Source organism: Sorex fumeus, unplaced genomic scaffold (assembly GCF_029834395.1).
Source record: "Sorex fumeus unplaced genomic scaffold, SorFum_2.1 ptg000070l, whole genome shotgun sequence".
Lineage (NCBI taxonomy): Eukaryota > Metazoa > Chordata > Mammalia > Eulipotyphla > Soricidae > Sorex > Sorex fumeus.
In genome coordinates, this window is record NW_026606127.1 from 11,056,662 (window position 1) to 11,128,750 (window position 72,089).

Genomic DNA, 72,089 nt, shown 5'->3' on the forward strand with positions numbered 1-72,089 from the left:
AGCGTTCATTTCCCCCCATTTTCAACAATGTAGTTACTGGTACCAAACAGAGTTAGTTAAAAATATGTTCCTGTTAACATATATTTGCACTTCGGATCCATGTGAACACCTTCCACCTGGCTTTTTTTGAAGGTGGTCATCCAGTTTGCTTTTCTGGTGGCATTCTGTTTCTCACTATTCCTCTCCACAGCTAAGTGATGTGAAACTAACATATATAGTAAATGGAATGATTCAAAGCTCCAGACCGAATGCCAGCCCTTTCAGCTCTCTCGGTCTTCTATGTAACCTGTTCTTTGGAACGTATCTTATTTTCGTATTTTTGTTTTGAATCTTATCTACAAATAATATTTTAACTCATTTGAAAAACATCCACCAACTATCCCATGATGATCACCAGCTGTCCAGTTCTCTACCCGTCCCGGTTTCCTTCCCATTCATCCATCACACCATTCAGTATCCTAGGGCCATCTCTTTCCTCCACCACCTTCCAGGCTGAAGGAGAACCGGTACCTACTGCTTTGGAAGTGGTGACCTAGTGCGCATGTCTTAGTCTGGTACTTCCGGCAACGCAGCCCCAAAGCCATTTATAACGTTGGTTCTTGTGTGAGCTGCAGTTAACAGCGATGTTTAGAGCAGGCTACGGGAACCAGAGACCATGGAAGACCAAGGACCAGCCCCTCAATCTAATATAATTTGAGCTCCCCCCACCAGAAATTTCCTGATAACTGGCTTGGCTACCTTGGGGAGTTTATAAATCCAAAGACTTACAGAGGCAATGGACCGCATTGTGAAAACACGCTAGTGAAGTGTCACCGTAACAGCAACTCTGAATATTGCTGGGAATAAGTGAAATGTTGCAGCTAGGGGTGCTGAACAGAGGGCCTGAGGGCATGGTGACTTATCCTTGCATCTCCCAGGAGCTGATCTTCAGGCTTCATGCTTCAATTTTTCTCTTGGTTTTGTCCCTGTTAAGAGTCATCCTTGAATGACTCTGAGGGCGTTGATCACTCATTTGGTAGGTTTATTCCCCAGGCATCATTTATGGATAGACCACGAAAACCTTTTAGTACTGTGTCTCAAATTTGGTTATTTTTGAAAAGTGGCCATGAGGCGTAAACACAGCCTCCATGGAAGAATTTTTACTTTTCTTCTGGTCATCTTAGACTCATCTGCCTTCCTCAGCCTATTCCAAAATTATTCGTTTAACCAAAAACTGCAGACCGTGCCATTTCTCCCAATTTCTTGTGGAGGAAACCAGGTATGGGGCATACTTGATTGTGCTCTGGTCTTACTCCTGACTCTGTGCTCAAGTTTCAGATCTGGTGGGTCTCTGGGGACCATAAAAGACTGCAAGAAATGAACTGAGTCTTTCTTGTTTGCAGAGCAAATGCCCTGTAGGCTATACTCTTCCTCTGACCCTACCAAACTCTTCATCAGGCCCATGCAATTTCTCATCTGATGGGTTTTATAACCCTGGACCAAGTTTGTATTTCGTAGAGTCTTGTCTATTCACCCTTTTTCCTATCTCTAACTTCCCATTCTTTCCCATCCCATCCTTCAACACCCAGCCACTCCCAAAAACAACCACAGTTGACAGCATCTCAAAATTCATAACTTTTATTAACAACCAATTTACTATGATGCTTCTCTTTAATTTGAAAAAATATATTAGAATAAATAAAAGGTGTATGGCATGTCAGTGTTTGCCTAGGAAAACCATCTGGTACCTCGAGTGGAACCTACCATTCCAGCTACTCCCATTACGCAGCCATAGTAGAAAGAGATGTCCATCTCTTTTTCCCTCTCAATGAAGTTCTGCACTTTCACCAAAAGAGTTGTGTTTGGCAGTGTTCTCAATCTCCTGCTGAGCCTTCCTTTTCATAGTCTCACGCTCTGGTCTCTGCTCATTGGTGATGGGCTTTGACATGACTGGCTTCGGAACATTGGACTTTCTCCATGGAATCAGTTGGAAACACAGGTCTTGGAGGAGAAACTGACTCTGACGTTTGGTTGGCGACTACCGCTTGTACACAAAGAGAGGAGGAGGTTCCAGTTGGAGAGAAGTGCCAGGTGCTGTTGTAGGGAGCAGGTCTAGAAGCTGTTGGGTGACGAATAGGCCGGCTACTAGGGTTCTGCAAACCTGGTCGAAATGTGTTGGTTGAAATAGACTGAGCAAATTTGGCAGAACGACAAAAATGCAGTGGTTGACCAGGAAGAATTGGCAACAGTTGGCTGAGCTGCATTGGTAGAGCCAGACTTGGCATAGTAAGCTGCAGCAGGACGATGTGAGACCACATATTGTCGTCTCTGAGGAACAGGTTGAGCTTGGGGACTCTCCATGTTAAGAAAAGGCAAAGGTACCAATTTGACCTTCCCAGGAGGTGGCTGCTCAGACTGGGATGGAGATGAGCGTTTTTCAGCACTTCTACTTGGTTTTTGTGCTTTGACCTGAATTTTCTCAAGGCCTTTTCTATCCCCTGTAGCACCTAGCCATGGCTTGACAGCTGAGGATGGCTTGACATCTTTAGGCTTCTTTGAGCTACTCAGGACCTGGGAGGAAGAGATTCCAGGTTTTGGATCATTCTTCTTCCCCAAAGCATGAAACACTTGGAAAGAATCCAGCATGTGTATGCCTAGGTAGCGGCAGGGCTTTTTAATGTTCTCTTGGAAAAACTCACGTTGACTTTTCTTGCATTTCATCTTGACAATGGTGGGCTTTTCTTCTGCCTTGAACTTCTTCCCTGGCTGCTTACACTCGTTTGCTTTCTTAGAGTTTTCTCTGGTGTTTTTTGTCTCTGCTGCCCATGCCTCTTTTTCTTGCTGATCCTGCTGGAGGCAGCTTTGTGAAGTTTGCTGTTAGTTTTGGCCGTGGTCACAGGACACCTCTCACTGACTGCAGCATTACGAACAATCCCCGCTCCCCCTAGCAAGCATTCTCGACGTTTCGCTGGATTTTGGCCTTGGTTTCTCCCTAAAGAGTTTCAGAAGCCTCCTTTTTGTTCTTCCATTTTGCATCGGAGGTCCCCTTGGTGCCACTTGAATTTTCTTGCACCTGCTTCAGAGTGATGGTGTCAACGGTGTTCATTACCTGCAGATCTTTGCATTGATCTAAGTCTACTGGGATCTGGTAGGTCTCCAGAGGTTTTGAAAGCCCAGTTTTCATCTGATCAAAATTCTTAACTTTTTGTTCCTGAGTTGGAGTTGGGTTCAGCGCCAGGTTACATTGGGCTGGAGATATTATGGGAACTTTCCCGAAGCTCAGGTGGTGGATTACTCTCAGGTCTTTGAATCCTGCTACTGCAAGATGTGGGCAATTCAGAAATTTGTGTCAGACCAAATGTCTGACCTGAAGGTTGCGATGGCAGGGAAGTCTCCATCCCCAGGAAATTCATCACTAAAAAGGAACCAAGGAAGAAATCAGTGCCTGCGAAATGAGATATTCGGTCCACAAAACTAGTGGTGCAACAACTGTGCACCTACCAGCAATAGGCAATGGATTATTATTGGGTATTCTTCGGATAATGGACAAGTCCTGTGCTCAAAGATTGGAGGTAAATGTTGTAGTTCTTACTGTTTGTCATGTGTTGCTCTTGTTTTTTGGTTTTCTTTGTATTTGAAAGAATTTCTGTGTAAACTAACTTGAAAAATAAGAGACTTGGGAAGAGCAATATTACATTTGTTAAGGCAATGGCCCTGCGCACACCTGACCTCAATTTGATCTTTAGTATCACTTATGTTCTCCTAAGCATCTTCAGCAGTGATCCCCAGCACAGATCCAGGAGTAATCCCTGAGCACTTCGGTCTATGACACGGATTCAATGTCCTCCAAACAAAAGATTTTTTAAAAAAATTAATTATAGATTTTCAAACTAATAAGTGCCATACAGAGCTTAGCTTTGTAATGCATTGTACTGTCAATTTATTCACTTTCATGGAAAAATAAAAGGGCGTTAATATCATAGAATAAGTGTATGAATGAAGCACTACTTCATAATGATATTTGTGCTGAGGTACAGATCCCAGGTTTCATGATTTGAGTCAGAATCTCTGAACCACAAGTGTATTCAGAACCTTGCTGTTCATTTATGGAAGGGAAAGTTAACGTGGTACAATTACAATTAGAGTTCTGAAACTTCTTAAGAAAATAACAAAATACTAGTTTAAGATATGTATTTTACTTTTAGTGTGGTAATTCTGGAGGACTGCTGAAATAGAACAGTGAAAAATGTGGCATTCCCTGCCACAGAGGCTGAGTGGAATAGGGGGTATGGGTGGTGGGAGAAATACTGGGAACCGTGCTGCTGGAGAATGGGCACTGGTGGTGGAGGGATACGTACTCCATAATTGTATAAATGAAATAGAATCACAATAATTTGTAAGTCTACAACTGTCCGTCATGATGTTTAACTAATAAAAATTTAAAAAATGAAATAACAAGGGAAAAAATGCGCTATTTTTTTCTCTGCTCCTGACGTTTCATTATAAGAAACTTAGATGTCCATTATACTATCATAACTTCCAATCTCCATTAGGAGCTCTTATATTGAGTGTGAAAATAACATGCTGTAAAATGAGAGAGGGGAGTAAACATGAACTGATTTTTTTTTTAATTTAAAAATCTCAGTGTATATGAATACTACCTGTCTACGAACAGTTTTCCTCTTTTTTGACCCCAATTTTTGAATTTTCTTTCCCTTCTCTCCGTTTTATTCACCTTGATAACTCAATTCTGTGATGGGTTGAGCAGACAGAGAGAAGTCGATTCCAGACTAGGAGGCTGGTATTTGGTTATTTGGGGGCTGGACCTCCTTGAGAACCTTAACCATTTCTCGCGATGAGTTGCTGTAAGCTTGGGGGGCAGAGCCATTTAGCCCTGTGTATGACATGGAGTCATAGGACTGCAGGCCGGAAAGGAGAGTTCCCAGAGTGCCTTGATGATAGTAATACACCTGGCTTCCTTCCTTGTAGGGAAGTGACAGGCTTTGACTCGGATGTGGAACCAGAGATGGTCTTCTCTCAACAAGACTGGCAGAAAGTGATGGGTACACAGACACCGTGTTGTTGGTAACTAGTGTTTTCTCATAGCGAGCTGCCATAGACATGGAAGAGACAGCGGTGTCTTGGTCAAGAATAGTCACAAAAAAGTCTCCCATGGAAAACATCACTTCAGCACTTCCTGCAATATCCCATTCCAAAACACTTTGGAAGGAAGCAGCTGAGGTAGATATATGACTCTGGTGAAACACTCCAGAGAGCATTGTTGTGCTGAAATGATGTAAATATAGTCACTACCCATCAGTGGTTGGAAAGAGGTGCCAGAGGCTGAGGGCAGGAGTCAAGCAGATCTACCAGCTGGAGCAGATACTCTGGAGTAGTTGCAAACACTTCCTGTTAGGGAAGCTGCATTGTTCACCACGGAAAGGGAAAGCTGCAGAGTATGTGCAGTTCCCAATACAGATGGATTTTGAAAATTTTCTGTAAGGAACAAGAGGGAGATGAAAAAAATCTGTGAGACTAATAATCTCCTTCAACACTGAGAGGAACAATATGAACTTAAAATTTAAGCCATCGAGATGCTTCTAGTACCAACAGTCAATTGAATTTCCAAAATTCCAACAATTTGGGGTGATTCAAAGCCTGGAACTTTTTGGCACTTAGTGCATTTGGTATCATGCACCCAAAGTGAACACAGAACTGTAGAAGAGCCAGGTGATGGTGTCTGTACCTGGATTTCTTGCTTACAGATAATTCTCCTTACCCTAGAAATGCCTGTAGCTTGCCTCCCATTGAGTCCTATGCTATTTCCTAGAATGGAAGCTTTTTCAAACTAGGAAGTCTAAGAGAAAGGGAAACATTCAATGGACAAGAGGAAACCTGAGGCCCAGAGGTGGCATAGAGATTTCATATATTCCAATCATTTTTATTGGGCGGGGCTTGGCGTGGTGTAGAGTTTGGACCAATAACTGACAGTGATCTTGGGTTCTCCCTGGCTCTACACTCTGGAGTGACCCCTTAGAACATTCGGGAGAGTGTATGCCGTGACAGAGATTCAACTGGATTGGCTGTGTACAAGGCAAGTGCCTTATGCCCTCCAGTACTATCTCTCTCTGTCCCTTAAGAATTTCCAGGTTACACAAACTAAAGCATGTGTTTTTTTGGCCAGGATCCTGCATGATCACTACAAGGCCAGAAACCAGAAGGCAGATACCTTACATTAATATAGGCATTTGAGTTCTTTACAACTATTACCATTGTAATCATCAGGTTTCCATTTGACTTGTTAGATGAGTACCTGTTACTTACGGTTCACATACGACTTAATCTTGTGGATGCATTGAAGTTTACCCTCATTTTTGATCCACTTCAAAAAGGACTACTGGAGTTTTTTCCAAGAAATGTTTTTGGAAGGAAAACTTTATTTAAACTCTGTGTCTTAAATTGTTTATCTACAATGTAGTTACTCATAATTCTAAGAAAAATAATGCATACATGAATATTATTTTTCTTTTTCATGTGATTTTCATAGAAGGAAGTGTAAAGAAAGCATCATGAAAAATATGTATCACAGAACTGAAAAAGGAGAATATAGATATTAATGAAATCTGGACTCTGTAACAAGCAGCACAGTACAGTTAAGTTATGGAGAGCAGACCCAAGAGTAGGCCTTGAATAACAGTGGATGTGAGCCCAAGCAAAACCAAATAAAACAGTCCAATAAGTTTATTAATAAATCGTTCCACATATACAATATGAAGACAGTATTCTATTTTAGAAAAAACTGCTAGCAAAAAAATGGAATAGAAGGAGATTTTTGAGTGCACACTTTACCACTCCATTAAAGAGAAAGGATTTACCAGTAACTACATAACAAAAAGAAAATAGAAGTAAATGTGATTGTATTTCATAGACAAGAAATGTTTTAAATGAGTAAAATACAGAAAGAAATTTCGAAAGTACAAAAAATTATTCTCATCAGTACCTTTGAATATTAACCAGCAAACAACACGTGTTAAACATAGCAGAGGATTTCACTTGATCACACAAGAAACAGAAAAGACCATTTAAAAAGTGATCATAAAATATTGCAAACTTACTTTCAACCCCTACATTAGAATTATATTTATCAACCTGGAAAACATTCTTCTCAATATTTAATAAATGAGCACCGAAATCCAATAAAATATCTTTTATGTAGGAAAAATCATAATTCACAAATATGACAGAAACGTGTAATTAGACCTGTGAGAATTTATTTTTCTATTTCCTCTTAGGATTTTAAACAGAAGTTGACTATTATCTAAATACTCTCATGTTAGGAAGAAAAAAATCACATGAAATAATATTTGTAAAGATGACAAGCAGTTCTAACCTGGAACCTACTTACCACACAAATGAATCAAATCTCCTGATTCAAGTTAGAATATACCATTTTTTTATTTAACAGGCAGCAAGTACATGTACTTAAAAACCAGAACGTAATAAAAACATTGAAGATTCTGTGTCTTCCACCGCCCTAGATCAGCACTATTAGCTATTTATGGGGAGCATCATTTCTGAAGCGTGTTTATACTCAAATTGTCAAGTATCAAGTATTATGTTCTAAGAGATAATAAGGAAAAAAGCCAGCTAGGATGGCTTTCTGATAAACTGCTTTTCCTACTGGTACCTTTCTTTTTTGATTTTAAATCTTTGGTTCTCTTCAACATTCTGTACAAAAGTTTTCCCCTTCCTTGATAATCAACGTCCCTATGCTTGCTTGCTTGCTTTCTTTCTTTCTTTCTTTCTTTCTTTCTTTCTTTCTTTCTTTCTTCTGTCTTTCTTTCTTTCGTTCTTTCTTTCCTATTTATTTCTCCCTCATATCATCTAGGTTTCGATTGGTTAATGTTTGAAGAAAGTGATGCTAAACTTTCTTAACTTTGAGTGCTTGCCTCCCTACCCTCAGCACTCCACACCTTACTCATGCCCCATATTTTTTTATTACCTGGCTAAAATCAAATCACAAAGGTCAATGATTATTTCTTTGTAGTATAACTATATTTAAAATACTGAAGTATAAATACAAGTGGAGAGACCATTACAGATAATACATGCTAGTATATATTAACAGTTTTCCACAGCATCTATGTTTTCGGTTTCTGTAAAAATACTGTCTCTGATTTACTTATTTTCAATGGAAATCATGAAAAATTCATGATTAAAAGGAAAAAGAAACACAGAGAATCAACACTCATATATATATATATATACGTATATAAGTATTTAAGTATGTGTGTGTATTTGAGCTCCTAAGTATGTCTAAAATATAATGTAATCAATGAGGAAAAACACTTTGTATGTGAGAGAAAGTAAGTCAATGTCTAAAATCACACAGCAAATGTCAAAGTCAAGCTAAAATGGGGCTTATAAAATTCTACTTGAATACTTACTTTCATTACTCCGTGCTGTTTTTACTTGACTGCTAAATTTATGGATGATAAATCTAATGAAAAGCTTTGAAAAGTATTATTCCTTTCCTGACATGGTCAGAGAAGAGGAAATACCGACGAAAGGTAGACGAGAAGAGGAGGTGGTACGAGAGTACGTCTGAACACTGAAGCGGCTTAAGACCACAAGTGTTCAGTACAAATGGGTGCTCACACGTGATTGGTCATTGGTCACTCGTCACTTGCCATGATGGTTCAAATTTGTTTACAAACTACTACATGGGACCCTCAAGATTCTACCAGTTGGAGGTTGGTTTGGTGGGAGAATGATGTCATAAAGTAGGCAGTTGAAAGTTAGAGCCTAGCCAATCAGGAGGTCAGAATCCCAAGAAGACCACCGGATTGGATAGAGAGGATGGTAGAATGAAGCAGGCTAGGGAGATGGAATCCGACAAGACAGTTATAACAGTTTCACCTTCGTCAGACTCTTGTGTTAGAAAAATATTCTCATTATACTCAAGAGCTTACATATTTCATTAACAAATCAAAAAAATTACTAAATAATCGTTTATATTGCACTGTTAAAGAAACAACATTTGGTATTACTAGTATTTTTAGATAACGTTTACAGCACAGCAGGTAGGGCATTTGCCTTGCAGGAGGCCAACCCTGATTCCGATTCCTCTGCCCGGCAAACTACCCAGTGTATCTCATCCACATAGCAAAAGCCTGGCAAGCTCCCCATGACCTATTCGATAGGCCAAAACCAGTGACAACAAGTCTCACAATTTGGTGTAAGATGTTACTGGTTCCCGCTCGAGCAAATGGATGAACCGCGGGAGGACAGTGTTACAGTGCTATGATTGAAAAAAATTGTGGTTTCTTTCAATATGACAACACTTACTAGGATAAGTTGTAGATGAATCGAGATGTGTTAAAATAAATAAAATGAGAAGAAATAGTAAATGCACAGGTATCTTATTTGTACAAAACTAACAGTTGTTCTCGTACAAAACTAACAGGGTCCTCGCCGGGACCCCTTGGAGGGGAGCGGATTGTGCTTTCCTCCCCGCCCCGACCGGGGCTCCGGCAGCCGAAGACCTCCAGGACCAGCTACCACCATGCTGAGACCACTCTGCACACACATGAAGGTACTGGCAGAGGGACAAAGCCACGCGGGTTCCGGGGCCGAGACCTCCAAGCCAACTCGGATTGGAGTCGAGCATCTTCCATCCAGATCCTCCAAATTCCAGCAGGCGGGGGTCACACCCACCACCTGGCCCCCTGGCGCCATGTAATCCCATCAGCGGCCAAGACTCAGAGACTATAAAATCCAGCTCCGGGAACCTGACATCTTATCAGAACTTTTTTTATGAAATCTTATTATCTCATTCCTACTTTGGACAAACTTGCAGGCTATCGAATGTAGCCTGCCCACAGGGCAGAGTCTGGCAAACTCCCCGTGGCGAACCAAATATGCCAAATACCAGTAACAATGATGGGTCTCATTCTCCTAAAGAGCCGTGAATATAATCTCAGGGCTAGGATGAAAGAGACATTACTGGGGCCTGCTCGAGGCAATCGACGATTAACAGGCTGATGAAATGATGAAAACAGTTGTTCTCAGTTTAAAACTGTAGAAGATAAAGAAAAACATATGATCATTCGTCAAAAATTTTACAATCTGAAAGAAAAAAACAAAAACCAAATTAAGTGATCAAAAAACAAGCAACACCAACAAATAGTGGCAATTAATATGATAGGCCAAGGATGAAAGGTTTTAAAAAATTAGTGCTGTGAAATAAATCAGTATTTTGCTATTAAACTTGAATAGAAAAAATAAGCATAAACCATGATCACATAATGTCTATTGAAATAAGTGTAAATGACTAGTAAACACAAGAGTAATTTTCTTTGTTTTAATTTTTTTTTGTTTTGTTTTAGTAGTGAAACACCATGAGGTACAGTTGTAGACTTACAGGTTGTTGCGCTTGGGTTTCAGTTATACAGTGATGGAATGCCCATCCCAGCACCAGCCCCATCCCCCATCCCACCCTGCCTCTTTGGTAGGGCACTCCCGTTTGTTCTATATCTCCTTTTGGGTGCTGTGGTCTACAGAAGAGACATTGGGTAGCAATCCTGTTCGGTCCTTAGAGGACTTTCAGCAGGCATCTCCCATCCTGGGCAGATCTTCCCAGCACCCTTTATTGGGTGCTCCCTTCTCTATCTGCGCTGCCTTTACCCCTAGACAGTGCAGCTGGCCTCTAAGCCATGGAGTGAACAACCTGGTATTTAACATAGCTGTTCTTGGGTTTTAGTCTCTTGTTTTGTTACTTTATGTTACCCAGATGCATGCGGTCTTTCTATGTCTGTCCCTCTCTTTCTGACTCATTTCCCATAGCATAATATTTTCCATGGTCAATGTTTGATGAAAGTGATCCCAAACTTTCTTACCTTTGAGGGCTTGGTAAGCCCTCCCTACCGCTCAGCACTGCACACCTTCCTCATTCCCCATATTTTCTTATTACCTGGTTTAAATAGAAATCTCAAAGATCAATGATTATTACTTTGTAATATCACTATATTTAAAATACTGAAGTATACATACAAGTGGAGAGACCATTAGAGAGAACAAATGCTAGTATATATTAACAGTTTTCCACAGCATCTCTATTTTCTGTTTCTTTAAAATACTGTCTCTGATTTACTTGTTTTCAATGGATATCTTGTAAAATTCACTATTAAAAGGAAAAAAGAAACACAGAGAATCGACACTCATATATATGTATATGTGTATGTGTGTGTGTGTGTGTATTTGAGCTCCTAAGTATGTCTAAAATATAATGTAATCAATAAGGAAAAACACTTTGTATGTGAGAGAAAGTAAGCCAATGTCTAAAATCACACAGCAAATGTCAAAGTCAAGCTAAAATGAGGCTTATAAAATTCTACTTGAATACTTTCTTTCATTACTACGTGCTGTTTTTACTTGACTGCTAAGTTTAGGGATGATAAATCTAATGTAAAGTTTTGAAAAGTATTATTCCTTACCTGACATGGTCAAAGAAGAGGAAATACCGATGAAAGGTAGACGAGAAGAGGAGACTGTACGAGAGTATGTCTGAACACTGAAGCGGCTTAAGACCACAAGTGTTCAGTACAGATGACTGCTCACTGGTGATTGGTCATTGGTCACTCGTCACTTGCCATGATGATTCAAATTTGTTTACAAACAACTACATGGGACCCCCAAGATTCTACCAGTTGGTGGTTGGTTTGGTGGGAGAATGATCTCATAAAGTAGGCAGTTGAAAGGTAGAGGCTAGCCAATCAGGAGGTCAGAATCCCCAGAAGAAGACCGGATTGGATAGAGAGCGGGGTAGAATGAAGCAGGCTAGGGAGATGGAATCCTACAAGACGGTTATAACAGTATCACCTTCGTCAGACTCTTGTGTTAGAAAAATACTCCCATGATACTCAAGAGCTTAGCTATTTCATTAACACATCAAAAAAATTACGAAATAATTGTTTATATTGCACTGTTAAAGAAACAACATTTGGTATTACTAGTATATTTTAGATAAGGTTTACAGCACAGTGGGTAGGGCATTTGCCTTGCAGGAGGCCAACCCTGATTCCAATTCCTCTGCCTGGCAAGCTACCCAGAGTATCTCGTCCACATAGCAAGAGCCTGGCAAGATACCCATGACGTATTCGATAGGCCAAAGCCAGTGACAACAAGTCTCACAATTTGTTGTAAGATGTTACTGGTTCCCGCTCAAGCAAATGGATGAACCGTGGGAGGACAGTGCTACAGTGCTATGATTGAAAAAATTGGTGGTTTCTTTCAATATGACAACACTTACTAGGATAAATTGTAGATGAATCGAGATGTGTTAAAACGTAAATAAAATGAGATGAAATAGTAAATGCACAGGTATCTTATTTGTACAAAATAAACAGTTGTTCTCAGTTTAAAACTGTAGAAGATAAAGAAAAACATATGCTCATTTGTGTCAAAATTTTACATTCTGTAAGAAAACGACAAAAACCAAATTAAGTGATCAAAAAACAAGCAAAACCAACAAATACTGGCAATTAATATGATAGGCCAAGGATGAATGGTTTTAAAATATTAGTGCTGTGAAATAAATCAGTATTGAGCTATTACCCTTGAATAGAAAAAATAAGCATAAACCATGATCACATAATCTCTATTGAAAGAAATGTAAATGACTAGTAAACACAAGAGCAATTTTCTTTTTTTTAATTTTTTTTTGTTTTATTTTAGTAGTGAAACTCCATGAGGTACAGTTGTAGACTTACAGGTTGTTGTGCTTGGGTTTCAGTTATACAGTGATGGAGTGCCCATCCCACCACCAGCCCCATCCCCCATCTCACCTGCCTCTTTGGTAGGGCACTCCCTTTTGTTCTATCTCTCCTTTTGGGTGCTGTGGTCTGCAGAAGAGACATTGGTTTGCAATCCTTTTCGGTCCATAGACTACTTTCAGCAGGCAACTCCCGTCCTGGGCAGATCTTCCCAGCACCCTTTATTGGGTGCTCCCTTCTCTATCTGCGCTGCCTTTACCCCTAGACAGTGCAGCTGGCCTCTAAGCCATGGAGTGAACAACCTGGTATTTAACACAGCTGTTCTTGGGTGTTAGTCTCTTGTTTTGTTACTTTATGTCACCCAGATGCATGCGGTCTTTCTATGTCTATCCCTCTCTTTCTGACTCATTTCCCATAGCATTATATTTTCCATGAAGTACCATACAAGAGCAATTTTCAAGCTCACTAGTAGACAAAGAGCACAAATTAAAATGAGAAATTAAAATGTCCCCCCAAATTACAAATATTGAAACATCAGGTGCTATCTTTCCCTAGCTAAGGTGCTAGAAAAAAGACCTTTACAAGCTATTTTATTGAGAATTAAATCCTTTTAATAGCTAGGCAATATATAGCTTAAAGCAGTTTAATGTTCATTAAGTCACTGTCACTGTCACTGTCCTCCCGTTGTTCATTGATTTTCTTGAGCGGGCCCAGTCAGGTCTCCAGTGTGAGACTTTGTTGCAAGTTAGCTTTTGTGTGTGTAGATGGAAATTCAGGGATAAAACCCATAACCTCAGAAATGTAAGGCAAATATTTTACCACCGAGGCCTATTTCCAACCACAGTTAATGGTTTTGCTTTTGTTTCTATAGTGCGAAGAACAGAAACCAAAGTTTCATACATGTAGGCCAAGTTCTTTTGTCCTGAGCTACATATCCTTTCACAAGTAAGTTAGCTGTGAAGACTTGATCTTATGTAAACAATTAGAAAAGTAGACAAATAGATATAAATGTTCACATCAATGTCATCTTAGCAGTAAAACCTTACAATTATAAAATCTCAATAAACATTTTATAGTAATTGAAATTGATTATTTAAAAATCATACTTGTATAGAGACTAATATAAATGCATAATTGAAAGACTCCAAAGAAATGTACCTGCATTTTACTTGCATGTTTATTGTGGTCCTACTTTCTTCTTAATATAGTTATCCCGCGAACAATACAAATTTGGACTTCTATATGATATTTTTCAATTATTGTATTTTGAAAATTTTTGACATTGGTAGGGATGTGAAATAATTAAAGATGATCAATATATCCTAGAAATATAAAAATTCTAAGAAAAAGTATGCCATGCATGTATAAAATATATGCAGATAAATGATTTGGTTGAACCCCAGATTTTGCATAGGGGTTCAAGCACTTACCATGCACACTGTCAACCCAAATTAATGGCTGGCACCACCAGGAATGACCCTTGAGCACAGAGTCTGAAGCGCCAAGCACCACATACTAAGGCCAAAATACCCCACAAAAATAGAAATATAAATTATCACTTACTACCTTAAAATACAAATGTATTATAAAATCTATTATAAAATCCATAAAAGTTTTTAAATGTATCAAAATTTACAGATTGACAGGCCACACATAGCACTAATTGCAGACAATGGAATTAAATACTATTAGAAAACCATCTTCTTGGTCAAGAGCAGACTATCTATTAAATTTGGAGGCTTTCAAAAGTTATAGAGGAGTTAGCACCCTTAACGTCTATGTTACTCAAGAATCAGTTATATGTTTTTCTTTTCTTTTCTTCCTTGTATTTGTGGAGGGGAGCGCACCCAGATGTGCTCCGGGCTCACTTCAGACTCTGTATCCAGAGATCACCCTTGGCAGGCTCAGGGTTCTGGGGTTTGAACTCAGGTTAGCTGCATACAAGTTAAACACCCTCTACATGCTGCACTAGCTCTTTGGCCTATATGTTTCTTTTAGAAAATGACATGTGAAAAAAACATTCTTAATCATCAAAAATCATTTCTAATAAAACATTTAATTAAAAAGATTAAAGCAGGCAAATACTGTTTTAATCCTTAAAGTAAATTTAAAAATCAGGATAACACTCGATAAAGCATAGAAACATAGCAAAAAATAGATGGTATAGATCTTATTTGCAAATTGGTAACTGTAACACATTGTCCTTTTCCATTTCAAGGATGAGATGAATCCATAGAGTAGATTTTTTCACGAACAATGCTATATTCTCTCCTGGATGCGTATTTAAAAATACTTGCCAATGTGCCTGTTTCTCAACGTTTTGAGTACTATAGCCCTCTTTGCTATTGTGAGATCTTTCTCTTGTTGTATTTTTACTTTATGTTCCAATTTTTTTATTTTTAATTTTTAAATTTTTATTAGTGAGACACCATGAGGTACGGTTGTAGACATATGAATTTTTGTGCTTGGGTTTCATTTATACAATGATCAAATACCCATCCCTCCACCAGTGCCCATTTCCCACCACCAGGGATCCCAGTATGCCTCCCACCCCCCATCCCATCATCCCACACTGACTCTGTGGGAGGGCATTCCCCTTTGTTCTCTGTCTCCTTTTAGGTGTTGTGGTTTGCAAAAGAGGCATTGAGTCGCAATCATGCTTGGTCTCTAGTCTATGTTCAGCACTCTCTCCCATCCTGGGAGGATCCTCCCAACACCCTTTATTTGGTGCTCCATTCTCTATCTGAGCTGCCTTTTCTGCTAGCCTGTGTGGTTGGTCTCCAAGCTATGAAGAAAAATTCCTGACACTAATCTCGGCCACTCTTGGGAGTTCGTCTCCTATTTTGTTATTTTATGTTCTCCGGGTGAATGCAATCTTGCTCTGTCTGTCCCTCTCTTTCTGACTCATTTCGCTTAACATGATACTGTCCATGCAGTACCACTTCTATGTAAATTTCATGCTCTTCCTGCCTGAAGATGTCTCTCTGGCTTCCTGAAAGAACAGGGAGGGGAGAGGCAAAGTCCTGGTCCTAAGTAAACAGAGAAGGGGAAGAATTATCTAAAAAACATACCAAAAGAGGCATTGATTGGCAATCATGTTCGGTCTAGAGTCTACTTTCAGCATGCATCTCCCATCCTGGGAGGATCCTCCCAACACCCATTATTTGGTGATCCCTTTTCTATCAATAAAAAATAATAAAAAAATTAAAAAAACACACAAAAACAATCAGTTTTGATTCATATGAAATATGGAAATTCTGAATTTCACGAGTAAGAGATTTCCCTTGGCTTCACTGAAAGGATTAAAAATTAAATTGCACAAAATAGCTTTGCAATGGCCCATCTCATGGTGATTCAATTAAAAAATAAATGAATAAAATTTAAATCTCTCATAAAGATTAAAACTGTCACACCATATACATGCACCTTGATTTGAAACAGATAACTCACATTTGAAAAGAGAGAGAGAGAAGGACTAAAACAAAGTGAACAAAGCAAATGACTCCTTAGGAGGTCATATATATAGTAATTAAGGTGGGAGGAGGTGGTCCTGGAACATAAGAAAAGGTATTTATGATTCAAGGATTCACACCCAGAGATCTTATTGCAAAATTACGAAAATATATAAAACTATTTCACAATACCCACAACCATGTATGGTGAGACTGGAAATTTGATACCAATTATTTATTCACACAGATGTATTCATATGCCTATCATATGCACTAGGGAGATCAAGGGAAATCATTCTTAGCACTGACATTCTTGGAAACTGAAGTAGTAATCAGTTTTTATGATTAAGTTGTTATGATTTCATAGGCAGTGTTTGTTTCCTGAACCAACCTTGAATGTCTTTAAAAGACCAAATACAGGAATATTCATTCATTTTTAATTTAATATATAATATGCTGAATTTACATGTTAAACAGAGATGGATGTCTTTTTCAATAGTCTATTTGGGACACTGTCCTTGACTTGTTTTATTAGGAACTGAATGTGGTACCCTATAATCTCTAATTCCATCCCTAGTCCTCGCTACTCTACTTCTACCAATCAAAACAAACTTCACTTTAGACCTAGTTGTCAAGTAATCTCAACTAAACATGATAGTACAAAATAAGTCTGATCAAATACTTGTGTTATCCAGCAGTTGTTAAAGATGCTTACACAAGTGAACAGAATATTGAGAAAGAAACGAACACTCCAAATTGACGTTGAAGAAGGCAAAGAATACATGTTGTAAGTGACCATATAAAAGAAAGAAACTTAAAGTCAATTCCTTGGTAAGTTCTGGTAGTCTTGCAACCATGTTGCCCATGGGGTAATAAGCTAGCTAAATCTTCCTTCACTTGGATGTTCCTTGTTCACATCCCTGATATCGCTCTTTTCCTCCTCAGAACCCATTCCCAGTAAATCATGTGCTCACCAGATCTTGTTGTTTCAAGCTTTGTTTTCGCCAAATTTCAAATCCTTCCTTTTGCTCTTATTGTCTCTTCTCCCATCATTTCAGACTTTTCTCGCAACATTTTTTCCTCAGTGAATACAACTTTCCTTCAAGGGAGTTGAATCTTGTTAGTTTTGAGAGTTTACTGGGATCATTTTCCTCTAGCCATACATGAAAGGTAGCAAAACACTTTTCAAGTTGTTCTGTTCCCAGCCAGTCAACTACACTTTCCTGGGAAAATTTGTTGGCAGTTTAGTCTCAGGTCTGTCAGAAACTGCACCCGTGTTCCTCCATTTCCACCAAAGTAGTTACTGGTACCAAGCAGACTTAGTGAAATATATGTTCCTGTTAACCCACTAGCACTTGGGATCCATGTGAACACTTTCCAACTGGCTTTTATGAACCGTGGTCATCCAGTTTGCTTTTCTGGTGGCATTCTGGTTCTCAATATTCCTCTCTGCAGCTAAGTGATGTGAAAATACCATCTTTAGTAAATTGTATGATTGAAAGCTCCAGAAGGAATGCCAGCCCTTTCAGCTCTCTCGGTCTTATATGTAACGTGTTCTTTAGAACCTATCATATTTTCGTATTTTTGTTTTGTTTATCAATTACGAAAAACATGTTAACATAATTAAAAAACATCCACCAACTTTCCTATGATGATCACCAGCTGTCCAGTTCTCTCCCCTTCCCGGTTTCCCTGCCATCCATTCCTCACCCCATTAACTCTCCTAAGACCATCTCTTTCTGCCACCACCTTCCAGGCTCAAGATCAAGCGGTACCGACTGCTTTGGGAGTGGTGACCTAGTGCGCATGTTGTCTTAGTCAGGTACATCCCTCAACGCAGCCCCAACGACACTGATAACGTTGGTTCTTGTGTGAGATGCAGTTAACAGCGATGTTTATAGAAGGCTACAGGCACCCGGGATCATGGAAGACCACAGAGCAGCCTCTCAAGGTAATATAATTTGAGCTCCCCACTCTTCATCAGGCCCATGCAATTTCTCCTCTGATGGGCTTTAGAACCCTGGACCAAGTTTCTCTTTCTCAGAATCTTGTCTATTCCCCCTTTGTCCTCTCTATACCTTACCATTCTTTCCCATGCCATACTTCAAACCCCAGCCCCTCCCAAAAACAACCACATTTGACAGCATCTCAAACTTCAGAAACTTTATTAGCAACCAATTAACTACGATGCATCTCTTCAATTGGTTAAAAAGGTATTAGAATTAATAAACTGTGTATGGCATTTCAGTGTTTGTCTAAGGCAACCAACTGGTACCTCAAGTGGAACCTACCATTCCAGCTACTCACATTACATAGCCATATTAGAGAGAGATGTCCATCTCTTTTTCACTCTCAATAAAGAACTGCACTTTCCCCAAAGAGGTGTGTTTGGCATCGTTCTCAAGCTCCTGCTGAGCATTCCTTTTCATAGCCTCACGCTTTGGTCTCTGCTCTTTGGTGATGGGCTTTGACATGACTGGCTCGGGAACATTGGGCTTTCTCCAAGGAATCAGTTGTAAACAGAAGTCTTGGAGGAGAAACTGACTCTGATGTATGGGTGTCAAGAGCCGCTTCTTCACAGATACAGGAGAAGGCTCCCGATGTTGAGAAGTGCCAGCTGCTGTCTTGTAGGGAGCAGGTGTAGAAGCTGCAGGGCGAAGAATACACTGGCTACTAGGGTTCTGCAAACCTGGTTGAGATGGGTTGGTTGAAATGGACTGAGCAGGTTTGGCAGAACCAGACAAAAATGCAGTGGTTGACCGGGAAGAATTGGCAGCAGTTGCCTGAGCTGCATTGGTAGAGCCAGGCTTGGCAGGGTAAGCTGCAGCAGGACGATGTGAGGCCACAGATTGTCGTCTGGAGAAACAGGTCGAGCTTGCGGCCTCTCCATGGTAAGAAAAGTCAAAGGTACCAATTTGACCTTCCCAGGAGGTGGCAGCTCAGACTGGGATGGAGATGAGCGTTTTTCAGCACTGTTACTTGGTTTCTGTACTTTGTTTTCACCTGAGTTTTCTCAAGGACTTTTCCATCCCTTGTAGCACCTAGCCATGGCTTGACAGCTGCGGGTGAATTGACATCTTTAGGCCTCTTTGAGCTACCCAGGACCTGGAAGGAAGAGATTCCAGGTTTTGGATCACTCTTCTTCCCCAGAGCATGAAAAAGTTTGACAGAATCCAGCATCTGTATGCCTAGGTAGTGGCGGGACTTTTTAACAGCCTCTTGGCAAAGCGCAGGTTGATTTTTCTTGCGTGTCATCTTGCCAGTGGTGGGCTATTCTTCTGCCTTGATCTTGTTCCCTGGCTGCTTACACATCTTAGCTTTCTTAGAGTTTTCTCTGGTGTTTCTTATCTTCTCCTGCCCATGCCTCTTTTTCTTGCTGATGCTGCTGGAGGCAGCTTTGTGAGGTTTGCTGTTAGTTTTGGCTGTGGTCACAGGACACCTATCACTGACTGCAGCATTACGAACAACCTCTGCTCCTCATAGCAAGCATTCTTGGACTTCTGGCTGGATTTTGGCCTTTGTTTCTCCCTCAAGAGTTTCAGAAGCCTCCTTTTTGTTGTTCTGTTTTGCATTGGAGGTCCCCTTAGTGCCACTTGAATTTTCTTGCACCTGCTTCAGAGTGATGGTCTCAGTGGTGTTCATTACCTGAAGATCTTTTCATTGATCTAGGTCTACTGGGATCTGGGAGGTCTCCAGAGCTTTGAAAGCCCAGGTTTCATCTGATCAAAATTTATAACTTTTTGTTCCTGAGTTGGAGTTCGGTCAGCGACAGGTTACTTTGGGTTGGAGATATTATGGGAACTTTCCCAAGGTAAGGTGGTGGATTCCTCTCAAGTCTTTGAATCCTTCTACTGCAACATGTGGGCAATTCGGAAATTTTTGTCAGACCAAATGTCTGACCTGAAGTTCGATGCCAGGGAAGTCTCCATTTCCAGGAAATTCATCACTAAAAAGGAACCGAGGAAGAAATCAGTCCCTGCAAAATGAGATATTCCCTGCACAAAACTACTGCTGCAACAACTGTGCACCTACCATCAATAGACAAGGAATTGTTACTGGCTCTTCTACGGATCATGGCAAGGCCCTGTGCTAGAAGATTTTAGGTAACTGTTGTAGTTCTTACTGTTTGTCATGTGGTGCTGTTGTTTTTTGGTTTTCTTTGTATTTGAAAGAGTTTCTGTATAAACTAACTTAAAAAATAAGAGACTTGGACAGAGGGATAGTCCATTTGGTAAGGCACTGGCCCTGCGAAGAGCTGACCTCCATTTGATCTTTCATATCACGTATGATCTCCTAAGCACATTCAGCAGTGATCTCTAGCACAGACCCAGGAGTAATTCCTGAGCACTTCGTGCTATGACGCAGATTCAATGTCCTCCAAACAAAAGCTTTTTTTTAAAAAAAAATAAAGATTTTTAAACTAATAAGTTCCATAGAGAAATTAGCATTGTAATGTGTTTTACTCTCAATTTAGTCACTTTCATAGAAAAATAAAAGGACGTTAATATCATAGAATAAGAGTATGAATGAAGCACTCCTTCAGCATGATATTTGTGCTGAAGTGCAGATTCTAGATTTGATGATTTGAGATAGAATCTCTGAAACACAAGAATATTCAGAACCTTGCTGTTCATTGATGGAAGGGAAAGTTAAAGTGGTACCATTACAATAGGAGTTCTGAAACTTCTTAAGAAAATAACAAAATACTAGTTTAAAATATGTATTTTGCTTTTAGTGTCGTAATGATCGTCTGTACTTTCAATGCACGTACGCTAGCATCAGATGCATCCATCGAGGACCTGATGGTACAAGCGCGAATGATCAAGTACGACATCATTGGTCTGACCGAGACAAGAAGACACGAATCTCACCATGCCGTTTTCGACACTGGAGAAGAATTGTTCCTCGGAACATGCGATAAAAGAGGTGTTGGAGGCGTCGGTGTCCTTGTCAACACAAACTTGGCCAAGAGCATTGATTCATTTGAATGCCTAACAACCCGAATCGGACGTTTACATTTGAATAGATGTGGCTCACTGCCTGCAGTTTCTATCTTCGTTGTCTACGCACCAACACCTCATTATGATGAAAGAGAAATCGAGAAGTTCTACATGGAGCTAGAGAAGTTCTATAAAGAAGACCACACCTTCTACAAGATCATTGTGGGTGATTTTATTGCCAAGATAGGACCGAGAAGATCAGCTGAAGAACTTCACATCGGAACCCATGGCCTAGAATGGAACGAACAGGGTGAGAGACTGTCTGAGTTCATCATGTCGACCAAGACCATTCATGGTAACTCACAGTTCCAGAAGGCAGAATCTAAAGGATGGACATGTGAGTCTCCCGGTGGACGATTCCACAACGAAATAGACCACATCATATTCAATCGACGGTTTTGCCTGACTGATGTCGCTGTTGTCCCAAAATTTCGAACGGGATCGGACCACCGTCTCCTTCGTGCAAAATTCTACTTCACAGAGCGGGGAGAAAGGGCTGCAAAGTTCAAAAAGAGAAGTCCCAGAACGACCACCAACTGGGAACTCTTTGGTACTATTGCGGCAACATGGGAAGATGCCATTGTTGACAACATTGACGAGGAATACGATCGACTGGTTCAGCACCTCCATGAATCTGCGAGGAACGCCAAGAGAGAGATAGCCACAAAAAGTCGCCTATCTTCGAAAACTCTTGAGCTAATTCGCCAGCGTGGTTTGGCGCATGCCTCAGGCAACCGCAAGCTAACATCCGAGCTCGCAAAGCAGTGCAGAGATGCGATCAAGGAAGACCTCAAAGAGAGAAGAGCAGAAGTACTGGTAGATGCGGCAGAAGCTGGGAAAAGTATTCGTAACGCCCGACTGTCCTTCGCCAACTATAAGACCAAGATGACTGCCCTCCGACGTCCTGATGGATCAATCAGATCCTCCAGAATGGCAATGTAGAAGATTATCCATGACTTCTACTCAAATCTCTTCCATAGCCATGTCCACTTGCCGACATACCAAATTCCACAGGATGGGTATGTCGTTCCCAACGTTCTCCCTTCCGAAATCCGACACGCCATTTTGTCGGTAAAGAAACAAACAGCACCTGGGCCAGACAAGGTCAGACCTGAACACCTGAAGAACCTGCCATCAGTACTCATCAATACACTGGCTTGGCTCTTCACTTGCTACCTGTCTGAATGCAAGGTTCCGTCCCAATGGAAAACCAGCAGGACCGTACTACTGTTCAAGAAGGGAGACATCCATGACATTGGCAACTATCGCCGGATCTGCCTATTGTCTGTCATCTACAAGTTGTTCACTCGAGTCATCCTAAATAGGATTGGCAGAACACTAGATGAAGGACAACCATACGAGCAAGCAGGGTTCCGCAAAGGATTCAGCACCATCGACCATATCCACACGATAACCAAGCTCATTGAGGTTTCTTGGGAGTTCAAGATGCCGTTCTGTTTAACGTTCATTGATTTAAAATGGCTTTTGATTCTGTTGAGATGGAAGCAGTCATTGAAGCCCTAGCCAATCAGGGCATTCAAGCCCAATACTTCAGGATCCTCCGTGAGCTGTATTGCGGATTCACTACCAGGATCTCACCATTCTACAAAGAAGTAATCGTTGATGTCAAGAGAGGGGTGTGGCAGGGTGATACCATTTCACCGAAATTCTTCAGTCCTACCCTTGAGAACATCATGCGACGACTGGAATGGGAAGGAATGGGAGTGAAGATAGATGGTACATAATTTGTATTTTAAAAAACCATCTTCGTGGCCAATAGCAGACTATCTCTTAAATTTGACGATTTTCAAAAGTTATATAGGAGTTAGCACTCTTATTCTCTATGTTACTCAAGAATCATTTATATGTTTTTCTTTTCTTTTCTTCCTTTTTTGTGGGGAGGGGTGTGCACCTAGATGTGCTCCGGGCTCACTTCCCACTCTGTATCCAGAGATCACTCCTGGCATGCTCAGGGTTCTGGGGACTGAGCTCAGGTTAGCTGCATACAAGGTACACACCCTCTACATACTGCAATAGCTGTTTGGACTATATGTTTGTTTCTTAAAATGACATTTTAATAAAACATTTTTAATAATTTTAAAAATATTTCAATAAAACATTAATTAAAATGATTAATGTAGGCAAATACTGTTTTAATTATTAAAGTAAATTTAAAAATTAGAATCATACTTGGCAAAGCATAGAAACACAGCAAAAAGTAGATGGTATATATCTTATTTGAAAATTTGTAACTGTAACACATTGTCATTTTCCATTTCGAGGATGAGATGAATCCATACAGTAGATTTGTTCCCTCACAATGCTACATTCTCTCCTGGATGCTTATTTAAAAATACTTGCCAATGTTCCTGTTTCCAAATGTTTTGAGTACTACAGTTCTGTTTGCTATTGTTAGACCTTTCTCTTGTTTTATTTTGTTTTGTTTTGTTTTATTAAACACCATGAGTTACAGTTGTGGACTTAAAAGTTGTGTGCTTGGGTTTCAGTTATACAATGATTGAGTACCCACCCCAACACCAGAGCCCATTCTTCACCCCTACCTTTCCCAGTATCCCTCACACCTCCTATCCCCCATCCTGCCCTGCCTTTGTGGCAGGGCACTCCCTTTTCTTCTATCTCTCCTTTTCGGTGCTATAATCTATAGGAGAGACTTAGGGTGGCAATCATGTTCTGTCTATAGACTGCTGTCAGCATGCATCTCCCATTCTGGGTGGATCTTCTCAGCAACCTTTTTTTGGTGCTCCCTTCTCTATCTGAGCTGCCTTTACCCCTAGAGTGTGAGGCTGGTATCTAAGCCATGGAGTGAAGAACCTGGTATTTATCACAGCTGTTCTTGTTGTTATTCTCTTAGTTTGCTACTTTATGTTATCCAGTTGAATGCAGTCTTTCTATATGTGTCCCTCTCTTTCTGACTCTTTTCGCTTAGCATAATATTTTCCATGCAGTACCACTTGTAAGTAAATTTCATGACTTCATTTTTTTCTAACTGCTACATAGTACTCCACTGTGTAGATGTACCAACGTTTCTGTAACCAGTCATCTATTCTCAGGCAATCGGTTTTTTTCCATATTCTAGCTATTGTAAATAGTACTGCAATGAAAAAATAAGTGCAGGGGTCACTTCGACTATACTTTTTTGCTTCTCCGAGGTATATTCTCAGGAGTGGTATTGCTGGGTCAAATGGGAGCTCAAATTCTAATTTTTTGAGAATCATCTCTACTATTTTCCGAAAGGGTTGGGCCAGTCAGCATTACCACCAGCAGTGAAAGAGGGTCCCTTTGTCGCCACATCGTGCCAACAAAGGTTGCCTTTGTTTTTTTGAATGTGGGCCAGTGTCTGTGGTGTGAAATGATATCTCATTGTTGTTTTGATCCGCATCTCCCTGATGATTAAAGATGTAGAGCATTTTCTCATGTGCCTTTTAGCCATTCGGATATCTTCTTTGATTAAGTCTCTGTTCATTTCGTTGCCCCATTTTTTGTTGGGGTTGGATGTTTTCTTCTTGTGGAGTTCAATCAGTACTTTGTATATATTTGATATCAACCCCTTCTCAGATGTGTATTTGGAGAATATCCTTCCTCATTCTGTAGACTCTCTCTGTATTTTAGTCATTGTTTCTTTTGAGGCGCAGAAGCTTCTTAGTTTAAGATATTCCCACTTGCTTGACCAGTGACGTGACATCCTTGAAGATACCATTAGCTTCAATGTCATGGAGGGTTTTGCCAACTTTGTCTTCATTGTACCTTATAGGTTCCGGTCTGATGCTTAGGTCTTTGATCCATTTTCATCTTACTTTTGTACATTGTGTTAGGCAGAGATCGAAGCCCAGTAGTTTGCACGTAGTCCTCTAGTTTTGCCAGCACCATTTGTTAAAAAGACTTTCCTTACTCCACTTCGCATTTCTTGCCCCTTTTTCAAAGATTAGATGGTCATATGTTTGAGGGGAGATGTCAGTATATTCAACCCCGTTCCATAGCTCTGCAGCTCTACCTTTGTTCCAGTATCCTTAATCTCTTTTGCTTGCCTCATTGCTATTGCTAGTATTTCCAGTACTATGTGCAACAGCAGTTGAGAGAGTCGGAATCCTTATCTCGTTCCTGATCTTAGGTGGAACACTCTCAGATTTTCCCCATTGAGGATGATGCTTGCTGTATGCTTGTGGTAGCTGGCTTTAACTATATTGGGTTAAGTCCCCTCTATCCCCAATTTGGCGAGGGTTTTCATCATAAACGGATGCTGGATCTTCTCAATTGCTTTCTCTACATCTATTGATATGATCATATGATTTTTATCTTTTGTTGATATGATTGATTATGTTGATTGATTTCCGAATGTTAAACCATCCTTGCATCCCCGGGATGAATCCCACTTGGTCATGGTGTATGATCTTTTTGATGAGCTGTTGAGTTCTCTTTCCTAGTATTTTGTTCAGAATTTTCTCCTCCTTGTTCTTCAGTGATATCGCCCTGTAGTTTTCTTCTCTCGTGGTGTCTTTGTTTCCATTTGGTATTAGAGAGATATGGGATTCATAGAAACTATTTGGTAGAGTTTTTTTTTTTCAATTTCCTGGAAAAGTTTGAGAAGGACGGGCAGTAGATCCTCTTTAAATGTTTGGAAAAATTCGGTAGTGAATCCATCTGGACCTGGGCTTTTGTTTTTGGGAAGAATTTTGATTACAGTTTCAATTTCCTTTTTATGACTAGGTCTATTCACGTATTTTATATCCTCTTGACTCATTCTTGGGAGATTACAGGAATCCAGGAATTAATCCATTTCTTCTAACTTCTCTTTTTTCTTGGCATACAGACTTTCAAAGTAGTCTCTGATGATCTTTTGAATTTCTTTGGTTTCCATTGTGATATCTCCATTTTTATTTCTGATTCGGTTTATTAGTTTTCTCTCTCTCTCTGTTTCTTTGTGAGTGTTGCTAGTGGTTTATCTATCTTGTTTATTTTCTCAAAGAAGCAGCTCTTGGTTTCATCGATCTTTCGGATTGTTTCTTAGGTTTCCATGTCGTTGATTTCTGCTCTAAGTTTTATGATCTCTGTCCTTCTGTCCGATTTAGGCTCCTTTTCTTGATCCTTTTCTAAGATCTTGAGCTGTGAAATAAGTTGCTTATGTGCATCTTTTCTTCCGTCCATAGATATGCTTGCAGAGCTATGAATTTTCCCCTTAATAGGGCTTTAGCTGCATTCCATAAGCTCTGGTAGTTCGTGTCTTCGTTCTCATTTGTTTCCAGGTATCTTTTGATTTCTTCCTTGACGTCCTTCTTGACCCACACATTGTTCAGCAGTGACTTGGTTATTTTCCAGTTGTTCGATTTGGTTGTCCGTGTCTGTATGTGATTCACATCTATCCTCAGTGCATCATGGTCTGAAAAGATTGTTGGTACTCTTTCTATCTTCCTGATTCTACTGAGGTATGTTTTGTGGCCTAGCACATAGTCGATTTTGGAAAATGTTCCAGGAGCACTGGAGAAGAATGTGTATTCTTTCTTTGGGGCGTGTAAATCCTGTATAGGTCTATAAGTCCTTTCTCTTCTATTTCTTCATTCAAAGCCAATGTTTCCTTGCTGAGTTTTGTTCTTGTTGATCTATCCAGAGGTGATAAGGCGATGTTGAAGTCTCCATCTACTATTGTGTTGCTAGCACTGTCCTCTTTAAAATCTGTTAGCAGTTGTTTTAAGTATCTAGCTGTTCCTTCATTAGGTACTTATACATTTAAGAGTATGATTTCTTCCTGTTATATGTATCCCTTGATGAAGAGAAAGTGGCCTTCACTGTCCCTTCTAATGTTTTTCAGCCTGACATTTATGTTGTCGGATACTAGTGTGGCCATCCCAGCTTTTGTGAAGGAGCTGTTTGCTTGCAGGATTGTTTTCCATCCTTTCACTTTGAGTCTGTGTTTGCTCTCATTGTTCAGATGAGTTTCTTGTAGAAAGCAGAATGCTGGTTTCAGTTTCTGGATCCATTTTGCCACTCTGTGTCTCTTAGTAGGTGCATTTAGACATTGACATTAAGGGAGAGTATTGTCATGGGGGTTTGTGCCATCTTCCTGTAGGAGTTGTTTGTGTTTACACGTGTTTTCCTTCTTTTCTTACAGGAGCCCCTTTAGTTCTTCTTTTAGTTTTGGTTTTGAGTGTATGAAGTTCCTGAGTTTGTGTTTATCTAAAAAGTGGTGTATCGTTCCATCGAATTTGAGTGGGAGTTTTGCTGGATAGAGTATTCTCGGTGAGACGTTCATTTCTTTGAATTTTTTCACTATATCCCACCATTGCCTTCGGTGTTGAGGGTTTCCACTGATAGGTCTGCTGTGAATCTAAGGGGTGCTCCTTTGTATGTAATTTCCTTCTTTGACCTTGCTGCTAGTAATATTGTGTATCTATCCACAGCATCCATCGTTCTGACTATGATATGCTTGGAGTGTTTTTTCTGGGGTCTCCTTTAGCTGGTACCCTTCTGGCTCCTTGGATCTGAATGTCTGCTTTCCTTAACTCTGGGAACTTTTCAGCAATGGTTTCTTTTACTCTAGCTTTTTCATTGGGGTTGTTTCCCTGTCCTTCTGGTACTCCAATGATTCTAATGTTGTTCCTCTTGGCGTCATCCCCTTGGTCTCTGATTCTCCTTAGAGCCATTTTGAGGTCTTTTGCTATTGCTTGTTCTTCCCAGTGGGATTTCTGTTGCTCACCTTCAAGCTCGCTGATCCTAACTTCAACTGCACTTATCCTATTGCTAAGGGCACTTACTAAGTTTTTAATTTCATCCACTGAATCCTTTATTTGTGAATCTTCTTTTTGTAGCTTTTTAAAATTCTGTTCTCTTTTCTTCCTGTATTTTCTTGGCTCTCTTTTCTATTGTTTTTTTCATTTCTTCTTTTAGTCTTTGGATATCTCTTCCATTGATTCTTTGAGTAGGTCCTTGAACACCCTCTGCATTTTATCCTGGAATTCTTTATCAAAGAGAGTGCAATTGTGGAAAACCTCGGTTGACGATTCGGGATTCTTTTCTACATATTCTCCTTGTGGTGGAGATTTGCGCTTTGGAGGAGGTACTTTTTAGTTTTGAGCTTGTACAGCACATTTCATACAGGTCTTTTGTTATAAATGGAGTAGGTGAGTGGGATGTTGTTGTATTCTAGTAGAGGTGGTCAGAAATTTTTAGTCGGTATTAGGCGACAAAGTGAGAGATGAAAGTCCTGAGAGCCCAGATTGGGAAATATAACTGTGGCTGGCCACCCGGGAGAAGGCCACGCCCACTTCTGGGAGGAAACGCTCCCTATATGGTGGCCACGCCCCTGGCCCATCCCAGGGTCACTCCCACCCAGGATCCTGGAATGTAGGAGGAGCAATGGAAAATCCCATGGAGCTGCCTCAGGTGTCCCCTGCTGGAGGGTGTCCAGTTCTGCAGGAAAAGGTGGGGGGCTGGGGGTGAGGAGTGGAGGAGTGGTGCTCCCTCTACCCACCTGGAGGGGAGGGCTGATTAGGTGATGGATAGTCCAAAGGAGCTGCTGCAGGTGTTGTCCGCAGGTGTACCCCTGTGGAGGGTGTCGAGTTCAGCGGGAAAAGGCACGGGGCTCTTGTTTTATTTTTACTTTATGTTCCAATCTTAATGGTATCACCAGATACTCAGTCAACCTAGCTAAACCCTAAAGTCTCTTCCACTTTCTCCTGCACAAGTCTCTTCTTTGTGACAAAAGGGAGGACCTCAGAATGCTGACATAAATCTAATACCCAGGGCTGCAGGAGATAGTGTAGTGCTTATGGAACTTGTGTCACATGCACTCAATTTGACTCCCAGCACCACCTGATTGCCAGAGTATCAAAGGCTATATAGCCTCAGAGGACCCCAAGCACCATGGCCACGTTTTCTGAAAATTGTCTGTGGGGCCCCCACACCTCCTGAGCATTGCTTTACAGACTCTCCCAGCAACCAAAAAATATGTAGTGCCCCAGAAACATGTACTTGTCTTAATTAGGGAGCCTCACTTGAGGTGAGGTTCACAAGGAAATATTGCATGAAAACATAAATCAAAGAGCAGGGGAGGGAGACAGTGTAAATCATGTGAGTACAGATCATATATTTGGTGAAATGTGTTAAGATTCAGATGCCCTAGTCTTCGCACCAGGGATATTCCTTCAAAAATGCCCCAATATACTGGAAAGGTTCTAGAACATTAGATGACTGAAACTCAATTATGAGCAACTTTGTAACTTTGTATCTCTTGGTAATTCTAATCGTTAAAGTAAATTTTATATACACCCATCAAAGTTACCTTTTTACCACTAAATGGTAAAGATACTTTCTAATACTTATCCTCACCCAAATCTCAACAGAGTGTGACACTTGCCAGGAAATGTCCTCCCTTGCATTTTTCTCACGATACTTATTAGTACTTCACTCTTCTGTTTCTTCCCTTTACTCATGCCAAATCTTCCCATCTCCCTTGCAAGCTCCTGAAACATTATCCATTCAACATTGATGCACTTTGCCACTGCTCCTCTTGACGTCTTGTCCATGAACTGATTCTAAAACATAACATAGCTGCAATTACAGTATTCATGCCAAAGACAGTCATTGATATATCTTTGCGTTTAGCTTTCTACAAGCTATTGGCACACAGGTGATTAACATTTTTTTTCCTACAGAGAGCACAAAAATAGATATGCTGGGTTTTAAAGATCCATCAGTATTCTGAGGTACAAATGAAGGATATATATTTTTAATGTTTTATCCAATATCTGTGAGATAGACCATTGCAAATCTATTCATAATTTGCTTCCAGTCATACAACGATCCAACATCCGTTCCTCCTCTAGTGTACATTTCCCAAAACCAATATTCCTGGTTCCCTAAAACCATCCCCCAGCACCCTACACCCACCCCCAGTGTGTCTCTATGGCAGTCTCTTTAATTCTTTCTCTCTGTCTCCTTTTTAGTTTGTGCATTAAGGGTCTCATACAGGTACTAAGAGGTCATCATGTTTGTGCAAGTAATTTAGCATTTTTATCAGGAAGGTAAGCCTGGAGTAGCTTTGAGGTATGGAAATGACTGCTGAGGCTTCCGTAAGTACAGGGCAGTGGGGGTGGGATGCCCATCCTGCCCAGAGAAAGCCTGGAGATTTCAGTCACAAAACCCGCATATCCGAATTTTCACCTGTTATATTTCAGTGAGAGCCATCCTGAGACGATGGAAACCAGAGGAGAGCATGGTGGCGATTTTGGATTGTGGGAGCTAGTGGCTGCACTGGGTTCTGGTTGGGTGGGCACCAAACTAACCTGCCTCCCTCTGATTTACCCTAGTGTCTTCAGCCTTTTGCAGGTCCAAGGTTAACTGTGGCTGTTGATATCTTCCAGATTTGTCTATGGGTCTCTGAAACAAGACCAATCCATTAGCTTGTATAGCTGAGCCTGGGGTGGTTTGTTAACATGGCTCCCACATATCTTTCGGGAGTTTAATTTCTCGGGAAACGTAGTCCTGAGTTGTTGGGAGCCAGCCAGAGGCACAGTGGCCATTTGAGGTTATCGGGAAGCATGAAGACACAATCAGACTGTTGATGCACTCACCTGAGTGTACAGGTTGAATTCCTGCAGGCATTGCACAACCAGACTACTAACATACATTGATTGAATTAACGAATAATCAACGTTTTCAAAATGTGTCTCTTTATTGCATTTTAGAAGGGTAACTTCTAACAGGAAAATAATATTCATGGTATAATCAAGACCTACGATTTATTCTTAATATATTTAATAAAAGCTACACATTTTGAAATTTATACAACGAAATTCTTTTAAGTTATCTGTCTTCATAATTTACTTGTAAATTACTAAGATATCACTGTTTCTTCCACCGTTCTTAGCATAGAAATTTACAGACAGAATGTGCTAAGTAAAAATTCATTTTGGCACTTCTCTTCAATGTAGTACTGGAAGTACTTGGAAGAGAAAAGAGATAAGAAAAAGATATTAAGGGTTTTTCATGTATGAAAGTTAGAAATAATCTCTCACTATTCACAGAAGATATCATACTATATTCAGAGAATACTAAAATCTCTACGAAAAACTCCCAGAGACAATAGACATTTATAGTAAAATTGCAGGCTATAAACTCAATACCCAAAAGTCTATGGCTTTTCTATATGGAAGTAATGAGAGAGAAGAAAGTGACATGAAAAAGCAATCCCATTCACAATCGTGCCACAGAAAATCAAGAACCTTGGAATCAGCTTAACTAAAGAGGTAAAGGACCTATATATCAGGAAATTAAAAAAGACACGAGGAAATGGAAACATATATACTGCATATGGAATGGGAGATTTAACATTGTCAAAATGGCAATTCTCCACGAAGCATTGTAAAAATTCAACTTGATCCCTATAAAGATACCCATGACATTCTTCAAAGAAATTGATCAAGCACTCCTGAAATTCACATGGAAAAACAAACGCACACGAATAGCTAAAGCAATTCTTGGGGAAAAGACAATGGAGGCATCACGTTCCCCAACCTCAAACTCTACTACAAACGATAATAATGAGAACAGCATGGTACTGGAACAAAGGCAGAGCTGCAGACCAATGGAAAAGGATTGAATATACTGACACACACCCTCAAATATATAATCATCTAATCTTTGATAAGGGAGCAAGAAATGTGAAGTGGATCAAGAGAGTCCTTCTGAACAAACGGTGCAGAAAAAAACTGGACAGCTACATGCAAAAAAAAAAATGGCTCAGACCTCTACCTAACACCATGCACAAAAGTCAGATAAAAATGGGTCAAAGGACTCAACATCAGACCAGAATCCCTCAGGCTCATTGATGACAAGGTCGGCAAATCCCTCCACAACATTGAAGCTAAAGGTATCTTCAAATATAACACGCCACTTGACAAGCAACTGGAAACAGAGATAAACAAAGGGAACTATCTTAAATTAAGCAGCTTCTGTACCTCAAAAGAAACAGTGACCAGAAACAAAGACTCCGCCATGCGGGCAAAATACTCACAGAAGCCTACCAGGTCCTCTGAGAGTGAGAACTGGACTATCAGAGTTGCTGTCTTCTAAATAAGATCCAGTCTCTGGATGTTGGCCATTGATGGCATTACATGGATCCAGGAGCAGTTCGTGGTTGTAGCACTTAATTATTAGAAGATGGGGGATTTGGAAGGAGGGGGCACAGTCTTGATCTGAGCAGTCATGGAGATCTCATCCCCCGGTCCCGCACATCTGGGTTCCTCTTCCAGTTCCTTCATGCAAGAGGCTCCTTCAAGCTTGGGAAGGGTGGTCTTAAGCGTACCTATGGCTGGTTGCAGAGGTCTTCAGCTGCCGGGGCTCTAATCAGGGCGGTGAGGGAAACTCACTCCGGCAACTCCAAGTGGCCTCGGTGAGAAAAGCCAGGTGTGAGGTCAGGGCACTGTCATTTTAGACATATTTGGAATTAATTTTAGATCGAAAAGTACACATCATTCAAAATACTTATGTGCTTAGTAATAAATTACTACACACTTGTTCAATCACCTCAGAGACCCCACTCTGCTCAGAGAACTAGATTTTTAATTACAGGTCTGTTTTGCCCATGTGTCATGACTGACAATCACTATCAGTAGATATGAAACTCACTACACACAAAGATGCACACAGGTCACTTTGAGTCATATATGTTGTTAATATGAGTTGCCATTAAACTTCACTGAGACCCTTTGTTCTGTCCTTTATAGGAGCCTCATGAGTCTCACCTTCCGTTCAAGTTGAACTTGTAATAAGGTGGAATGAAATCATCAATATGATCCTCACCTCATCCTTCAGGAGAAAAATCCTACATACATTCAAGGTGGTCAAAGTGCAGACAACACCATTCACCTTTTCCTGGAGATGTACACAGGACTGAGGTGAGAACAGCAAAAGGCTCTATTTTAATGTTCTTAATGAAGGATTCAGGGAACAACATTAAACAAACTCATATACCATCTTCCAAAAGAATTATTTTGTAAAACTGATGCCTAGAGTATGGTAAACAATAATATAGTAAAAACCACATTTTTATTTCTGGGACATTAAAGTTCTAAATCTATTTATTATTCATGCTGCTATGAAATAGATTCCTTGATTAGGAATCATTGTCTGCCATAGGACTGAGGAAGGACAACACTCAAAGTAATAAGAAGCGAAAAATATGGAAAAATTTACTCCTACTAGGTTTGATAACACATATACTAAAATGGAAATGATACAATGATGAGCATGGTCCTTGCACAGAGATAACATGCAAACTTGTAAAGCATTCCATATTTTTGTTGCAAGAAGAATTAACAGGTATACTTTAAGCTAAGACAATCCACACAAGTACAAAAATTATACATAAAGAGAGCACAAATCCCCAAAACAACAATCTCTCTCAATGTCAATGGACTAAATGTGCCAATTCAGAGGGCACAGAATAGGAAGATGAATTAGAAAATTGAACCCAACATTCTGCTGCCCGCAAGAAACATGTCTGAACAATCAAAGCATCCATGGGCTAAAAGTAAAAGGCTGGGAAACAAGTTTTCAAGAAAATATCACCTCAACAAAGCTGGAGTGGCCATACTAGTATCAGACCACATGGACTTCAAGCTAAAGATTATCAGATACAGTGAAGGTCATTTCTTAATGATCATGGGATATGTACATCAGAAAGAACTCACCCTCCTCAATGTATATGATCCTAATGACAGACCAGCAAAATACTTTAAAACAACTTCTAATAGACTTATAGAAAAACATTGATAGTAACACAATACTAGTGGGAGATTTCAACACTTCTTTGTCACTTCTCGATAGATCAAACAGACTGAAGCTCAGCAAGGAAATATTTTCTTTAAGGGAAGTAATGAACAATCGTTGGCTTAGGGAAGAAATCAAAGAGGAAATAAAAAGTTTCCATAAACAAATGAGAATGAGGGGACACGAGCTACCAGAACTGGTGGGACACAGAAAAAGCAGTGTTAACAGGAAAGATTATAGCTCTGCCAGAATTCATCAGGAAGAAAGAAAGGGCTTACATGAATAAATTAGAGCTCAAGATTTTGGAAAATAACCAACAAAAGTAGTCCAAACTAGGCTGGAGGAAGGAAATAATAAAACTTGTACCAGACATCAATGAGCTAGAATCCCAAAATACAATCCAGAAGACCAATAAGAACAAAAACTGGTTCTTTGAGAAAATAAATAAGATCATTAAACCATGAGAAGCCTCTCAAAGAAACAAAGAGAAAGAATTCTAATAAATCGAATCAGAAATGCAAAGAGGGGTATCCTAATAGAAAGTACAGAAATCCATAGGATCATCAGAGATTATTTTGAGAATCTTTGCAGCAGGAAATGAGAGAATCTTAAATAAATTGATAAATTATTGGATTCCAATTACCTCCCAAGGCTGAACTAAGAAGATTTGGAATAATTGAACCTATCACTAACAAGGAAATTGAAATGATCGTCAAAATTATACCCCCAAACAGAATCCAGGGCCCAGATGGATTCAATAGTAAACTATTTCAAACCTTTCAAGAGGAACTGCTTCCAACATTTTTAAGATTTTCCAGGAAATTGAAGAAACAGAAATACTCCCAAATAGTTTCTATGAGGCAAAGATCACCCTAATACTCAAATCGACAGAGACACCACAAAAAAAGAAAATTACAGACCTATTTCCTTTGTGAATACAGATACAAAAATTTTCAAGAAAATACCAGCAAAGAGAATCTAGAAACTCAACAAAAGATCACACACTATGACCAAGTAGGTTTAGCTTGGGGATGCAAGGATGGCTTAACATTCTCTAGTCAATCAACAGAATACACCATCTCAATAAAATAAAGATAAAAGTCATATGATCATATCAATAGATGTAGATAAAGCATTTGATGAGATCCAGCACCCATTCATGATGAAAAACTCTCAACAAAATGGGAGTTGAAAGTACTTTCCTCAATATAGTCAAAGCAAACTACCACAAACCCACAGCAAGCATTATTCTCAACGGGGAGAAAACTAAAGGCTTGGAGCAGAAATCAATGAAATAGAATTCCAGAATACAATCAGGCACAAACCAAGTTACCCACTCTCACCACTCCTATACAGCATAGTACTTGAAGTACTTGCCATATGATTTCGTTAAAAAAAAAGATATCAAGGGCATCCATATAAAAAAGGAAGAACTCAAGCTTTTACTATTTGGAGATAACATGATACTATACTTAGAAATTCCCAAAGAATCTCCAAAAAAGCTCCTGGGAACAATAGATTTGTTTAGTAAAGTAGCATATTACAAAATCAATATCTGGTACGCCATGGCTTTCCCATATATTAATAATGAAAGAGAAAAAAAGAGATAGAGAAAAACAATCCCATTCACAATAATACCTCAGAAAATCGAGTATATTGGAATCAACTAAAAATGTTAAGGAACTGTACCAAAAAAAAAACCTACAAAACACTACTTCACGAAATAAGAGAGTATATGAGGAAATGGAATCACATCCCATGCTCATGGATTGAGAGGTTTAACACTGTCAAAATGGTAATACACCCCAAAGCTATATAAAGATTTAATGCACTTTCTAAAAGGATACCCATAACATTTTTCAAATAAATAGATTAAACACTCTTGAAACTCATACATAACCATAAACTCCCATGAAGAGCTAAAGCAATCTTTGGTAAAAAGAAGAAGGAAACACCTTCCCCAACTTCAATCCCTACTACAAAGTTGTAGTCATCCAAATACCATGATATTCAGATAAAGACAGGCCTCAGATCAATGGAATATAGTCAAATGTCTTGACGCTGGCCCTCAGATTATTATTACCTAATCTTTCATAAATGCTCAAGAAATATGAAGTTGAGCTAGGAAGTCTCTTCAGCAACTGGTGCTGGGAAAACTGGACAGCAACATGCAAAAAAAATGAACTCAGACCTCTTTATAGTCCCAGGCACAAAGTCAGATCAAATGTCTTAAAGACCTCACTATCATACCGGAATTCTTAAGATATATGGAGAAAAATGTGGGAAGATCCCTTCATGACATTAAAGCTAAGGGAAACAAAAAAGCAAGCAAGCAAGAAAGAAAGAAAGAAAAAAATTAAAAATTAGAAAATAATGCTGTTTGCAATGCTAAGGATCAATCCCAGATCATCATTTTCTTGCGTTTTTGGGTCACACGTGGCGATGCACAGTGGTTACTCCTGGCTGTGCACTCAGGAATTACTCCTCATGGTTCTTGGGGGGACCATACAGGATGCTGGGAATGTAACCTGGGTATGCCGTGTGCAAGGCAAATGCCCTAGCTGCTGAACTATCGCTCCAGCTCCCCCCCTCTCCATAATTCATCATCTTGAGGGCCTCAGATTTTTACCTTCGATTTAGAAACTTCATGTTTACATTGACACAGTAAATCGAAACCACAGAACCATTGAATGGCATGTTATAATGGTAGCAGCCATGAGCAAACTTTGATAACCCATAAGTTGTCATGAATGAATTCTGTCTCAGAGGCTTCACTTCTGAGGATACCTGTCACTACCTCCTTTCTGTTACATGTCCGAGGATCAGAATCTACATCAGGCCATCAGTAGAAATTGTCCACCCGAAAGCTAGCCTTCCACTGAGATCAGAATCATTGATCCATGTAACTTGTAATTTTTCATTCATGATTTGTTGACCTTGTTTCAGGTGGAGGCATCCAGAGCATAAACTCAGCTTTCCCGTTGTTTCCACAGGAAATCCAAATACCTAAGAATGTTATCATTTCTGACGCCACTGTTACAGATTTTTTGGAATCCCACGGTAAGATACTATCATTAATGTTATAATATTACTGTTCTCCATAGTTCAGATCTCCCCAAAGAACTCTCTACCCACCTCATTCCAACTGCAGACTCCAGTTTATCATGCTCCTGAAAGTATTTCTAATACTTTCACTCAGGTTCTCCCCTAAAGTGCAAAGGTAAAGTTCATACCACTCCAAGTACTTATTCCTAAACTACCAGAGTGGGCTTGTTCCTCAAGCTTTTGTTCTCATAAGAAGAAATACCGTGCTTCCTTTCTCTATGTCTCTCTTTGCTTGCTTTGTTAAATGACTGTTCTCGCTTGAACAAATATTCCATTCCACCCTACACCTGTTTCACAAGTTTCTGAGTGTTTTTCAGTAAAATCTATTTAGCTTCACTAAACTAAAAATTTTAAAACACCAGAGCATTGTTAAAACAAATATTTGTATCTTTTAAACCACAAATTTTGAAAATGAAAGGTGGTAAAGCAATGGAATACTATTCAGTTGTATGAAGTGAAATCTTCTTATTATTTGTATATAAAATGGATTACATGAGGAAATTATGTTTAGTGACATAAACCAGGCAGAGAAAGATAGGCATCCTACAAGTTCATGCATATGTGGCATATGGAGAAAACAAACTAAAAGAATAAAATGAGACAGACAAACGTCTAAAACATTATTTATATTCTATGATTTATAATTCAATTAAGAATGGTTTCTCATACACATAATTCCAACATGACACTCACTCCTCATTCTCTCAAAGAATAAACCCTCCCTCTCCCCCAATCCCCCAGAATCCCTCACTCTCAATCCCCTGACTCAATTGTGTGGATCAGTTCTCCCCTTACATTGCTCTTGAACCTTTGTTTCTACCTTGCTGTGTGTCTTTACATCCCACGTATGAGAAAAATCTCTCTGTATCTGTTCATTTCCTTAAGGCTAACTTTACATGCATGATATCCTCTAGTTTCATCCAATGTTGAAAATTGCATAATTTTGATCTTTTCAAAGCAATAAAAACAAATTTTAGAACTATGAGACTATTTACTTACCAGATCGAGAAGTATAATCAAAGTGGAAAAACTGAACTATGGTGAATGACAGAGTAGGCCTTTCAGTAGTGAGTGTAATATGATACATGCACGTTGATTCTGCATAATCCTAAAATTTATGAAATTCTATAATGTAATTCTATAAGGTAATTTTACATAATCAAAAAAGTATTTAAATAATTTACATTTATCTATGATTTTGACGTATCTTTTGTGTCGAACTATCAGAAATAAAAATAATATGAGATAGAGATATGGTCTATCACTATACTTTTAAACAAGAGAAGCGCTAAAAATTTCTGTGTCTTGATGAACTCTCATATAAATTGACTCCAAAATCAAATTAATATACTCAAGGAAAAATAAAAGTCAACCAATTTAATCTTTTGCCTTCACTCAGGTTCCCATCTGCTGATCTCTCGCAGACAAAAAAAATATTTACTTTATTTTTTTTTTAATTTTTATTAGTGAAACACCATGATGTACATTTGCACATTTACAAATTTTTGTGCTTGGGTTTCGATTATACAATGATCAAATGCCCATTCCTCCGCCAGTGCCCATTTTTCACCACCATGGATTTCAGTATCCCTCCCACACCAATACCCCCCATGCCACCCTGCCTCTGTGGCAAGGCATTCCCTTTTGTTCTCTCTCTCCTTTCGGGTGTTGTGGTCTGCAAAAGAGGCATTGAGTGTCATTCATGTTCAGTACATAGTCAGAATTTTTATTTTCAAAGGACTTCTTGGCGGAGGTTTGGCATTCTTTGCTAGAAACCAACTTCTTTTCTTCTGCTTTTTTTTCTAGAAATATATATTTATACTAAGACTGATTAGTCATGGCACCAAATTGATAAATGTCCCTGTTTTTACTTCAGTTCTGTTTCCTAATTATCACAAATTATTAGCAGTGGATAGAAAAAATTAGCCCAAAATTCGTGGGGGAAAGGGAAATGTTTATGCTTTTCTTAGTTTGGAAAATCCCTGTCACTAGTATAGTGACATTCATCTAAATTTGTAAACACAATGATTAAGAAGAGGTAAACCATGACTGCCACTTCAAGGAAGAATGGGCCTTCAGCAAATATCCATGGTTTCAGAAGGATGGCTCTGGCTTGGATGGGGGGGCAAACATGAGAGCTGTGAGCTACCTGCAGTTAACACATGCTCTTAGGCTATGTGGTGATACTGCTGAGAAATGTGGCGAGCCCGGATTAGGTAGGGTCATGGTGGAGAATGGAATGATGACAAGAAAAGAGAGCAACAGGACAAGATGATAGATTCCTTTGTATAAAAGTTTTCATCTCTAATGTATTAATCTGTGAATAAGAGAACCAACTTTTTATCATTTTCCTGGCAATATATTATCCTTACATAGTGCTTCAGGAAAAAAACGCTTCCCTTGTTAGTTATTATAGCCTGAATATCTGTGAGGTCTTTGAACTCTTTCTATATATACAGTGCTGATGACTGAAACCAATCTCACTATTTAAGTATCTAAACTGCAATGTTCTCACCATTTAACTAACTAAACTCTGATGGCTCCAAATCTTCTTAGATCAGCTTTCATCTCTTCCATGATATCCAGGCTTCTCTTCCCAACTGTCAACTCTCCCTTTCTTTCTCCCTCTCTCTACCAACTATGGTCTCCCTGCCAAAATTTGCTAAGACAAGCTTTCTTGAAATATAGACGTAAGTTGACTTCTCTTTTTTTTAAAATTTAGGCAATTTTGATTTCAAAGTCATTTATAATGGAGATTTGTCATACAATATTTCAATTCTAATCACACCACCAGTGTCTGCATCCTTCCACCAACAGATTACCCATTTCTCCCTGCATTCCCACCGATTTCATTGACAAACACATTTTGAAGTTTTACTATTGTACTTTGGGTTCCATACTTACAGTAGTGTTGGCATTGGTGGTTAAGACATACACCTCAACTTTTTCATGCTGGCCTTCCTTGATCAATGCCCACTGACACAATTTAGGGGAAATATATGAGAAAAAATCATTAAGCTCCAAATTTTTCAAATAATCTTTAAACAATTCTAATTCGAAAAGAAAATAGTGGGAACTGGAGGAGACAACCTCTTGTCAGCCTGCAAAGTCTTTTCATTTTTCCACATTACAATAGAAGTAATCAGTGAAGGAGGTCTGTCATCACGCAAGTTAGGTGACCCTGCTGAGGTGTGGTCAACAGGGTGTTTTGTGCTCTTCTCTCCTTCCACCAGAAGTCCCAACCCTATGATTTTTGTCTCTTCAGTCCGCATAAAATGGAAAAAGCTTTACCACACAGACATCCATGTAATGAGCCCAGCCAAGGTGATAAAAATAAATTTCAGCAAATTCATAGGTTCGTCATGGTGGTAGAAACTAAATATCATATTTTTGTATTGAATCTGCAGGAGACACATATTACAAACCTTTTTATGATTCAGTTTCAATCATAGGATATTTTAACACCCAACCTCCACTAGTATACAGTTCCATTGCTAATGTCCCCAGTTTCTCTCCCACCACTCCCTCTCCCAACCCCAAACCCCACCTGACAGCCTGCTGTCTCTACACTATGGCAGGCACCTCTCTCTCTCTCTCTCACTCTCTCTCTCATCCTTTGGGCATTATGGATTGTAATACAGAGAGTGAGAGGTTCTCACGTTTATTCCTTTACCTACTTTCAGGACTCAGTTCTCACCCAGAGTAATCACTTCCAACTATCATTGTCAGAGCGGTCCCGTCTTTATTCCAAATTCTCGCCTTCAGCACTTGTGGCAAGCGTCCAACCATTGACCAATTCTCCTGGCCTGTGTTTCTGCTATCCTTGGCTATTAGTCTCATATTCTGGTTTTTTATATCCAAAAAATGGGGTAGTCCAATCAGTATACCCCTTTCCTTCAGACTGATTTCATTGAGCATAATATTCTTCCCTGCACATCCATTTATAAGCAAATTTCATGATTTCAGTTTCCTGCCAACTGCGTCGTATTCAATTGTGTAGGTATACCATAGTTTCTTCTGGCTATTGTTAATAGTACTGCAGATGGTATTTCTGTTATAAATATCATGTTTAATGTAACTTACATAGGAAAATACTTCCCAGGTTCCAAACATACATAATCCACTCACAAACACAAATTTATTTACTTTTTTAAAAAATATAATTTATTATGATGCTTTCTAAAAAACGGAAGCGATTAACAAAAACTCAGGGAAAACATATTCTATAAAAGCCAAAAAAAATAACCTTAAGAAAGGACAACAGGTACGTGTTCTGGCGCCTCAAAAATCCGTTGTGTTTCTTGATATATTGTCAATATCTTTCTATAGCCTTCAAATTCTTCAACTTCATTTCTAAACACTATTTAAAGTTATATTAATTTAATAGGTATAATCAGCTTTATAGAATATTTATTTGATTCTTTCATATTTTGCATAAACAACGTTTGAATTAACCATAGCACTGTAGCACTGTCCTCTCATTGTTCACTGATTTGCTCGAGCGGGCACCAGAAAAGTCCCTATGGTAAGACTTGTTGTTACTGTTCGTGGCATGTTGAATACACCACAGGTACCTTGCCAGGCTTTGCCATGAGGAAGGGTTACTCTCAGTAGCTTTCCGGGCTCTCTAAGAGGAGGAGAGCAATCGAACCCAGGTTGGTCGCGTGCAAGGCAAACGTCTTACCCACTGTGCTATGGCTCCAGCCCATATATATATTTATACATATATATGTGCATTTACACACACATACATATCTATATATTCCTGTTACACGGCTCTTAAGCTCCAAATCATATTTCTTCCTCCTCCAATTCTTTACTACTTCTCTCCCCATACTTGGGGCTCAACTAATTTTCCGAGTGCCCTCAGATGCATTTCTGAGGCCATGATAAAGGAATGCATAACACATACATGCAAGGAAGGCACAAAGCATATGTATATAAATTTCATATGGACATATAATTGTGATGACTAGTTTACAAACTGTATTCGCTTCAAGTACAGAGTTCCTCATCTCTGGATCTGTGTATTCATACTCCATGCACTGTCAAATATCCAGCTACTGTCCACAACTAACTAACAACACTCCCCTACGCATTTCAGTCATTTACTTCCCCTCCTATTAGGACGATTTTGATGTCAGAGTGTAAAGGTTTGATTTTGCTTTTGTTTTATTAGTCCATTTAATTTTTTTCTTTATATTCCCGAAACAAATCAAATATTTTTTTTAAAAAATAAAGGACAGGAGGTGATATCAGGCAACAAATGAAATAATTGATGTGGCTGAGAATCAGCAAGAGTCTTCCAGGTCAGTGTGAGGAAAGGAACATCCAGTTGTCCTTCCCAGCATATTTCCAAAGGGCTGGCTTGGAGGAGGGTACATTCTGGAAAGAACCGCAGGACAGTAGTAGTGTCTTGAACATATAGGGGACTATGTTCTTCTTTGAAAATGTAATGGTATTGACCTCCATTGTAAACCACAACACCCTAAAACAAAGAAAAAGCAAAAGGGAATGCACTGAGTTGGGGCAAAGTCGGGGAGATGGGGGGTGGGAGGGTCATTGGGTTCCTTGATGTTGGAGAATGTTCACTGGTGGAGAGATGGATACTTGATTCTTGTATAACTGAAAACCAAGTACAAAGGTATGTAAGTCTACAACTGCACCTCATGGTGTTTCATTAATAAAAATAAATAAATAAAAACTAAAAAGTTAAAAGTGCTATCACCTGGTATAAGAAAAAAATGTAGTGGTGTTGACTAGATTACATCAAGATCATTTTTATCTATAGGATGCTATGATTCATCTTTGATTCACTGATTGATACTTTGAAATGTCCCAGTTCATCCTCATTCAGAGAAGTCATTTATTTCTTCGAGTATTGATTTGTACAGGGAATTCCTCACAAAATTCTTTATATAATGTCTATTGAGGGACTCAAGGATAATGTTCTTATTACCATTTTCAAAGAAAACAAAAATACTCTTTTAATAAGATTTTCTTGGTTCCCTATCTAAAAGCTAAATGACAACAATAAAGTTTAACTCAATATTTTCTAAAGCGCATTACATTAGTACTTGAAAAGAAATTTTAAAAGACTCTGGGAGAGGGGAAGAGGAAAAGTCATGGATCTATAAGGATTAGTACAAGTCTTTGGGTGTGTGGGGCATGGGAGTGTGTAGAAAAGATGAGATCACACTCAGCTATGTGATCTAATTTCAATATATATATTCTCTAGATACCAGCGATATATTAGCACAGGTGTATTCATATGACTATCATGTACACTAACCCTGTACCATGTACATTCACCTAATCCTGAAGGCTTCACCGACATGGCAGCACTGAGAAGGATGAGAAAGGAGAGGCCGACAAAATCTCAAGGCCGACCTAGGCTGTCACAATGAAGGAAGACAAAAATGATCGTCTGTACTTTCAATGCATGTACGCTAGCATCAGTTGCATCCATCGAGGACCTGATGGTACAAGTGCGAATGATCAAGTACGACATCATTGGTCTGACTGAGACAAGAAGGCAAGAATCTCACTATGCCGTTTTTGACACTGGAGAAGAATTGTTCCTGGGAACTTGCGATAAAAGAGGTGTTGGAGGCGTCAGTGTCCTTGTGAACACAAACTTGACCAAGAGCATTGATTCATTCAAATGAATAACAACCCGAATCAGAAGTTTACATTTGAATAGATGTGGCTCACTGCCTGCAGTTTCTATCTTCGTTGTCTACGCACCAACATCTCATTATGATGAAAGAGAAATCGAGAAGTTCTACATGGAGCTAGAGAAGTTCTATAAAGAAGACCACACCTTCTATAAGATCATTGTGGGTGATTTTAATGCCAAGATAGGACCGAGAAGATCAGCTGAAGAACTTCACATTGGGACCCATGGCCTAGAATGGAATGAACAGGGTGAGAGACTATCTGAGTTCATCATGTCGACCAAAACCATTCATGGTAACACAGTTCCAGAAGGCATAATCTAAACGATGGACATGGGAGTCTCCCGGTGGAAGATTCCACAGCAAAATAGACCACATCATATTCAATCAACGGTTTTGCCTGACAGATGTCACTGTTGTCCCAATATTTCGAACGGTATCGGACCACCGTCTCCTTCATGCAAAATTCTACTTCACAGAGCGGGGAGAAAGGGTTGCAAAGTTCAAAAAGAGAACTGCCAGTATGACCACAAACTGGGAACTCTTTGGTACAATTGCGGCAACATGGGAAGATGCCATTGTTGACAACATTGACGAGGAATGCGATCGACTGGTTCAGCACCTCCATGAATGTGCGAGGAATGCCAAAAGAGAGACACAAAAAATCGCCCATCTTCAAAAATTCTTGAACAAATTTGCCAGTGTGGTTTGGCGCATGCCTCAGGCAACCACAAGTTAATGTCCAAGCTCGCAAAGCAGTGCAGAGATGCGATCAAGGAAGACCTCAAATAGAGAAGAGCAGAAGTACTGGTAGATGCGGCAGAAGCCGGGAAAAGTATTCATAACGCCCACCTGTCCTTCGCCAACTACAAGACCAAGATGACTGCCCTCCGATGTCCTGATGGATCCATCACATCCTCCAGAACGGCAATGGAGAAGATTACCATGACTTCTACTCAAATCTCTTCGACAGCCATGTCCACTTGCCGACATACCAAATTCCACAGGATGGATATGTCGTTCCCAAAGTTCTCCCTTCCGAAATCCGACATGCCATTTAGTTGGTAAAGGAACAAACAGCACCCGGCACAGACAAGGTCAGACCTGAGCACCTGAAGAACCTGCAGTCAGTACTCATCAATACAGTGGCTCGGCTCTTCACTCGCTAACTGCCTGAAAGCAAGGTTCCGTCCCAATGGAAAACCAGGAGGACCGTAATACTGTTCAAGAAGGGAGACATCCATGACATTGGCAACTATCGTTCGATCTGCCTATTGTCTGTCATCTACAAGTTGTTCACTCGAGTCATCCTAATTAGGATTTGCAGAACACTAGATGAAGGACAACCATGCGAGCAAGCCGGGTTCTGCAAAGGATTCAGCACCATCGACCATATCCACAGGATAACCAAACTCATTGAGGTTTCTCGGGAGTTCAAGATGCCGCTCTGTTTAACATTCATTGACTTAAAGAAGGCCTTTGGAGGTACAGCCCCCCCCAAGGGCCTGGGACCCTCTCTGGACATGCGCAGCTAGATCCAGCACCTAGAAAGCTGGTTTTCAACCCCTGAGCTGCGTGGGACGGGCACAGAGGCAGATCTCTGGGCAACAAAGCTGAATGGCTCCAATTCCAAACAGGTACAGCCCGCCCCCAAGGGCCTGGGACCCTCTCTGGGCATGCGCAGCTAGATCCAGCCCCTAGAAAGCCGGTTTTCAACCCCTGAGCCACGTGGGATGGGCACAGAGGCCCAGCTCTGGGCAACAAAGCTGAATGGCTCCAATTCCAAACAGGTACAGTCCTCCCCCAAGGGCCTGGGACCCTGTCTGGGCATGCGCAGCTAGATCCAGCCCCTAGAAAGCCGGTTTTCAACCCCTGAGCCGCGTGGGACAGGCACAGAGGCCCAGCTCTGGCAACAAAGCTGAATGGCTCCAATTCCAAACAGGAGACATTCCCAAATCCTCGCCCAGTGCCAGGGACCATTTCTGGAGCTGCGGCCGCATCAGCGGCCGCGAAATATTTTCCCACTACATATGCCACAGGAGCCATAAGCTACCTTCTTAGGTGGAAACTTCTCTATTTTAGCTCAGCCACTAGAAATACAGTAGCCAATAACTCATAAGCCTATCTTAACTCTTACTGCATATCAAGCAGAATAGTAACAGTGAACGTGACAGACTAAACCACACCTCTCACAATGGTAAAGCAACGCAAAAGCCCACCAAACTTTCATATTGAAGAGTCTAGCCCAGATGACACCAACAGTACTCTAATGTTAGACAACCTCTCTGACAAGGAATTCAGAAGGGAGCTACTTAGGATGCTTAGGGAATTAAAAGAAACAATGGAAATCAATGCCAATAGAAGATAAGAGGATCTGAAGGCAGAAATGAGGAAATTGCCATCAGAAATGTCAGACCTGAAAAATCTCATAGGCGAATTGAAAAGCTCAGTGGAAGGCCTCAGCAGCAGAGTAACAGCTGCTGAGAACAGAATCAGTAAGCTCGAAGATGAAGTTCAGAGACTCTCCAGAAAAGAGCAGAAAATGGAAAAGAGACTCACAATTCGGGAATAGATGGCAAGAGAAGATCGGGATGACGCCAAGAGAGGTAACATAAGAATTATTGGAGTCCCAGAGGTAAAGGAAGAAAACTTTGATGAAGAAGAAACTGTCAAAGACATAATTGCTACAACGTTTCCAGAGCTGAAGAAAACTTGTGACCACATTCAGGAGGCCCGAAGGGTACCATCTAGAAGAAATTCGAATAAAAATACCCCAAGACACATTCTGATCAAAATGACCAAAACCTTAGACAGAGACAAAATTCTGAAAGCAGCAAGATCGAAGAAAGAAATCTCTTACAAAGGAGCATTCTTAAAATTCACAGCTGATTTTTCTGATGAAACCCTCATGGCCCGAAAACAGTGGTGGGACATAGTGAAAAGACTCAATGAAATAAATGCCTCCCCAAAAATACATTTCCCAGCAAGACTCTCATTCATAATAGAAGGAAAAACACACAGTTTCACAGACAAACAACAGCTCAAGAACTTCATAGACTCAAAACTGGATTGGCTGTGTACAAGATAAATGCTTTTTGCCCTCCAGTACTATCTCTCTCAGTGCCTTTTGAATTTCCAGGTTACACATCCTAAAGCATGTGGACTTTTTGCCAGGACCCTGCATGATCACTACAAGTCCAGAAACCAGAAGGAATACCTTACATTAATTTAGGCATTTGGGGTCTTTACAACTATTGCCATTGTAATCATCAGGTTTCCATTTGACTTGTGCGATGAGTACCTGTAACTTACGGTTCACATACGACTTACTCTTGTGGATGCATTGAAGTTTACCCTCATTTTTGATCCACTTCAAAAATGACAACTTGAGTTTTTTCAAAGAAATGTTTTTGGAAGGAAAATTTTATTTAAACTCTGTGTCTTAAATTGTTTGTCTAAAATGTAGTTACTAATAATTCTTAGAAAAATAACACATACATAAATATAATTTTTCTATTTCATGTGATTTACATAGAAGGAAGGGTAAAGAAAACATAATGAAAAATATTTATCACATAACTGAAAAAGAATATAGATATTAATGAAATCTGGGCTCTGTAGCAAGCAGCATAGTACAGTAAGTTATGGAGAGCAGACCCAAGAGTAGGCCTTGAATAACAGTGGATGTGATCCCAAACAAAACCAAATAAAACAGTACAATAACGTTATTAATAAATTTTTCCACATATACAATATGTAGACAGTATTCTATTTTACAAAAAACTGCTAGCCAAAAAATGGAATAGAAGGTGATTTTTGATTGCACACTTTACCAGTCCATTAAAGAGAAAGGATTTACCAGTAACTACATAACAAAAAGAAAATAGGAGTAAGCGTGATTGTATTTCATAGAAAGGAAATGTTTTAAATGAGTAAAATACAGAAAAGAAATTTCGAAAGTACAAAAAAATATTCTCATCAATACCTTTGAATATTAACCAGCAAACAACACGTGTTAAACATTGCATAGGATTTCTCTTGATCACACAAGACACAGAAAAGACCATTTAAAAAGTGATCACAAAATTTGCAAATTTACTTTCAACCCCTAGATTAGAATTAGCTTTATCAACCAGGAAAACGTTCTTCTCAATGTTTAATAAATGAGCACCAAAATCCAATAAAATATCTTTAATGTAGGAAAAATCTTAATTCACAAATATGACAAAAATGTGTAATTAGACCTGTGAGACTTGATTTTTATATTTCCTCTTAGGATTTAAAACAGAAGTTGACTATTATCAAAATACTTTCATGTTAGGAAGAAAAAATCACATGAAATAATATTTGTAAAGATGAGAAGCCGCTTAAACCTGGAACCTACTTACCACATAAATGAATCAAATCTCCTTATTCAAGTTAGAATATACCAATTTTTAATTTTAACAGGCAGCGCGTACATGTACTTAAAACCATAACGTAATAAAAGCATTGAAGATTATGTGTCTTCCACCGCCCTAGATAAGCACTATTAGCTACTTATGGGAAACATCATTTCTGAAGCGTGTTTATACTCAAATTGTCAAGAACCAAGTACTGTGTTCTAAGAGATAATAAGGAAAAATGCCAGCAATGATGGCTTTCTGATAATATGCTTTTCCTACTGGTACCTTTCTTTTTTGATTTTAAATCTTTGGTTCTCTTCAACATTCTGAACAAACGTTTTCCTCTTCCTTGATAATCGAAGTCCCTATTCTTTCTTTCTTTCTTTCTTTCTTTCTTTCTTTCTATGCTTTTTCGTTCTTTCTTCCTATTTTTTTCTCCCTCATATTGTCTTGGTGTGGATTGTTCAAAGTTTGATGAAAGTGATCCCAAACTTGCTTACCTTAGAGGGCTTGCCTCCCTAATGCTCAGCACTCCACACCTTCCACATGCCCCATATTTTCTTATTACCTGGTTTAAATAGAAAACTCAAAGATAAATGATTATTACTTTGTAATATCACTATATTCAAAATACTGAAGTATAAATACAAGTGAAGAGACCATTACAGAGAACACATGCTAGTATATATTAACAGTTTTTCACAGCATCTATATTTTCTGTTTCTGTAAAAATACTCTCTGATTTACTTGTTTTAAGTGAATATCATGTAAAATTCACTATGAAAAGGAAAAAGAAACACAGAGAATCAACCCTCATATATATATATATATATATATATATATATATATATGTGTGTGTGTGTGTGTGTATGTGTGTGTGTATTTGAGCTCCTAAGTATGTCTAGAATATAATGTAATCAATGACGAAAAACACTTTGTATGTGACATAAAGTAAGCCAATGTCTAAAGTCACACAGCAAATATCAAAGTCAAGTTAAAATGAGGCTTATAAAATTCTACTTGAATACTTTCTTTCATTACTACGTGCTTTTCTTCCTTGACTGCTAAGTTTAGGGATGATAAATCTAATGACAAGCTTTGAAAGGTATTATTCCTTACCTGACATGGTCAGAGAAGAGGAAATACCGATGAAAGGTAGACGAGAAGAGGAGACTACGAGATTACGTCTGAACACTGAAGCGGCTTAAGAACACAAGTGTTTAGTACAGACAACTGCTCACTGGTGACTGGTCATTGGTCACTCGTCACTTGCCATGATGATTCAAATTTGTTTACAAACAACTACATGAGACCCCCAAGATTCTACCAGTTGGTGGTTGGTTTGGTGGGAGAATGATCTCATAAAGTAGGCAGGTGAAAGGTAGAGGCTAGCCAATCAGGAGGTCAGAATCCCATTAGAAGACCGGATTGGATAGTGAGTGGGGTAGATTGAAGCAGGCTAGGGAGATGGAATTCTACAAGACGGTTATAACAGTTTCACCTTCGTCAGACTCTTGTGTTAGAAAAATACTCCCATGATACTCAAGAGCTTATCTATTTCATTAAAAAATCAAGAAAATTACTAAATAATTGTTTATATTGCACTGTTTATGAAACAACATTTGTTATTACTAGTATATTTTAGATAACGTTTACAGCACAGCGGATTTGGTCGTTTGCCTTGCAGGAGGCCAACCCTGATTCCGATTCCTCTGCCCGGCAAGCTACCGAGAATATCTCGTCCACATAGCAAGAGCCTGGCAAGCTACCCATGACGTATTCGATAGGCCAAAGCCAGTGACAACAAATCTCACAATTTGGTGTAAGATGTTACTGGTTCCCGCTCTAGCAAATGGATGAACCGCGGGAGGACAGTGCTACAGTGCTATGATTGAAAAAATTGGTGGTTTCTTTCAATATGACAACACTTACTAGGATAAGTTGTAGATGAATCGAGATGTGTTAAAATGTAAATAAAATGAGAAGAAATAGTAAATGCACAGGTATCTTATTTGTACAAAACAAACAGTTGTTCTCAGTTTAAAACTGTAGAAGATAAAGAAAAACATATACTCATTTGTGTCAAAATTTTTCAACCTGAAAGAAAAGGACCAAAATCAATTTAAGTAATCAAAAAACAAGCAAAACCAACAAATCCTGGCAATTACTATGATAGGCCAAGGATGAATGTTTTTAATAAATTAGTGCTGTGAAATAAATCAGTATTTAGCTATTATACTTCAATAGTAAAAATAAGCATAAACCATGATCATATAATCTGTATTGAAAGAAGCGTAAATGACTGGTAAACACAAGGGCAAGTTACTCGCAGATGCGTACCAGGTTCTCTCAGAGTGACAACTGGACAATAATTGTTGTTGTCTTATCAACAAAATCCAGTCTCTGTATCTTGGCCATTGATGGGATTACATGGCTCCAGGGGCAGTTCGTGGTTGTAACACTTAGCTACTAGGAGATGGGGGATCTGGTTGGAGGGGGCCCAGTCTTGATCTGAGCACCCTTGGAGATCTCATCCCCCGGTTGCGCACACCTGGGTTCCTCTGTCAGATTCGTTCATGCATGAGGCTCCTTCAAGCTTGGGGTGAGTGGTTTAAAGCGTACCTATGGCTGGTTGCAGAGGTCTTCAGGTGCCGGGGCTCTGCTTGGCACGGTGAGGGAAACTCAACACACCCCCTCCAAGGGACCCTGGTGAAGAAAGCCAGGTGCGGGGTCAGGAGACTGTCATTTTAGACATATTTGGAATTAATTTTAGATCAAAAAGTACACATCATTCAAACTACGTATGTGCTTAGTAATAAATTACTACACACTTGTTCAATCACCTAAGAAACCCCACTCTGCTCAGAGAACTAGATTTTTAATTATAGGTCTGTTTTGCCCGTGTGTCATGACTGAGAATCACTATCATTAGATATGAAACTCACTATACAAAAAGATGCACACACGCTGCTTTGAGTCATCTGTGTTTGTTAATGTGTATTGGCCATTAAACTTCACTGAGACCCATTTTTCTGTCCTTTACAGGACCCTCATGAGTCTCAACTTCCGTTCAAGTTGAACTTATAATAATGTGGAATGAAATCATCAATATTCTCCTCACCTCTTCCTTCAGGAGAAAAATCCTACTTACATTCAAGGTGGTCAAAGTGCAGACATCACCATCCACCTTTTCCTGGAGATGTACACGGGACTGAGATGAGAACAGCAAAAGGCTCTAGTTTAATGGTCTTAATGAAGGTTTCAGGGAAGTGCATTAAACAGGACTCATATAACATCTTCCAAAAGAATTATTTTGTAAAACTGATGCGTTGATTATGGTAAAAGATAATATGGTAAAAACCATATTTTTCTTTCTGGGACATTAAAGTTCTAAATCTATCAAGCTGCTTTGAAATACTTTCCTTGATTAGGTACCACTCTCTGCCATAGGGTATGTAAGGACAACACTCAAAGTAATCAGAAGAGAAAAATTAACTCCTACTAGGTTTGGTTACACATATACTAAAATTGAAATGATACAGAGATTATGATGGTCCTTGCACAGAGACGACATGCAAACTTGTAAAGAGTACCATATTTTTGTTGCAAGAAGTACTAACAGGGCTACTTTAAGCTAAGGCAATCCCCACAAGTACAAAAATTCTAAATAAAGATAGCACAAATCCCCATAACAACAATCTCTCTCAATGTCAATGGACTAAATGTGCCAATTCAGAGGCACAAAATAGGAAGATGAATTAGAAAACTGAACCCAACATTCTGATGCCTGCAAGAAACACATCTGAGCAATCAAAGCAACCATGGGCTAAAAGTAAAAGGCTGGAAAACAAGTCTTCAAGGAAAGAACACCTCCACAAAGCTGGAGTAGCCATACTAGTATCAGACCACATGGACTTCAGGCTAAAGGTTATAAGAGACAGTGAATGTCATTTCTTCATGATCATGGGATCTGTACATCAGAAAGAACTCACCCTCCTCAATGTAGATGCTCAATGACAGACCAGCAAAATACTTAAAATCAACTTCTAATAGACTTAAAAAAACATTTATAGCAAAACAGTACTAGGTGGTGATTTCAACACTAGTTTGTCACTTCTCAATAGATCAAACAGACTAAATCTCAGCAAGGAAATATTTTATTTAAGGGAAGTAATGAACAACCGTTGGCTTAGAGAAGAAATCAAAGAGGAAATAAAAAGTTTCCAGAAACAAATGAGAAAGAGGACGCGAGCTAGCAGAACTTGTGGGACACAGCAAAAGCAGTGTTAAGAGGAAAGATTATAGCTCTGCCAGAATTCATCAGGAAGAAAGAAAGGGCCTACATGAATAAATTAGAGCTCAAGATTTTGGAAAATGAACAATAAAAGGAGTGCAAACTAGGCTGGAGCAAGGAAATAATAAAACTTGTAGTATAAATCAATGAGCTAGAAACCCAAAATACAATCCAGAAGACCAATAAAAGCAAAAGCTGGTTCTTTGAGAAAATAAACAAGATCAATAAACCTCTAGAAGCCTCTCAAAGAAACAGAAAGAATTCTAATAAATCGAATCAGAAATGCAAAGGGGGTTATCCTAATAGAATGTACAGAAATCCATAGGATCATCAGAGATTATATTGAGAATCTTTGCAGCAGGAAATGAGAGAATCTTGAATAAATTGATAAATTAATGGATTCCAATTACCTCCCAAGGCTGAACCAAGAAGATTTGGAATACTTGAACCTATCACTACCAAGGAAATTGAAATGATGATCAAAATATACCCCCAAACAGAATGCCTGGCCCAGATGGATTCAATAGTGAAACATTTCAATCCTTTAAAGAGGAACTGCTGCCAACATTTTTCAAGATTTTACAGGAAATTGAAGAAACAGAAATGCTCTCAAATAGTTTCTATGAGGCAAAGATCACCCTAATACTCAAAACAGACAGAGACACCACAAAAAATGAAAATTACAGACCTATTTCCTTGATGAATACAGATACACAGATTCTCAAGAAAATACCAGCAAAGAGAATCCAGAAACTCAACAAAAGATCACACACTATGACCAAGTAGATTTATCCCGGGATGCAAGGATGGCTTAACATTCTCTAGTCAATCAACAGAATACACCATCTCAATAAAATAAAGATAAAAGTCATATCATCATATCGATAGATGTAGATAAAGCATTTGATGAGATCCAGCACCCATTCATGATGAAAAACTCTCAACAAAATGGGAGTGGAAAGTACTTTCTTCAATCTAGTCAAAGCAAACAACCACAAACGCACAGCAAGCATTATTCTCAACGGGGAGAAAACTAAAGGCTTGGAGCAGAAATCAATGAGCTAGAATCCCAGAATACAATTAGGCACAAAACAATTTACCCACTCTAACCACACCTATTCAACATAGTACTTGAAGTACTTGCCATAGGATTTCGGTAAAAAGAAAGGATATCACGGGCATCCATATAAAAATGGAAGAACTCAAGCTTTTACTATTTGGAGATGACATGATACTATACATGGAAAATCCCAAAGAATCTACAAAAAAGCTCCTGGGAACAATAGATTTGTTAGTAAAGTAGAATATTACAAAATCAATATCCGGTAGTCCATGGCTTTCCCATATATTTCAAATGAAAGAGAAAAAAAGAGATAGAGAAAAACAATCCCATTCACAATAATACCTCAGAAAATCGAGTATATTAGAGTCAACTAAAATGTTAAGGAACTATACTTTGGTACTATTGCGGCAACATGGGAAGATGCCATTGTTGACAACATTGACGAGGAATACGATCCACTGCTTCAGCACCTCCATGAATGTGCGAGGAATGCCAAGAGAGAGATAGCCACAAAAAATCGCCTATCTTCGAAAACTCTTGAGCTAATTCGCCTGCTTGGTTTGCCGAATGCCTCAGGCAACCGCAAGCTAATGTCCCAGCTCGCAAAGCAGTGCAGAGATGCGATCAAGGAAGACCTCAAAGAGAGAAGAGCAGAAGTACTGGTAGATGCGGCAGAAGCCAGGAAAAGTATTCGTAATGCCTGCCTATCCCTCGCCAACTATAAGACCAAGAAAACTGCCCTCCGACGTCCTAATGGATCCATCGCATCCTCCAGAACAGCAATGGAGAAGATTACCATGACTTCTGCTCAAATCTCTTCGATAACCATGTCCACTTGCCGACATACCAAATTCCACAGGATGGATATGTTGTTCCCAACGTTCTCCCTTCCGAAATCCGACACGCCATTTCGTTGGTAAAGGAACAAACAGCACCCGGCCCAGACAAGGTCAGACCTGAACACCTGAAGTACCTGCAGTCAGTACTCATCAATACACTGGCTCGGCTCTTCACTCGCTACCTGTCTGAATGCAAGTTTCCATCCCAATGGAAAACCAGTAGGACCATACTACTGTTCAAGAAGGGAGACATCCATGACATTGGCAACTATCGCCGGATCTGCCTATTGTCTGTCATCTACAAGTTGTTCACTCGAGTCATCCTAAATAGGATTGGCAGAACACTAGATGAAGGACAACCATGCGAGCAAGCAGGGTTCCGCAATGGATTCAGCACCATCGACCATATCCACACAATAACCAAGCTCATTGAGGTTTCTTGGGAGTTCAAGGTGCAGCTCTGTTTAACGTTCATTGATTAAAAGAAGGCCTTTGATTCTGTTGAGACGGAAGTGCTCACTGAAGCCCTAGCCAATCAGGGCATTCAAGCCCAGTACATCAGGATCCTCCATGAGCTGTATTACAGTTTCACTAGCAGGATCTCACCATTCTACAAAGAAGTGATCGTTGATGTCAAGAGAGGGGTGCGGCAGTGTGATACCCTTTCACTGAAACTCTTCAGTGCCACCCTCGAGAACATCATGCGACGACTGGAATGGGAAGGAATGGGAGTGAAGCTAGATGGCCGGCAACTACACCACATCCGCTTTGCTGATGACATTGTTTTAATAACACCAAACATCAGCCAAGCAGCACAAATGCTGGCTGACTTTGACCATGAGTGTGGAAAGTTAGGACTACAGCTGAGTCTTACGAAGACAATGTTTATGCGAAACAGCCTTGTTCCTGATGCCCCATTCGCTCTCAATGGAACGACCATCTCCGAATGCAACAGCTATGTGTACCTAGGTCGAGAGGTCAACATGACAAATGACCTGGCACCCGAGCTGTGTAGGAGGAAGAGAGAGACTTGGAACGCCTTCAAGAACGTCGAATAAATAGCTAAGAGGAAGAAGAACCTCCGGCTCCAGGCACATCTCTTTGATTCCACTGTTCTTCCTGCATTAACATATGCCTCAGAGACCTGGGCCCTATGCAAACAAGATGAGAACAGTATTCAGGTCTCCCAAAGAAGAATAGAAAGAGCTATGCTTGGAATATCACGTTTCACTCAAATGAGAGAGATAATCAAGAGTTCTTACATCCGTCGCCAATCAAGAATCAGGGACGCTGTCTCTTATGCCAAGGTGTCAAAAATCAGATGGGCTGGTCACGTAATGAGATTTAGAGACGACCGCAGGACTAGAGCTGTTACCGACTGGATTCCACGGGATGTCAAAAGACCGCGTGGCCGCCCACCTTCCAGATGGTCAGACTTCTTGTCAAGATCATGAACGATCAGTTTGAGGCCCTTCATGTTCCTGGATCGAACAGGTGCCATTGGGCTACACTAGCACGTGACAGGGACAAATGGAGACGTTACTGGCGCCCGCTCGAGCAAATCGACGACTAAGGGGAAGTTAAGTGATAAATGATAAAATGTTAAGGAACTATACAAAAAAAAACCCTACAAACTCTACTTCACGAAATAAGAGAGTATACGAGGAAATGGAATCACATCCCATGCTCATGGATTGAGAGGATTAACACTGTCAAAATGGCAATACACCCCAAAGCTCTATAAAGATTTACTGCACTTCCTATAAGGATACCCATAACATTTTTCAAAGAAATAGATTAAACACTCTTGAAACTCATACACAACAATAACCTCCCATGAAGAGCTAAAGCAATATTTGGTAAAAAGAAGAAGGGAACAGCTTCCCCAACTTGCAACCCTACTACAAAGTCGTAGTAATCAAAATAACATGATATTCAGATAAAGACAGGCCTCACATCAATGGAATATAGTCAAATATCCTGACGATGGCCCTCAGATTATTATTACCTAATCTTTCATAAAGGCTCAAGAAATATGAAGTTGAGCAAGGAAGTCTCTTCAACAAGTGGTGCTGGGAAACCTGGACAGCGACATGCAAAAAAAAAAAAAAAAATTGAACTCAGACCTCTTTATAGTGCCGGGCACAAAGTCAGATCAAATGTATTAAAAACCTCAATATCATAGCTGAATTCTTAAGATATATGGAGAAAAATGTGGGACGATCCCTCCATGACATTAAAGCTAAGGGAAACTTCTAGAATGAAACACCACTGACCAAGGAAGAAGAAATGAAGATAAACAAATGAGACTACATTAAACTAAGACGTTCCTGCAACTTAGAAAAATGGTGACCATGCTAAAAAGACAGCCCTCATAATGGAGAAAAATTATTTATGCACTACCCATAAAATTAACCTCAAAATTCTGACTGCTGTATCATTAAGAACACTAAATAGTTCCCGTGAATTTTATTCTTCTTCACATATATTTACTCTAAAATATTTTAGGTTTCATTTTAAACCACAGGTAAAAAATAAAAATTATAATTTTTTTAAAATTAAAAATAACCCCTATGCATAGCCAGGTGCGATCCAAAAAAAAAAAAACAAGAAAAACAAGCAAGCAAATAAGCAAGAAAGAAAGAAATTAAAAATTAAAAAATAATGCTGTTTGCAATGCTAAGGATCAATCCCAGATCATCATACAATGGAACGCATATGCTCTATCCCTGAGTTATATCCCTGTTCTTAAACATTTAAAAAAGTCTTTTTTGATGTCTCATTGCATTTTATTTTTTAAAAAATGCTTTTCTTATTATACCTGGTCGCCATCATACCGCCTAATTCTTGACCTTTTCTTCACTTGTATATTTTACCTCTAAGATTCAGTAGTCATCTTATCCTTCCTATAGCCATGCTTTCCTTTGACAAACTTTCCAAGATCATGTCTGGCTTGCTTTAACATGGCATAAAATGGAAACGTTATTTTCTCTATGCTCTCACGCCAGAGGTGATGATGTTTTTGACCCAGGAGAACTCTTTTCTGGTGAGCTTCCTGGCTGTTTTTACTTGACTTCAAAATATCTAAAGGTAAGTCATCGTCTTTTTTTTTTTTTGCGTTTTTGGGTCACACCTGACGATGCACAGGGGTTACACCTGGCTGTGCAGTCAGGAATTACTCCTCACGGTCCTTGGGGGGACCATACAGGATGCTGGGAATCTAACCTGGGTAGGCCATGTGCAAGGCAAATGCCCTACCTGCTGTACTATAGCTCCAGCTCCACCCCCCTCCCCATAATTCATCATCTTGAGGGCCTCAAATTTTTACCTTTGATTTAGAAACTTCATCTTTACATTGACACAGTAAATTGAAACCACAGAATTGTTGAATGGCATGTTATAAGGGTAGCAGCCATGAGCAAACATTGATAACCCATAAGTTGGCATGAATGAATTCTGTCTCAGAGGCTTCACTTCTGAGGATACCTGTCACTACCTCCTTTCTGTTACGTATCCCAGGATCAGAATCTACATCAGGCCATCAGTAGAAATTGTCCACCCAAAAGCTAGCCTTCCACTGGGATCAGAATCCTTGATCCATGTAACTTGTAATTTTTCATTCATGATTTGTTGACCTTGTTTCAGGCAGAGGCCTCCCGTTGATCGTCGATTTGCTCGAGCGGGCCCAGTAACGTCTCCATTGGAGACTTTGTTGTTACTGTGTCTGGCATATCAAATACTCTCGGTAGCTTGCCGGGCTCTCGAGAGGGGCGGAGGAATCGAACTCGGGTCGGCCATGTTGGCCGCTTGTAAGGCGAACGCCCTACCCGCTGGGCATCCAGAGCATAAACTCAGCTTTCCAGTAGTTTCGACAGGAAATCCAAATACCTAAGAATGTTATCATTTCTGACACCACTGTTAAAGATTTTTTTGGAATCCCACGGTAAGATACTATCATTAATGTTATAATATTACTGTTCTCCATAGTCCAGATCTCCCCAAAGAACTCTCTACCCTCCTCACTCCAAGCATAGACTCCAGTTTATCATTCTCCTGAACGTACTTCTATTTGTTTCACTCAGGTTCTCCCTTAAAGTATACAAGTTAAGTTCATACCACTCCAAGTTCTTATTCCTAAACTACCAGAGTGGGCTTGGTCCTCAAGCTTGTGTTCTTCCTTAAAGAAATACCGTGCTTCCTTTCTGTATGTCACTCTTTGCTTGCTTTGTAAAACGAGTGTTCTCTCTTGAACATATATTCCATTCCACCTTATGCCTGTTTCACAAGTTTCTGTGTTGTTCAATAAAATCTATTGTTCTTCACAGCGGTAGGGCGTTCGCCTTACAAGCGGCCAACATGACCGACCCGAGTTCGATTCCTCTGCCACTCTCGGAGAGCCCGGCAAGCTACCGAGAGTATTCAATATGCCAAACACAGTAACAACAAAGTCTCCAATGGAGATGTTACTGGGCCTGTTCGAGCAAATCGACTATCAACGGGAGGGCCTTTACCTTTTCTTCACTGAACTAAAAATTTTAAAACACCAGAGCATTGTTAAAATCAATATTTGTATGTTTTAAACCCCAAATTTTGAAAATGAAAGGGTGTAAAGCAATGGAATCCTACTCAGTTGTATGAAGTGAAATCTTCTTATTATTTGTATAAAAAATCATAACATGAGGATATTATGTTTAGTGACATAAGCCAGGCAGAAAAAGATAGGCATCATACAAGTTCATGCATATGTGGCATATGGAGAAAACAAATTAAAAGAATAAAATGAGACAGACAAACGTCTAAAACAATATTAATATTCTATGATTTATAATTCAATTAACAATGGTTCCTCATACACATTATTCCAACATGACACTCCTCATTCTCTCAAAAAATAAACCCTCCCTCTCCTCGAAACTCCCAGAATCCCTCAGTCCCAATCCCCTGACTCAATTGTGTGAATCAGTTCTCCCCTTACATTGCCCTTGAACCTTTGTTGCTACCTTGCTGTGTGTCTTTACATCCCACATATGAGAAAAATCTCTCTGTATCTGTTCCTTTCCTTAAGGCTAACTTTACATGCATGATATCCTCTAGTTTCATCCAATGTTAAAACAGCATGGTACTGGAACAAAGGGAGAACTGCAGACCAATGGAACAGGGTTGAATACAATGACATCTCCCCTCAATCATATGATCATCTAATCTTGGATAAAGGTGCAAGTAATGTGAAATGAAGTAAGGAAAGTCTCTTTAACAAATTGTGCTGGCATCACTGGATGGCTAAATGAAAAAAAGTGGGCTCAGAACTCTGCCTAACACCATGTACAAAAGTAAGATCAAAATGGATTAAAGACCTCAACATCAGACCAGAATCCATAAGGTGCATTGAAGACAAAGTTGGCAAATCCCTCCATGACATTGAAGCTAATGGTATCTTCAAAGATGCCACGCCACTGGCCGAGCAAGTGAAAACAGAGATAGATAAATGGGACTATCTTAAACTAAGAAGCTTCTGCACCTCCAAAGAAACAGTGACCAAAATATAAAGACAGTCTACAGAATTGGAAAGGATATTCGCCCATCACACATCTGACAAGGGGTTGATATCAAGGATATATAAAATACTGGTTGAACTCTACAAGATGAAAACATACAACCCCATCAAAAATTGGGGCAATGAAATGAAAAGAAACTTTCTCAAAGAAGAAATCCAAATGGCAAAAAAGCACATGAGAAAACGTTCTACATCATTAATTATCAGGGAGATGCAGATCAAAACCACAATGAGATACCATCTCACACCTCAGAGACTGGCCCACATTCAAAACAACAAAGAAACTGATGCTGGCGCGGATGTGGCGAGAAAGGGACACTCCTTCACTGTTGGTGGGAATGTTGACTCGTTCAGCCTTTCTGGAAAACAGTATGGACGATTCTCAAAAAATTAGAAATTGAGCTCCCATTTGACCCAGCAATACCACTCCTGGATATATATCCCAGAGAGGCAAAAATGTATAGTCGAAATGATATCTGCACTTGTTTGTTCATTGCAGCACTCTTTACAATAGCCAGAACCTGGAAGAAACCTGAATGCCCAAGAACAGATGACTGGTTAAAGAAACTTTGGTACATCTACACAATGGAGTACTATGTAGCTGTTAGAAAAGATGCAGTCATGAAATTTATATACAAGTGGTACAACATGGAAAGTATCATGCTAAGCGAAATGAGTCAGAAAGAGAGGGATAGACATACAAATATTGCATTCATCTGGGGAATATAAAGAAACAAAATATGAGATTAATACCCATGAATAGCTGAGATCAACACCAGAGGATTACTCCATAGCTTAGAGGCCAGCCAGGCATTCTAGGAGAAAGGGCAGCTCAGATAGAGAAGGGAGCACCAAATAAAGTGTGTTCGGAGGATTCTCCCAGGAGGGGATGTGCATGTTGAAAGTAGACTATGGACTGAACATGTTTGCCACTCAAAGCCTCTTTTGCACACCACAACACTCAAAAGGAGAGAGAGAACAGAAGGGATTGCCCTGCAACAGAGGCAGGGTAAGATGGGAGGGATGGGTGTGGGAGGATTATTATCCATGGTGGTGGAAAATGGGCACTGGTGGAGGGATGGGTATTTGATCATTGTATAATCGAAACCCAAGCAGAAAAAATTATAAATCTACTACTGTACCTCATGCTGTTTCACTAAAAATTTAAAAAAATAAATAATAAAAAAAAAACTGTTCCATATGTGACTACTCTGTGAGAAATATTTCATCATTTAAAAAAAAGCATAGTAAACAGAAAAAAATGACATGTTAGTAAAACATTTTAATTAATTTTAAAAAACATTTTTAATAAAACATTTAATTAGTTTAAAGCATGGAAATAGTGTTTTAATCATTAAAGTAAATTTAAAAATTAGAATAATACTTGGCAAAGCATAAATACGCAGCAAAAAAGTAGATGGTATATATCTTATTTTGAAATTTGTAACTGTAACAGATTGTCATTTTCCATTTTGAGGATGAGAAGAATCCATAGATTAGATTTGTTCACTCACAATGCTATATTCTCTCCTGGATGCCTATTTAAAAATACTTGCCAATGTTCCTCTTTCTAAACTTTTTGAGTACTACAGTCCTCTTTGCTATTGATAGATATTTCTCTTGTTTTATTTTGTTTTGTTTTGTTTTTTGTTTTATTTTGTTTTATTAGTTAAACACCTTGAGTTACAGTTGTGGACTTACAAGTTGTGTGCTTGTGTTTCAGTTATACAATGATCGAGTACCCACCCCAACACCAGTGCCCATTTGCCACCCCTACCACTCCCAGTATCCCTCACAACCCCCCATCCCCCATCCTGCCCTGTCTTTGTGGCAGCGCAGTCCCTTTTCGTCTATCTCTCCTTTTCGGTGCTGTGATCTGCAGGAGAGACTTTGGGTGGCAATCATGTTCTGTCTATAGACTGCTGTCAGCATGCATCTCTCATTCTGGGTGGATCTTCTCAGAACCCTTTATTTGGTGCTCCCTTCTCTATCTGAGCTGCCTTTACCCCTAGAGTGTGCGGATGGCCTCTAAGCCATGGAGTGAACAACCTGATATTTATCACAGCTATCCTTGGTGTTATTCTCTTAGTTTTCTAATTTTGTTACCCAGTTGAATGCAGTCTTTCTATGTCTGTCCCTCTCTTTTTGACTCATTTCGCTTAGCATAATATTTTCCACGCAGTAGCACTTGTAAGTAAATTTCATGACTTCATTTTTTTCGAACTGCTACATAGTACTCCATTGTGTAGATGTACCAAAGTTTCTGTAACCAGTCATCTGTTCTCAGGCATTCGGTTTTTTTCCATATTCTACCTGTTGTAAATAGTACTCCAATGAACAAATAAGTGCAGGTGTCATTTCGACTCTACTTTTTTGCTTCTCCGAGGTATATTCCCAGGAGTGGTATTGCTGGGTCAAATGGGAGCTCAATTTCTAATGTTTTGAGAATCATCCATACTGTTTTCCGAAAGGGTTGAGCCAGTCGGCATTACCATGAGCAGTGAAGGAGGGTCCCTTTGTCACCACATCCTGTCAACACAGGTTGCTTTTGTTTTTTTGAATGTTGGCCAGTGTCTGTGGTGTGAAATGATATGTCATTGTTGTTTTGATCTGCATCTCCCTGATGATTAATGATGTAGAGCATATTCTCATGTGTCTTTTGGCATTCGGATTTCTTCTTTGAGAAAGTCTGTTCATTTCGTTGCTCCACTTTTTGATGGGGTTGGATGTTTTCTTCTTGTGGAGTTCAACCAGTACTTTGTATATACTTGATATCACCCCCTTTTTCAGATGTGTATTTGGAGAATATCCTTTCCCATTCTGTAGACTCTCTCTGTATTTTAGTCATTGTTTCTTTTAAGGTGCAGAAGCTTCTTAGTTTAAATATTCCCATTCGTCTATCTCTGTTTTCACTTGCTTGGCCAATGACATGACATCCTTGAAGATACCATTAGCTTCAATGTCATGGAGGGTTTTGCCAACTTTGTCTTCAATGTACCTAATGGGTTCCGGTATGATGTTTAGGTCTTTGATCCATTTTGATCTTACTTTTTACATTGTGTTAGGCAGGGATCGAAGCCCAGTAGTTTGCATGTAGTCGTCCAGTTTTGCAAGCACCATTTGTTAGAAAGACTTTCCGTACTCCACTTCACATTTCTTGCCCCTTTCTCAAAGATTAGATGGTCATATGTTTGAGGGGAGATGTCAGTATATTCAACCCTGTTCCATAGGTCTGCAGCTCTGCCTTTGTTCCAGTATAATGCTGTTTTAATTATTACTACTTGTAGTAGAGTTTGAGGTTCGGGAGGTTAATTCCTCACATTTTCTTTTTCCCCTAGAATTGCTTTAACTATTCCTGGGGGCTTATTGTTCCATATAAATTTCAGGAGTGTTTGCTCCAATTCTTTGAAGAATGTCATGGGTATCCTAATAAGGATCGCATTGAATTTGTACAGTGCTTGGGGATGTATTGCCATTTTGACAATATTAATTCTCCTGATTCATGAATAGGGGATATTTTTCCATTTCCTCGCGTCCTCTTTTATTTTAAAGAAGGAACGTTTTGTAGTTTTCTTTATATAGTTCCTTTACTTCCTTAGTTAAACTAATTCCTAGGTAGTTGATTTTCTGGCATACAATTGTAATGGGATTGTTTTCATCTTGTCATTTTCTTCTCTTTCACTATTTGTGCATAATAAAGCCATGGACTTTTGGGTATTTATTTTATACCTGTAAATTTACTATCGAGTTTATCATTTCTAGGAGTTTCTTGGTAGAGTTTTTAGGGTACTCTAAGTATAGTATCATATCACTTGCAAATAGTGAGAACTTGATTTCTTCCTTTCCTATTTGGATGGACTTAATCTTTTTTTCTTGCCTACTTGCTATTGCTAGTATTTCCAGTATTATGTTGAACAGCAGTTGAGAGAGTGGGAATACTTATCTCGTTCCTGATCTTAGGGGGAATGCTCTCAGTTTTTCCCCATTAAGAATTATGCTTGCTGTATGCTTGTGGTAGCTGGCTTTAACTATATTGGAGAAAATTCCCTCTATCCCAAATTTGGCGAGGGTTTTCTTCAAAAAAAAAATGCTGGATCTTGTCAATTGCTTTCTCTACATCTATTGATATGATCACATGATTTTTATCTTTTGTTTTGTTGATGTGATGGATTATGTTGATTGATTTCCGATTGTTAAACCATCCTTGCATCCCCGGGATGAATCCCACTTGGTCATGGTGTATGATCTTTTTGATGAGTTGTTGAATTCTATTTGCTAGTATTTTGTTCAGAATCTTCTCATCCATGTTCATCAGTGATATCGGCCTGTAGTTTTCTTTTCTCATGGTGTCTTTGTTTCCCTTTTGTATTAGAGAGATATGGGCTTCATAGAAACTGTTTGGGAGAGTATCTGTTTTTTCAATTTCCTGGAAAAGTTTGAGAAGGACTGGCAGTAGATCCTCTTAAGATGTTTGGAAAAATTTGGTAGTGAATCCATCTGGACCTGGGGTTTTGTTTTGGGGAAGAATTTTAATTACAGTTTCTATTTCCTTGATGTGACTAGGTGTATTCAGGTATTCTATATCTTCTTGACTCAGCTTTGGGAGATTATAGGAATTCAGGAATTTGTACATTTCTTCTAACTTCTCTTTTTTCTTGGCATACAGACTTTCAAAGTAGACTCTGATGATCTTTTGACTTTCTTTGGTTTCCGTTGTGATATCGCCATTTTTATTTCTGCTTCGGTTTATTAGTGTTCTCTCTCTCTGTTTCTTTGTGAGTGTTGCTAGTGGTTTATCTATCTTGTTTATTTTCTCTAAGAGCCAGCTCTTGGTTTCATTGATCTTTCGGATTGTTTCTTAGGTTTCCATGTATTGATTTCTGCTCTAAGTTTTATGATCTCTTTCCTTCTGCCCGATTTAGGCTCCTAGTCTTGATCCTTTTCTAAGATCTTGAGCTATGAAGTCAAGTTGCTTATGTGCATCCTTTCTTCCGTCCTTAGATATGCTTACAGAGCTATAAATTTTCCCCTTAATAGGGCTTTAGCTGCATCCCATAAGTTCTGGTAGTTCGTGTCTTCATTCTCATTTGTTTCTAGGTATCTTTTGATTTCTTCCTAGACGTGCTTCCTGACCCACTCATTGTTCAGCAGTGACTTGTTTAGTTTTCAGGTGTTCGTGTCTGTGTGTGATTCACATCTATCCTCAGTGCATCATGGTCTGAAAAAATTGTTGATACTCTTTCTATCTTCCTGATTCTATTGAGGTATGTTTTGTGACCTAGCACATAGTATATTTTGGAAAATGTTCCATGGGCACTGGAGAAGAATGTGTATTCTCTTTTTGGGGGATGTAAAGCCCTGTATAGGTCTATAAGTCCTTTCTCTTCTATTTCTTAATTCAAAGCCAATTTTTCCTTGCTGAGTTTTATTCTTGTTGATCTATCCAGAGGTGATAAGGCGATGTTGAAGTCTCCATCTACTCTTGTGTTGCTAGCACTGTCCTCTTTAAATTTTGTTAGCAGTTGTTTTAAATATCTAGCTGTTCCTTCATTAGGTACGTATACATTTAAGAGTATGATTTCTTCCTGTTGTATGTATCACTTGATGAAGAGAAAGTGGCCTTCGCTGTCCCTTCTAATCTTTTTCAGCCTGAAATTAATGTTGTCGGATACTAGTGTGGCCACCCCAGCTTTTGTGAGGGAACTGTTTGTTTGCAGGATTGTTTTCCATCCTTTCACTTTGAGTCTGTGTTTGCTCTAATTGTTCAGATGAGTTTCTTGTAGACAGCAGAATGTTGGGTTCTGTTTCTGGATCCATTTTTCCATTCTGTATCTCTTGGTTGTGCATTTAGACCATTGACATTAAGGGAGATTATTGTCATGGGGTTTTGTGCCATCTTCCTGTAGGAGTTGATTGTGTTTACACGTTTTCCTTATCTTACAGGAGCCCCTTTAGTCCTACTTTTAGATTTGGTTTGGAGTATATGAAGTTCCTGAGCTTGTGTTTATCTAAAAAGTGGTGTATTGTTCCATCGAATTTGAGTAAGAGTTTAGTTGGATAGAGTATTCTCGGTGAGGCGTTCATGTCATTGAATTTTTTCTCTATATCCCACCATTTCCTTCGGGCTTAGAGTGTTTCCACTGATAGGTCAGCTGTGAATCTAATGGGTGCTCCTTTGTATGTAATTTCCTTCTTTGACCTTGCTGCTTGTAATATTGTGTCTCTGTCCACAGCATCCATCGTTCTGACTATGATATGCCTTGGAGTGTTTTTTCTGGGGTCTCCTTTAGCTGGTACCCTTCTGGCTCCTTTGATCTGGATGTGTGCTTTCCTTAACTCTGGGGACTTTTCAGCAATGATTTCTTTGAATCTAGCTTTTTTCATTGGGGTTTTCTCCCTGTCCTTCTGGTACTCCAATGATTCTAATGTTGTTCCTCTTGGCGTCATCCCCTAGGTCTTTGATTCTCCTTAGAGCGATTTTGAGGTCTTTACCTATTGCTTGTTGTTCCCGATGGGATTTCTGTTGCTCATCTTCAAGCTTGCTGATCCTCTCTTCAGCTGCACTTGTCCTATTGTTAAGGGCACTTACTGTCTTTTTAATTTCATCCACTGAATCCTTTATTTGTGACTCTCCTTTTTGTAGCTTTTTTTAAATTCTGTTCTCTTTTCTTCCTGTATTTACTTGACTATCTCTTCCATTGTTTCTTTCATTTCTTCTTTTAGTCTTTGGATATCTCTTCCATTGATTCTTTGAGTAGATCCTTGAACACCCTCCGCATTTTATACTGGAATTCCTTATCAAAGAGAGCGCAATTGTGGACAACCTCGGTTAAGGATTCGGGATTCTTTTCTTCATATTCTCCTTGTGGTAGAGATTTGCGCTGTTTCTTCATGTTGTTATGGTAACCTAGAGGTAGACTCCTGAAATCACAGGTACTGTTCCCTCTTACCATGGGAAAGGATTTTGGATAAGGTTTGTCGATGGTAGCCAACCTTCTCCCATTCTAGATTCCGACCTTCTTCTCAATCAGGTCTTATTCTTTGTTTTAAAACTGACATTGAGTGAAGCTTTGGAGGAGGTACTTTTTACATTTGTGCTTGTACATCACATTTCATACTGGTCGTTTATTAGAAATGGAGTAGGCGAGTGGGATGTTGTTTAATTCTAGTAGAGGTGGTCAGATATTCTTAGCCAGTACTAGGCGACAAAGTGAGGGATGAAAGTCCTGAGTGCCCAGATTAGGAAATATAACTGTGGCTGCCCACCCAGGAGGTGGCCACGCCCACTTCTGGGAGGCCACTCCCCCTACATGGCGGGCATGCCCCTGTCTGATCGCAGGTTCACTCCCACCCAGGATCCTGGAATGTAGGAGGGGCGATGGAAAATCCCATGGAGCTGCTGCAGGTGTCCCCTGATGAAGGGTGTCCAGTTCTGCAGGAAAATGCGCAGGGCTGGGCGTGAGGAGCAGTGAAGCTGGCTTATGCTCCCCCTACCCACCTGGAGGGGAGGGGCTGATTAGGTGATGGACAGTCCCATGGAGCTGCTCTAGGTGTCTGGAGAAGGTGTCCCCCTGTGGAGGGTGTCGAGTTCAGGGGGAAAAGATGCGGGGCTTGGTGAATAGCAGACTATACATTAAATTTGGGGCTTTCAAAAATTATATAGGAATTAGCACCCTTAACCTCTATGCTACTCAAGAATCAGTTATATGTTTTACTTTTCTTCCTTTTTTTCGGGAAGGGAGCGCACCCGTATGAGTTCCAGGCTCACTTCTGACTTTCTATCCAGAGATTACTTCTGGCAGGCTCAGGGTTCAGGGGATTGAACTCAAATTATCTGCATACAAAGTAAACACCCTCTGCATACTGCACTACCTCTTTGGCCCATATGTTTCTTTTTTAAATAACATTTTAGTAAAACATTTTTAATAAATTTTTTTAAAAAAATTTTTAATAAAACATTTCATTAAAAGTTTAATGTTGGCAAATACTGTTTTAATCATTAAAGTAAATATAAAATTAGAATAATACTTGGTAAAGCATAGGAACACAGCAGAAATAGACGTATATATCTTATTTGTAAATTTTTAACTGTAATACATTGTCCTTTTCCATTTCAAGGATGAGATGTATCCATAGAGTAGATTGGTTCACTCACAATACTATATTATCTCCTGGATGCTTTTTAAAACTACTTGCCATGTGCCTGTTTCTAAACTTTTTGAGTACTAAAGCCCTCTTTACTATTGTTAGATCTTTCTCTTGTTTTATTTTTACTTTATGTTCCAATCTTAATACTACCACCATCTACTCAGTCAACCTAGCTAAACCCTAAGGTCTCTTCCACTTTCTCCTGCACAAGTTTCTGCTTTCTGACAAAAGGGAGGACCTCAGAATACTGACATCAATCTTATACCCAGGGCCGCAGGAGATAGTGTAGTGCTTATGGAACTTGTCTCCCATTCACTAAATTTGACTCCCAGCACCACCTGATTGCCAGATTATCAAAGGCCTATAGCCTCGGAGGATACCAAACACCATGGCCACGTTTTCTGAGAATTGTCTGTGGGGCCCCCACACCTCCTGAGCATTGCTTTAGAGACTCTCCCAGCAACCAAAAATATATAATTCCCCAGAAATATGTATTTGTTTTAAATAGGGACCCTCACTTGAGGTGAGGTTCACAAGGAAATATTGCATGAAAACATAAATCAAAGAGCAGGGGAGACAGTGTAAATCATGTGAGTACAGATCATATATTTGGTGAAATGTGTTAAGATTCAGATGCCCAAGTCTTCGCACCAGGGATATTCCTTCAAAAATACCCCCAATATACTGGAAAGGTTCTAGAACATTAGATGACTAAAACTCAATTATGAGCAACTTTGTAATTGTGTATCTCTTAGTAATTCTAATTGTTAAAGTAAATTTTAAATACACCCATCAAAGTTACCTTTTTACCACTAAATGGGAAAGATACTTTCTAATACTTATCCTCACCAAAAGCTCAACAGAGTGTGACACTTGCCAGGAAGTGTCCTCCCTTGCATTTTTCTCATGATACTTATTAGTACTTCACTCTTCTGTTTCTTCCCTCTTCTCATGCCAAATCTTTCTGTCTCCCTTGAAAGCTCCTCAAACATTATCCATTCAACATTGATGCTCTTTGCCACTTGCTCCTCTTGATTTCTTGTGCATGAACTGATTCTAAAACATAACATACCTGCAATTACAGTATTCTTGCCAAAGACAGTCATTGATATATCTTTGGATTTAGCATTCTTCAAGCTATTGGCACACAGGTGAGTAACGTGTTTTTTTACTACTGAGAAAACAAAAATAGATATGCTGGGTTTTAAAGTTGTACCAGTAGTCTGAGATACCAATGAAGGATATATATTTTTAAATTTTTATTGAATATCTGTGAGATTGACCATTGCAAAGCTATTCATAATTTGCTTCCAGTCATACAACGATCCAACATGCTTCCCTCCACTAGTGTACATTTCCAACCACCAATGTCCCTGGTTCCCTACAACATCCCCCAACACCCTACCCCCACTCCCAGCCTGTCTCTATGGCAGGCTCTTTAATTCTTTCTCTCTGTCTCCTTTTCATTTTGTGCATTATGGTTCTCATACAGTTACTAAGATTTCATCATGTTTGTTCAAGGAATTTAGTATTTTTATTGAGGGGTCACACCTGGCAATGCTCAGGACTTACTCCTGGCTCTGCACTAAGGAATTACTCCTGGTGGACCTCAGGGGACCATATTGGATGCTGGGATTCCAACCCGGGTCGGCCGCATGCAAGGTAAACACCCTACCCACTGTGCTATCGCTTCAGTCCTGGAATTTAGTATTTTTATCAGGAAGTTAAGGCTGGAGCCGCTTTGAGCCTCACTTATGCTGAGGCTTCCATAAGTACAGGGCAGTGAGAGTGGGCTGCCCACCCTGACTCAGAGAAAGCCTGGAGATTTCAGTCACAAAACCCGCATATCCGAATTTTCAGCTGTCATATTTCAGTGTTTGGCATATCGAATACTCTCGATAGCTTAATGGGCTCTCCGAGAGGGGCGGAGGAATCGAACTCGGGTTGGCCACGTTGGCCGCTTGTAAGGCGAACGCCCTACCGCTGTGCTATCGCTCCAGCCCACAGTAACAACAAAAGTCTCCAATGGAGACGTTACTGGGCCCGCTTGAGCAAATCGACGATCAATGGGAGGGCCTTTACCTTTACCTATATTTCAGTGAAATCCATCCTGAGATGGATTTATTTATGGGTCTCTGAAGCAAGACCAATACATTAGCTTGTTTAGCTGAGCCAGGGGTGGTTTGTTAACATGGCTCCCACATATCTTTTCGGAGTTTAATTTCTCGGGAAACTTACTCCTGAGGTGTTGGGATCCAGCTAGAGGCACAGTGGAAATCTGGGGTTATCAGGCAGCATGAAGGCACCATCAGACTGTAGATGCACTAACCTTGAGGGTTCAGGTTGACTTCTTGGAGGCACTGAACCCCCAGACTAACAAATATTCACTGAATTAATGAATAATAAACATTTTCAAAATGTGTCACTTTATTGCATTTTAGAAGGGTAACTTCTAACAGGGAAATAATATTCATGGTATAATCAAGACCTCTCATTCATTCTTAATATATTTAATAAAAGCTACACATTTTAGAAATTAATACAAAGAAATTCTTTATATTATCTGTCTTCATAGTTTACTTTTAAATTACTCAGATATCACCGTTTATACCTCTGTTCTTAGCATAGAAATTTACAGATAGAAAGTGTTAAGTAAAAATTCATTTTTGGGGCTGGAGCAATAGCACAGGGGATAGGGCGTTTGCCTTGCACGCAGCCAACCTTGGTTCGATTCCCAGCATCCCATATGGTCCCTCGAGCACTGCCAGGAGAAATTCCAGAGTGCATGAACCAGGAGTAACTTCTGAGCATCGCTGGGTGAAACCCAAAAAGAAAAATATTCATTTGGGCACTTCTGTGAATATAGTACTGGAAGTACTTGCAATAGCAGTCAGATAAAAAAAAAATATTAAAGGCATTCATGTAGGAAATGTAGAAATCAGGCTCTCACTATTCACAGAAGATGTGATATTATATTTAGAGAATTCTAAAACCTCTACCAAAAAACTCCTAGAAACAACTTATATAGTAAAGTTGCAGGCTATAAAATCATTACCCCAAAGTCTATGGCTTTTCTATATGCAAATAATGAGAGAGAAGAAAGTGACATGAAGAAAGCAATCCCATTCACAATCATGCCTCAGAAAATCAAACATCTCGGCATCAGCTTAACTAAGGAGGGAAAGGACCTATACAACAGGAAATAAGAGGAAACGAGGAAATGAAAACACCTCCTGCTCATGGATTGGGAGAATTAACATTGTCAAAATGGCAATACTCCCCAAAGCATTGTACAAATTCAATGTGATCCCTATAAAGTTACACATAACATTCGTCAAAGAAATTGATCAAGCGCTCCTGAAATTCATATGTAACGACAAACGCCCTCGAATAGCTAAAGCATTTCTTGGGAAAACGACGATGGGAGGCCTCAGCTTCCCCAACCTCAAACTCTACTACAAAGCGATAATAGTTAAAACAGCATGGTACTGGAACAAAGGCAGAGCCGCCTACCAATGGAACAGGATTGAATATACTGACACACACCTTCAAATATATGTTCAAATAATCTTTGATAAGGGAGCAGGAAATGTGAAGTGCAGCAAGAAATGCCTCTTTAGCAAATGGTGCTGGAAAAACTGGACAGCTACATGAAAAAAAATGGGCTCAGACCTCTACCTAACTGCATGCACAAAAGTCATATGAAAATGGGTCAAAGACCTCAACATCAGAACAGAATTCATCAGGTACATTGAAGACAAGGTCAGCAAAACCGTCCACAACATTGAAGCTAAAGGTATCTTCAAAGATAACACACCACTGCCAAAAAATTGGAAACACAGATAAACAAAGGGGACTATCTTAAATTAAGAACCTTCTGCACCTCAAAAGAAACAGTGACCAGAATACAAAGACAATCTACAGAATGGGAAAGGATATTCACCCAACACCTATGTAATAAGGTGTTCATATCAAATATATACAAGGCACTGGTTGAACTGTACAAGAAGAAATCGTCCAACGCCATCAGAAAATGG

At 39.5% G+C, this 72,089-nt stretch overlaps 2 pseudogenes; both read left to right on the plus strand.

Annotated features, from left to right (window-relative positions):
- Positions 1 to 33,420: 33,420 nt before the first annotated feature.
- LOC130037160 (uncharacterized) lies at positions 33,421 to 33,517 on the plus strand (annotated as a pseudogene).
- An 18,142-nt stretch (positions 33,518 to 51,659) lies between these two features.
- On the plus strand, positions 51,660 to 51,756 carry LOC130037048 (uncharacterized; annotated as a pseudogene).
- Positions 51,757 to 72,089: the final 20,333 nt, after the last annotated feature.